The following is a 72089-nucleotide window of genomic DNA, read 5'->3' on the forward strand; positions in this document are numbered from 1 at the left end:
CTTCCGAAACTATTGGACCACTTTTTGCCAAATTTTGAACGCATATTAGTAGAGACAAGCAGATATGCACTAAAGATAAAGCATACTCCTATATTATATGCACTAACATATGTTTTAAAAAACAAGCAAAATATCACTAATTTAAAAATATGCCGTACAAACCCAAAAATAAAAAGTTACTTTCCTTGAAATTTTATTATCCTAGATAACTCGTTACTGAAATATAATGAAAGAAAATGGAAAAAAAAACTACAATAATGATTGGTATTATTACTTCCCGAACGTAAGCTAAGGAAGTGTTGTAATCGAGTCCATCGTAATCGGTCGAATTGCCACTTTCATCTTTTCTCGACTGAATGACTTCTAGAGTCATCAGTTTTATTAGACACGTAATCTCCGAAACTACCGGACCTATATTGTTGTCAAGTTTTGTACGTAGGTACATTAGGAATATCATGTAGAATTGTAGATGGTTAAACGCTAACTAAAATTTGGGTAATCAACCCCAGCAACAATTTGATGGGGTCATTCCAATGAATTGTATTTTTAAATTATTTGAATGTTATACAAAAATATATTTCTATACTTGTAGTGAACAAATCCGCTTTCAATTTTTTTGCTAAACATTCAAATTTTTGTAAAAACAATTGCACGGAATAATTGCATTATATTATCACCACGGTATGTAAGTCCTCGTGGCGCAGTGGTTATATCAGGGTGAACGGCGACCTGCGGTCGTGACTTCGTGGGTTCGATTGCGAACCTGGGGTGGGATTTTGTTTCTATGACGATAAAATATCGGTTCCGATAAAGTGGGGTCCTCTTTTTCTTTCGCATCTGAAATTTATATTTTCGTCCTTGTCATTTATCGCTTCGTTTCGTTTCGGTCGAAATAAAATCCCACCCCATGTCCTTTATTTTTATTTCTTGCATTGATAATACGCCGTGACTACTTTTGTTTTATGCTGTGTAATGTTATCCATGTTGATGGCATCATCACCATTTTTTTGTTAGTCAAATATAGAACGAGTCACCTCATTTTCACGAAAATGTGAAGAATACGCACGTCTTTTTAAAATAATGATAAAATAAGAATTATAATAATCAGATTGTGTTTTAGTTAATAATTTTAATCCTCGGTTTTGAGAAGACTTAACTCATTCAAATCAAACTAATTTCTATGTGACATTCTTTGGATGTATAAACATAAATAAACACTTGAGCTTCAGATTGCTATTACCTAGTGCTGAAATACATTTTATTCCGTTAGTTATGTGGTTTAAATATATTTTTGATTGTCTGTACGGCGCAGGGGCTGCGGGGGTGTTATTTTTACTTTACAACGATTATCACAAAACGAAAATCTTAAAATCAAATTTTATAATTATAATTAAAAAGCTGGATTTATCGGATTATACTTATAGCCTTCGACCAATTTTTTATTGATCAAATTAAGGACCCCATTTTCTAAAAAATGTGAAAATATCCAGGTCTTTATTTAATTATGATTAAATAAGGATAATAATAATCATGTTCCATTGTGGTTTAGTTAATAATTCTAGTTATCTGTTTTGAGGAGACAACTCATTCAAATTAAATAAATTTCCACCTAACATTCTTTCGATGTATAAACATAAACAATCGAAGTTACGTATGAACACTGATAATACTACCCCCTTTTCCGTTGATTATTTGCTTTGAATATATTTCATATTGTCCGTGTGTCTACGGACGGCGTCTCCTTGGAATTTGCGCCCGTGCGGAGCAAGGGGTTCGGAGTGTTATTTACACCACTGGTTTTTACTATATATCTAAAGGTTATCAGAAAACAAAAATTTGTTATAATTTTTCAAAGAAGCGGAATTTGTTGGACTGTGTACTTCAAGGGCGAGGGAAGTTGTGTCTAAGTAATCTTGGACCAATTTTTTTGGTTTAGCAGTAATATTATTTACAGTCAAGTCTGCATCCTGACGTTAAAAAAAAGAAATATCTTCTCTCTTTTTTTATCGTGATTTTTATACTCTAATAATTCTTTTGATTAAATCGGCTTTCGTATATCTACTAATACATTGAATTTTTAATTTTCTTTGTATATCTCTCCATTTACATATATATTATGGCTACCAATTTATTAGTAAAAACATGTTTCAATAATACTGCGCATTCTAAAAGCGTAGCTGTTCATAAACAGTTCGTTTTTTTGTAATTGTATATTAGTAAACCTGTTTTATGTAATTGCATGTTTATGGTTAAATTGTGTGTGATACCACATTCACTTAATAATAATTCACAGTTAATTGAGTTTCTACACTTCTTACATGTTTTATCATATACTCCTAGATTTTTATAACAGTGAAATTCATGTGAATTGTTGTATAACTTTGCTCAACCAAATTTACTTCGAAAAAGAAATTCTTAGCATTCCTAATTTTGCTAAATTTACAATATTCTCTGCTTGTTTTCTAAAATACAAAAATACTGATTCATATTTTTATTTTATACTTATACATAGTTGTTTTTCCCTTTTACCCACAATTTTTTTTATGGTAAAGTGTACTTTTACAAACTCTTACGTCATTTTTACCCACAGTTCAGTCATTTTTTATACCTAACTACGGAAACCGAAGTGGTGGTAGAAATGGAAATATTTACTCTTACGATATTCGCTGCTTCACGCTTCACTACATTTCAAATTAATAAAACTTGGTGGGAAGTAAACTAGATGTTGCTTTTGAAGCTTCCAATGCTATTACTTGTGGTACAATTACCTTATCCAGTGTAAATGAAGACGCATTTTCATAAAAATTCGACGTGGAAAATAATAAACAATGCTATGTAAAATCCACAGCCAAATACTGCATTGAAAGCTTTCGGAATTTTGTTATAAAACGATAAAAATATAAAATAAAATTTTATATTCCACTCAAAGGTAAACAAAAATTTACCCACTCATGAAATTTACGCAACTTTTTCTTTAATTGTGTACTGCAGCATGCTAACGAATTTCGGTCAGAAAAAACAGTAATGAAAGGAGTAATCAAATTTCAGAAACGTCAGGTTCTGTTTTAACATGGCTGCCTACACAATATTATCGACAAGTGATCTTTTTTTTTTAAGAAATATCCTTCAATTTAAAGCATGATCTTTTATAAAATCGACAAAAGATTACCTAAATTACATCCAGTAAAATTTCAACTCTGAATCTTAACTCAAAGATAAGTTAATATGGGGTATAAAATTTAACATGGAAATTCCTGTGGCCACGTTTAAAAAATACGCACTGTATACTTTATCGAAAATTCCTTGGTTTGGGACTTATTTTTATTTTATTTATTTTCCAACAGTTGTCAATTTAGATAAAGAAGTAGACAGTAGACAGTAATATCTACTATAGATTTATTGCTAGGTAAGAAATGTAACCAAATATTACATGTTTATTTTCTTCTTATTTATGTTTTTTAATTAGGTACTATGCATACATTCTAGCAGAAACCGAGTCAAACTCCAAATAGATTTCAGCATTGAATGAATTAAAAAATATGTAAATTTTTAGACGACCAATACAAATCTAGTCGTTTTACGCCGCAATCACATCCATGGGTGTCATTTTTTCGTTTTTGTAGTCAGTTGTCGAAAATGTACTTCTGATTCATTGGCCTTGTGTTTTTAACCAACATTTTTTTTTAATAAAAAACCAAAAGCGTTGCTTGAACTACATCTTTACTGAATATGGTCATAAAACATGATATTCATAGAATTTCTCAAAATTTTTATGGTATAAATTGCAGTGTTTTGCTTTGTTTTTTTAGCAATGTAGGTGATATTTTTGTCTCAAAATATGGTGTCTGAGAAATGAGTTTTTGTCAGTTTTTTCGCAATTTTTTGGAAAGCTGTACCTGCATTTTTAATGGTTTTAGCTAAATTTTTTTATCTCCAACAATGAGACCGGCTGAAAAATTTGGGGATCTTAAAGGCATCCATTTTTTGGAATTTTTTTAGTCATTTTTGATATGGATTTGCTTAGTTTTGAAAAATTCGTTAATGGGAAGATTTTTGAGAATCATTTTTTCTTTTATTTTTGTAATTGTATGAGTAAAATCTACCTGGACATTGATGGTTTTGGGTTACTTTTTTTGCTTCATCCGCTAGAAACGAAATATCGATTTATCATATATCAGCCGTTTCCTTTGTAGAAGATGTGTTTTTCTTAGTTTTTTTGTGATTTTTGAGATAATTTGGTATGATTTTTTATTGTTTTCGTCGATTTTCTAATGTCCCACACGATTTGCTGCAGTTGTAGTTGGAAGTATTTCTTAAATGTGGAAAATTATTTTTCCCGTGAATCTTTTATTGGTTCCTGTAATGCAACTGCTCTTTTAATACATAATTTAATTTAATGTTGTTTTTAAAGAGCAACGTTTTAGCTTGATACTGATAAAACGCCATGAACCCAAAAACTGTAAAGTTTACCGAATCTCAAAACACATTTATCAATAATTACAATTTCAATTTTGTCTACTCCCACTTCTAAATAACTAATGATATAACTTTAAAATTAAATTATTATTATCCATTGCCATATGTACTTTTACCCACTATTATCCACACCAATTCTCACTACCTGTATACAAACTGCTCCAAAAAAATCTGCATGTATGCACCTTTTCTGTGGCGTCAAAATAATTACGATTTTCTCGTTATCCAGTCAGTTCTTGGACAGCTTATTATTTATGCTACTTATAATTATAAACGCGTTTTTGTCTAAATGAATGCAAAATGTTACACATAATACCTTTCTAAATATATAAAAGTGCAACAAATGCAGCTAAACAAAACTTGGCACTCCTTCAGCGAATAATTTATTATAAAGTAATACTTTTTACAGAAAAGATTACATGTATAAGTATAATCATAGTAATGTTGTACTAGATACTGTAATATTTATTGCTTCCTATTTGTAGACTAGTTATGTCGTTCTTCGGGAACGGGTACTATGAGCCTCTGCAAGCTAAGGTACTCATTTCCAGACCTCGGTCTGAGAGTACAGCTGGGTGGAGGAGCCTCATTTGAACTGTGCGATGACAAGGACAGCGTCTCAAAATAATCGGACATGTCCGAGGTACCGCTGCTGGTAGATCCCGACGGACACACTGGAACTTCAGCTTCGGCGCTCGCCGACTTCCCATCAGCCTTATTAAACTGGAAACTCAGGTCTCTGAGGGGATCAGATGATTTCGAACGTCTAGGTAACGTAGAAATCGTACACAGCCGTGTCTTGTGTGGTAACTCGAACACGCCCGAATCGTTAGAACTAGAAGAATCGCGGTTTGATTTACAAGGAACTGAAGACGACCTTCTAACGGCAATAGACTGAGTACAATGGCACGGAGATGTTTCGACTTCTTCGCAACGACTTGAGGAATCGGCAGAGTTGGAGCGCCTGCGTTTCAAATCCAAATTATCGGTGGAATCGAGGAGTTGTTTGCGCTGGTAGACGTTGGCATGCAGCATGGCAGAACCGGAGGGCTTGTTCGAGCGATCCAGAGTCGGGGCCAAGTTCGGGTTACTACTAGAAAAAGCTTTACCTAGGCGCTGCTTCACCGCCGGGGACATCGGTATATAGCCAGGGTGCGGCTGAGGCGGCTTCAGAGAGGGTTCCATCATGAGGTAGTCGTCTTGAGCGTGACCACACTTACTACACAACGCTTTGGCTTTATCTCCGATTTCTTTACTATTTTCGTATAGTTTGAGGGTTTGAGCAAATTCCATGTTTTCGTAATTGGAAGAAGAAGTTGTCGCCGCAGTCGTCGACAACGGAGTTACGTTGGCATAGTTGGCAGTAGTGATCGCAGTCTGATTCCTCTGACACTTCTTACTCATATCGACGGTAGCGTAGAGGGCGCTTATGTCTTCGTCCCCCGACCAACACGACATCAAACGTTGGCAAACGCAAGGCCTTTCTGGCTCCGGTTGTCTAATTCTCACTATGCAACCGCATGGTTTGTGGACAGTGTCGAACAAGCATTCCTTCAACTTGCGCGGGGTGTCGTAATGTTCGTCCAACTTTGGTTCCTGAAAGTTTTCGCTAAGTACCGCTAATTAAACTTTCGTATCTCTTACCACCGGATAAGGTATTTTAGGAATGTCGTAATTGTCATAGCACGAGGGTACCGGTGCCGGAGGTTTTTTGGGTGATGCCACAGCCACAGTACCGGGTTTCGGGGGTCTCGCTGGGGGCTTGGTGACGGCCTGACTCCAACCGCTGCTGTCGGACCCGCTGCTGATCGAATGCCTATCACACGTGTGTTCCCAACAAGGTACAGATATCGTCACCGTTGCTGTTGACGATCTAGACAACGCTCCAAGTTTACTAATACAACTCATGCAGCGTTCTATCGGTGGTACGCCCCAACCATCATTCGAAATACTATCACCACAACCATAATTGCTTTCTAAGTCGGTGTAAGGAGACTCTGCGCGGGAAAGGATGGACGAATCGCTCAGTTCCACTGTGGCTCGGCAGTCTGGTCGAAGTGTCGGACGTCTCGGACTATCCATTACTAAAAATCAAAATCAAAATCATCATGGGGAAACTGAAAACGGTTTTGTAAAAATGCTACAAAATTTTAATTTTGTAAATTTACGAAGAAATTTGCATTCAAAAAATTTATCGAAGTTGTAGAAAGCACTTTCAATTAAACACCTTTTAATTATTTTTTTATAGATTTTAAAGCTACTCTAACGTACATATGAAGGTAAGACATTCTAAAACTTAATCGAGTAGATAAAAAATGTGCTATTTCTATTTTTTATATTTCTCGTATTTTTGCCTTGGGTGTCATAATAATCATTGGGATAATTTACAACATGCCTGCTTACTACCTATCCAAACTTTTCGGATTCTGGGCTAGTAAATTTTATTTCATCTACTAGTCTGTAGGTACCTCCGAAGTTTCTGGCAACCCAATAGAATAATCAATAAAAATGTTAAAAAATTATAATTAAAATTAGTTTTTACTCTCATTTTTTATTAGGTAGGTACACTAAATGCTGCTAGATATCCAAAGGAAATTTTAGAGCCCTTTGTCAACCAGTTACACGAGGATGAATTGCAGAACGGATTCTTCCAACAAGATGGAGTTCCCGTTCGTTGTACTACAATGAGCAACTTAAATTTCGTAAGAAACTTTGATGACCGCATAATTATAGTCGAAATACAGAAATTCCTTGGCCACCTCGTTCCTGTGATTTGACAACTTGTGATTTTTTTCTTGTGGCGTCATCTTAAAAAATACAATTTTTCAAACGCCGGTTGCAAATCTAGATGACTTACAGCAAATAATTGAACAAAAATTGCAACATTTTCAACATATATTGTAACATGAAACCTGTTTTTAATATAATTAAAAAAAAAGTCTTATTTACTCTCCTCACCTACTACATTGGAAAAAGTGAGGTTAGATTAGACGATCCATGAGAGACATATTAAAAAAAAAAGAAAAATCAATAGCAACTTAATGAACTTTTCAAATGAACAACCGTTATATTTGGTAAAGATGTTTCCAATATGTACATTAACTACTTAATTAACTCTGTTACAAACATTAACGTAGACTTGATATAACATTTCGCCTTAAGGAATGATTTATTAAACTTCTGGGCTGTCTATTGAATCAATCAACTTTTTCCAGTCAGTCGTTGACAGTTAAACTGGTATTTTGTAATTCATAACGTGAAAGTGTCTGACACAAACATAAAATGAATTCTGTACTGTAACACTCTTTGTAATTTCATTTTATTTAGGTTTTATGTTTAGAGTTAAGACGTTTTAGGTTCGTTTACGTATAAATTAATACAAAATCTCTTATCAGCTTTAACTTGGTCATTCGTCTCTTGTTCTTTAGTATCAATATTTAGTTTCTGAAGATTGTCTCGTCTTAACTATATCCAATTTTAGCGTTTCTAATTGTCCAGTTAACTTGATTTTATAGTTTATATAACCTGATCAATTGATCAACAACTATGTTTCAGTTGGTATCAACACATTTTGCTTGAAGTTGGTAGAACTGTAACCACTTATTAATAAGGATGAAAGTGTAGGTAGATCTTAGACATGTATTTATAAATTAATTATTGTGAAGTCACTCCTGATGTGTCATATCGTGTATTGTTTATAGACCTGATAAAGTTTATGGTAAAGAAACGAAACTCGTCGTACTAATGTCTTTCTACACCAGCAATAAATCTTTCCTTGTAGCGCCATCTTTGGATTTAAATTTGTACTACATGGAGGACAACAAAAACTTCAACAATATGCTGCCATAACCTCAAAATTGAATACAGATTAGAACAAATAATTTTGTTGATATGTTTTTTGGCACGGCTTATATTTATATTTCATGCTACAGTTGTCAGCATGGAATTGATAATATTATTTATAAAAAATAAATTTATTTGATTAATTTGTATGATTTGCTAAAATTTCAAAATTTCTGCTCTTTCTAACAAAAACTAACATCAGTCACATCAAATATTTGAAAAAGGTAATTAAAAAAAAATAAAACAAAAAAAACACATTTCATGTTTTAAAATAAAAAAGCCTTTCTTAAGACAATTAAAACAAAACAAACCGTTTTTTATTCATTAACATTTCTACATGGTTAACAGTGACATTTAACTTGAACAAAAATTTGTTATGGATTATTGCTACAATTTGACACTACCATATTCTAACTTCATTGGACGTTTAAAAATAATATAGCGCCAACCATTTGAAGCAAGCTAGACAATAGCAGCCTGTATTTTTCACGACAAAAAAATGTCCACATTACTGTTTTAATCGTACAAGTTATTTTATTTTAATGTAGACAACTGGATGATTTACCAACTATTTATCAATTTGTCTAACTTTTGATAGGCAGCTTTTGACACAACGCCACTCAATAATTTCAAAACTAAAAAAAAAAGTTGTCTATGGCTCATATACAGACTGGTCCAAAGTTTCACTAATAATTTAAACAACGTATATTGGAACTTATTCAACAGTCGCACTGAATTAGATGATATATGCTTAATTTTCTTTTGATTTTCAAATTTTACATTTTGACATCGTTTTCATCTATAAAAATCAATTTGTACCTCTTGGGGCAATCGGAGGTCTGTTACTGTGTTACCAATTTTTTTTTTAAATCGTAGAAAACATTGTCTACGAACAGATAAATATAAATGTTTATTTTTATACCTGACATATTTCTCGACACGGGTCTTCTCCGCGAGGAATGTAGTTGTCCAACAGCGGCCACTTTCAATGTAGACGTAATTTCTTCTCCCTGATCGGTTAACAGAACATGCAAACCTTCCCCTTTCCCACACCTGGAACCCCCCTCAAAACAAAATCTCCCTTCGACCACACCGTATCTCCTTAGATTACTGATGAGCCATTCGCCTGCAACTCTAGGAGGAACACCGGCCGTCAAACAAAAACCTCTTTCCTGGACATGGAGTCTCGCTGGGCCTGGAGGTAACCGAGACTTGGGCGGAGCAGAAGACACAAGAACAAGGAAATGTGGACCGTCTCCCAAATGCGAACTTAATTTGACCTGCCACTGCATCAAACGTTCTCTGTTATCGAAAGCCAGCACAACAACTACATCTTGGCACAAAATGGCGACCGTGTTGGATTCTTTATCTAGGGTAAATCCAGTTTCCAAGCCCAGGAAGTGTTGGAGGGACAGAGATGCTTTGGTTTGTCCTTGTTTGTATCGGTCTTTCGAGTCGCGATACAGTTGGAGGTGGAGGCAGTCTGAAACAAGAAACATTAAATAAACATTATAGCTAAAACTGTATAATAGCACAGATTTTAAATTTTAATAAAGACTTAAGAGAAAATGTACAAACAAGAGTGCAACCAAGTTTGGTTTGAAAACTTGACAATTTACGAAAATAATGTAAGTGTACGGGTTTAGGGCCTGAATTAATAAGTAATCAAGTTGGGCAAATTTTATAATCAATCAATATCAGAGTTTAATTCAAGTTTATTTAAGTTTACCTTAGCTCCTAACTTTAACAATGACCTGTAAATCCCTTAAAACTAAGCGGTCCATGAAATTGTGTGGGGTTCGAAAACCACTTTGCTAAACTTTTGTTAGAACTTGGTAATCGTTACCGTATATCTCTACAAGAGAAACATTAATGACTTGAAAATTATGCAGTAACAATTAACTAGTTACGATTCTAATATTTTAGTTTTTTAAATCCGGCGTTCGGATCGCAAGGAATTTTAAAAGTAATGGAATAAATTATTCGTTGTACATATTTTAAAAACTGCTCAAAAAATCACCCGAATGTTTTCAATTCGCTTAGCTCACTACGAAACAGAATGAGCTGCACGAAGATTGATGATTCCCGGTGCTCACATTAATGGTTAGGCCATCTGTGGCTCACGACATATTTGCTCATAAATTGATTGCACAAGAAAAATTAGTTTATAATATGACGATCTCTAAATCCACCAACACATACTCCTCAGATTCATTCCAGATTTCTAACAATTGAAGTATAATACATATATTTATGAATAATAACAGCGTTTCTTATTATTCACATAATGTACCTTGTCAAAATAAAACAAGGTCATACTAAAACAAAATTTTCGATGTCGCATACATATAAATAAAAACTTCGACAATAAAAAAACATAATAATTTAAAGTGTTCACAAATGTTCTTTGGTATGGAGCAAATATAAAAGTTTTAATCAAAATAGCGTGGCTAAATGTGCCAAGAGATCCGTTAAGAACTCCACATTGCAAATTGCACCTGTCGTAATTTGATACAGCTTTCGATTGGGGTCTAGTTGAAGTAACTCCACTACAAAAGCTCTCAAATTTTGATTACAGTTTCTCTCTGCAAAATCCTTTGGGCAAGACGACACCGATTCTGTTGCGAAACGACCGTTACCGCTGTTCTTGTCTGTTCAAGTAGAAAGCATACATTATTCATTAAATGAAAATTATATATACGAAAATTATATCCCGTATTAATTTGATTAGTAATCAAGCGATTAAAAAATGCACAACTTAAAAAACTCGTAACATAAAAATACTCCTAATTTCACGAAATTATTTGCTTCTAATAAAATTAAGGTTTCACAGCTCGTAGAATCCAAAAAATGCATTATAAGTTTTGCGAACACCAAAACTACAATGACTATAAACTTTCATACTTGTCTATTTGGCAAAATGTGTTTATAAACATTCAAAGAGCAATAACAATTAATCTGCCTCGTATAATTGGCTCCACATTTTCTTAGACATCATAAAACACACAATAGAAGTACAAATATGCAAATATTATTCAAAACAATAATTCAAATGAAGCTAAACTTCAAATTTCGGGTTGAAAACATCCATTCAAGCTCTTTGTATTCAAAGCGAACGTGTGCCGGCTTAATTCTGCGTCACCTGAAAATGTTGCTCCAGCAACTACTTTAATAATATATCCCTTGAAATATGTTCGTAATTAGTTTTATTTTATGAAAAGCATGTTGACGATTACTTGGTGATTCAGGTAAAAAACATTACTGACTAGAAATGTTGTTAATCGTGGTTTTGAAGGTTCTGAGTTCTGTTTTGTTGGGCTTGAACTCAAAGTATAACTTACAAAATCGGGACGTAATTCATATAAGTGTACATTCAAGATTCGAACGAAATTTTCTTTCGTCCAGTTGCAGCTACGTGATTTTTATGCGAGTCTGCTAAAGAGGGTAGTTCATGAAGGGAAAGTTTTTATGCAATCTGCGTAGAAAACAATGTTTGTTTAGGACTCACAAATCCTTGAAGAACTTGTTTAGATTTTCGTGTAAGGAATTCGGTCCAGTTACAAGGCATTGATGTCTACTTCCCGAACGTAAGCTAAGGAAGTATTGTATTGTAATGACTACTTTCATGTTTTGTTTCTGTCTGTCTGTCGTCTGCGTCAATTTTTATTAAACAGATAATCTCCGAAACTATTAGACCGATTGTTAACGAATTTTATAAATCTATGTTAAGAATATTGTGTACATAGTAAAATGCTGATCAAAATTTGTCTGATCACCCTCACCAACATTGGGATGATGTCATCTCCAAAATTTATAGTAGTAGTAAATTTTATTTAAATTTTATAAAAAAAAATTGGTCTGAAGAAAACATACAGTAGGTACATATTTCCATCACACTCAGAGCGGTGATCTGATGCTTGTCAAATCACGTCAGGTTAATTTTTCTTTTTGATTTTTTAGTGTCTCGGTTTTAAACTTTTCGATTTTAAATTTTTTTTTAATTTGGCGGCCATCGATCCAGTTTCGGGAGTTACGTGTGTAATAAAAATTAATTCAGACAGACGGCAGACAGACAGACGGACAGACAGACCGACGGAAACGGGAGATCACTTTTTCGTACTCTAGGGAGCATGAAACGGCGACAAAATATGAAAGTGGCAATTCGCTCAATGGACTTGATCCCTCCTTAGCTTACGCTCGGGAAATTATAACATACTCTTGCACTTCTGGGTTTATGTTGAGTTTTCACCCTAGAATTCCAGATTTTTTGAAAAAAAATCAAAACTGTGTAACATTTGGCAATTTAATTTTGAAAATGCAAAAACAAATAAATCTGAAATGACTGAAAAATCTATTTTATTTATCAAATCAAGAACGAGTCAATCTATTTTTTCCGAAAATTGAAGTATACAGAACTGTTATTGTTAGTATTGCACTACAACTATCCAAATTGATATACGTGTCCTTGCTAAAAATCGCAAAATTTTGTTCTGGGAAAACTCACTTGCAACCAATGCTTAACATGCTTCTTTATCTGTACTTTAACAGTTCACATAGATTTTTTTAACTTGTTATAAATCATCATAACAAAAATCGCAAAATTTACTCCTATCATTTTCCGAAGAATTTGTATTTGTTGTACTTCAAGGGCGAGGGAAGTTCTGTGCAAATTACTTCACACCAATTTTTTATCTGTATAAAACTGCAGCAAAATATACTACAAAGCGTATCCTAATAACTCTTCACACATGATAAATAAAAATGCGACAAAAAATTTATTATTCCCGAAGATAACATTTTTTTAATTAATAATATATTTTTTAAGAAAATCTGTGAACGGCTGTTTTGTCGATAGAACTATACTCGAATATATGTAATTACGATGCTGCTGCTGTTGCAATTCACTCTGTATCATTTCAAACAAACATTGACACAGTAAACATTTAACATTAATTACGCAATTGTCAAATGAGTCGAGCACATACCGATCCTTCAATTAATTCAGTTATTTCAGCTGTCGCTTCCAATTTTCTGTCATTTCGGACTGTTTTTATAGCCTGTCATATCAAAGTCAGACCTAACCAATATTTGACACCTTCGTAGAAAATTTAGCGAACAGCAATAATGCCAGTTCAAAATATAACGCAATAAAATATGGATAACCACAAACGTAATGGAAAATTGATAGTGTTTTTCATACAATTAATTCTAACGATCTAGCCTAACACTGATGTAGATAATTTAAATGGTTCGACTTTAACGAGGAGTTCTATGTGTCGTAATTCAAAAAGCAATCAAAGGACACGGTCCAATTATAAAAGCTTTGTCGACTCGAAAGATTAAATGCAAGCGCGTCGGTAGACAACAAAAAGCTCGCGTTCCAGTAGCCGAGAAACATTATGTTGACCGGAACAATGGCAGAAAAAAGCATTCGCCCCTGTTACCCATACTATGTTATTATTTATCGGGCAGATCACGCTGATTTATTTTGGTTTGAAATATAATTTTACAATTCATGTAAATATTAAAAAAAAAAAAATGATACCACTCAGTTTTTCATTTCGCAAAATTATCAACAACTGAGGCGATTGTAGAATGCGTAATCTACAAATGTGTACATCATTATCACACTGAAAGTGTACTTTTCATAAAGTGTGAAATTTCGTAATTCGAAATCAGAGAGGTGAATTGGATAAAAGGTGCCGCTTCAAGAGTACTAATGTTTACAATCCCTTAAAGAATAGCGTTTTTAATCTGTATTTACGTTGCTCAAATTAACATTTAGGTATTACTCAAAAGGTTTTCTAAATTTTAGTGTTCTCTGTAAATAAAAATTATAAATTGTATAACCAAAACTAAAACACTACGATAGACTAAAAATGAATTCCTCCGACGTTAATATTAGTTATTTTCTTCAAAAATATGTTCGTGGAAAAGTTGTAGCATCTGTTCGTCTAATTTAAGGAAATCCGATATTCGGTTATTTCAAATTCTTTCGAAAGTCCTTTTGTCAATTTCCTCGGGGAGTATGACAAAGTTTCGTATTTTTTACTTCCCGAGCGTAAACTGCCACTTTGATATTTTCTAGACGTTTCATGACCCTAAAGTACGATGATCTCCCGTTTCCGTCTATCTGTCTATTTGTCTCGCGTTTGAATCAATTTTTATTAAACATGTAATCTCCGAAATTACGGAACCGATTATTGCCAATTTTTTCTCACGAAATTCAACGTCATTTTTAATTTCAGTTTTTTCAATTTAAACGAGTGAATGTGATTGGAAGCCTAGGGCGCGTTTTAGAGTTAATTATTATTAATACCGCGCTTCCATGTAGTTCACAAGAACAAGAGACACAGAATTCACCGATAAATCCACAATTCGATAAAGAATAGGAGGCAGAAGCTGAATCGCGATTATCTTTATCAAATTAAGGAAACGTGAACCTAATTCGTATCTGGCTAGTCAGTCACATGGTGGGAATGTTTAACTAAAAACCCAAACCCTGTAAAATTAATAGAAATCCTTTTCTTTACTGTATAACCGGTGTTCAATTAAAAAAATCATCAAATTGGCTTTGATTTTTTGTAAACATTGTGAAGTATGTCTACAATTACCCTCCAATTTACTCGATGACAGCTAACAACGCGGAAATGTCAATTATATAGAACAGTATGAATTAATAAAACACAAGCGTTTCTCTCTACGTTTTCTTCTATCAAAAAAGCAACGCCAACTTGATGACTTTTTACTTCACGAGTCACTTTTATATTTTCTCGACATTTCATGATCCCTCATTGTCAAATTTTGTATGTATATTAGAAATATCACGTAGATGGTTACCAAAATTTTGCTGATCATCCCCACCAACAATTTGATGACGTCATTTCAAAAAATTCTATGTTTATTTGATTTAACTGTTATACAACAATATACACCTATAAGTGTGGTGTACGAATCCGCTTCGAGTTTTTTCCTAAACGTCTAAATTTTTACAAAAACATAAAGTACGGTAGAATACTAATTTACCAGTAGCCTAGGACATCCTAGTCGTGGTCTAGTGGTTAAGACTGAGGCATGCGGACCGACATCGCGCGTTCGATTCCAAGCTTTTCGTTTTTTTTTTTTCCTCTTTTTCTCTCGCATTGTGTATTATCTATCTTTATGACGTCATAACAAATTTTTTATTGGTCAAATTAAGAATAAGTCACCCCATTTTCTCGAAAATGTGAAAATAGGCACGTCTTTATATATTAATGAGAAAATAAGAATTATAATATTCAGAACATTTTGTTCGATTGTGGTTTACCTACTTGATAATTTTAGTCATCTGTTTTGAGAAGACAAACTCAATTGAAACTAATTTCTATGTGACATTCTTTCGATACATAAAATAAATAAACACTTCAGATTCCTATTACCGAGGCTGAAGGACAATTTAACCCGTTAGTTAAGCGCTTTAAATATATTTTACATTGTCTGTACGGCGCAGGGGCTGCGGAGGTGTTATTTATGCCGCTCGTTTTTACTTTACATCGGATATTTCAAAACGAAAATCGTAAAATCTGTTTTAATTTTTTAATGAGCTGGATTTGTCGGATTATACTTCAAGAGCGAGGGAAGTTCTGTCGAAATAACCTTCGAACAATGTTTTAATTGAACACCCGATATGTTACAACTCACCATATCTCACTAAGTTATAACTTGATATCCGGTACAAGTCGAGGTTAATTCTAAAAATGAAAACAACCCAGTATGGTTGCTTGTCTAAGCAACTATTTTACGGATATAAGTCCCTCGGGATCTCTATGAACGACAAAGGGCTTTTGATTAGGGCATTAGCAAGCAAGTGATGTTCTCATTGTATGCAACCGTCTAAACAGCGCTGTAGTCTGGCCAGCCATACTAATTAACTTGATGAGAAAACTGCGGTTTCCAATTTTTTCCTTTGATTGACTACAACAGAATAACAGCAATCTTAAATTTTATGGCGGCGATGCAAAATTCATAACCCGACAAATTTAAACGGTTTAACGTAAGTGCTTTATATTGATTATTCTTCTTTCGAAAGTTTGTAAAACTTGGTAGATTGGAAAGTTTCTTACCGTGAAGTAATTCTTCAAATGTTTAGAGATTAATGATAAAAATGTTTTAATGAAATTATCATTAAGCAGTTACATCAGTGAAGTAAGACATGATTCATTTACTAGAATATAATTGTAATCTAGTCGGAAGCCTTCATCTATAAATTTAGAACTGTCTGTAATGAGTTACACATCAATCACGAAAACCAGTGAAGTGTCAGATTCAGGTAATTTTTGAACATAGTCAACATGAAAAGTTTTTTCGTTAAAAACATTGTTCTTTCGAATAGATAGCGAAGAATGTTATCCAACCCGAGGACACCGCTATAATACTCGCTATTCGTGTAAGTGTTCCGATGAGATGTCAATGTAATTTTCCAAAAATTAATATTGTAGCTAAAAATTCCAATGCTGAAAAATCAGTTTCCAACAAAACATCCAACAAACGAAATAAAGCACAAAATTTAAATTACAATAAGTAAGACGATATTATTTTAATATAAGTTCAACGGTAGCACTTGTTCTAGATCAAACAGACTAGAAAATCCACCTATATTGGACGAAGACGAACCTGCGATGGACTATTGCTTCGATCCTTGCCCTGAACCACCCAGAAGAAAAAAAAGAAGTTCATGGTGCTCATACTTTTTAACAAGTTTTTATCTTCTGCTGATCGGAGGTAATATTTGGCTTATTTTACTACCGTTTCAATGAAACACTGTTTTTAAGGAATGTTTTTTGTTATCTACTCTCAGTATGTAATGGACAGCGAAATAAAAAAACTCAAGGTATTTTTGTAAAATTACTTTTGTTTCATTAGAAAGATTTAGACCCGGTTTACAGAAGCTCAATTAAATATTTGATTGGTGTTAAATTTTTAACACGGCATTAAAGTACCACCTGACCGACTCTACGCCAATCAGATGTCGCTAAACGCCTCGTTAAACGCGTGATTAACTGACTCTCATTTAAAACATTGTATAAACTTAAAAACGAAAAATTTAGAGTTTGCACGCCGCTTACAGGCACTTCATAAACGTATATTCCAGGGAGAAGTAGACAAAATAACAGGCGTCCACAAAAAAGAAGACCCTCATGCCAAGTTATCGAAAGAGCTGGGTTAAAAATTCGTCGAAACTCGGATCTCATTCAACTAAACAAAAATATTTTAGATAAAAAGTGCAGCGATACATTAAAACTTTTGTTGAAAGATCCTGTGGGTAGGCCGGACTTTGCTTTAGAATCTAGCGGTGGACGAGTAATCAGTGTCGATACTGTTCCCTTCTCAAACCCGAAGACATTTCTGGGATTCAGTATTTGCGAAGGTGATCACGGCCCATCGTCCATGATACAAGCGACAACATCTCCTGGTGAATGTTGGGCATTTAAAGGAAGTAATGGCAAGGCTGTCATAGAACTAATCGATAATTTACTGATCGACTCAGTCACTTTAGAACACATTCCTCAAACTATTTCCCCAAGTGGCAAAATTGATACTGCACCGAAGGATTTTAAAATATGGGTAAGAACTATTTTATGTTTGTTATTATAGTGTTAAGTTTTTTTCTTTTGAAGGGTTTGGATCAACCTAATGGAAACAAACGATTACTAGGGCAATTCAAGTATGAAAGCGACGCTAGTACAGTACAAACTTTTCATATAAACAATGACTCTGCCTATTACAAGTACGTTGAGTTTGAAGTGATTTCTAACCACGGCAACCCAGAATTTACTTGTGTATACAGGTAAAGTTTATGACAGTATGCATATTTGAAAGCTGAAGAAATTTGGGTAACCAAAAAAAATTCTAACTACACACTTGTAGATTATTGGCCACAAGCGATAAGACAATCTATACTTATCTCTAACACAAAGCTGATTACGTTAAATTAATAAACTTCAATTGAGAAATATGTTTAGGCATGCATGCGATATTTGTTATGCCTCAGAGGCGAAGGAAGTTCCGTATAAATAGCTTTACTTACTTTTTTCTTTTTTTTCAGGTTGCGTGTACATGGAACAGCGAAGAATTTTTCCTAAGGCCGTTAGACAGTAAGAATGTAAAGACTGTTTTTGCCATTAATAAAATCTAATACCTACTTCATTTACTTAACTTTATAGATGTTACAGTGAAAATCAAAAATCAGTGATTGTGCTTTTACTAAAACGTGCCGAGAAGTAAGAAATGAGAATATGAATTCACTACTTATTGCTAACATTTACTACCGCAGGTCAGCAGGTCAGGTTAGGTCAGATCAGGTTGATTTTTCTTTTTGATTTTTTAGTTTCTCGGTTTTAAACTTTTCAATTTTTCAGTTTTGCAATTTTTCGACTTTTAGATCTTCCTCGATTTTTCGATTTTTATATTTCACAACCTCGATTTTTCTATTTTTTGATTTCCCGATTATTCACTTTTTCGATTCTTCAATTATTCGTTTCTCGGTTTTTCATATTTTCTATTTTTCGGTTTTTCAAGTTTTCGCTTTTCCAGTTTTTAGGTTTGTTCAATTTTTCCAAAAATTAAAAAACTAGAAATTGAGAAACTGAGAAATTGAAAAATCGCAAAACTGAAATATCAAAAAACAATGGTAAAATATATTTAAAGCAGACACGATAAAATGTCCTCCCAGCACTAATAACAAGCTTAACTCAAATGTTTATGGTCATAAGTCGAAAGAATGTCACGAAGAAATTAATTTGATTTACCTATAAATGAGCTTGTCTCTTCAAAACCGCGGACTAAATTTATTATTAATGAAGCCACAATCGAACAAAATGTGAAAATTATTAAATAAACACGTGCATATTCTCACATTTTCCAGAAATTGGGATGACTCGTTTTTAATTTGATCAATAAAAAATTTATGATGACGTCATTAACATACATAATACTGGTCATACCACGAAAAAAAAAAAGAAACGACCAAGCTTGGCATCGAATCTGCATGCTGACGCCTTAGCCATGAGGCCACGGACGATTATATTCTGAATTAGTGGTAAAAGGCTGTTATACTGTGTTAATTTTTTTGCGAAAATTTGGACGTTTAGGGAAAAAATTCAAAACGGATTCGTACACTACAAGTACAGAAGTATATCGTAGTGTAACTAAGTATAGTGCTTATATAAAAAATCAAAATAACAATATGGAACTTCTGAAACACGATATGGGCGGTTTTAATTCAATCTGATTCACTCTGTTTGGGTTGAGGGGTATGCGATCAAGCTTAAGGGAGGGTGTACAAATTAAACTTTAATAAGGTGATTAGTGGATTAGATCGATAAGTTCCTTCAGCTAATCTCGAAGGAAATTTCCCGGGTCTTTCAACGCCTTCGCGTTAACCGCTAGTTTAAATTTTTTTAAGAGAATTACGATTCAATGTAAAAAATAAATCGATTTTTGCTCAAGTATAGTAATTTGAGGCGGAATTTTTTTAAAATCCTTCTCCCAACTATCTACCCAAAAACGGTTGTACCTTTTTATCATATTATATTATTTCTACCATTAATTGGTTAATAAAAATTAACAAAAATTTAGCTCGTAAATCCTTTCTTGTCAACAAACGCACTTGTTTAGTTATATTTGCATGTTAGCCTTTGGTTCCAGAGTCACTCATGTCAGTTCCAATCCCAGCTTGGGTGCCATTCGAAACAGGATTATTTGGTGGGTTTGGATATAACTAAGTTTAAAGTCTCTGGACCAGATGCGATTTAATTTCTCGGTTTGTCTATGCGCTTATTCGGCGCTAATTCGACGACAAAACCGCAAAGCTTTCGTAGCGCCTTAGTCAACTTTCACCACTTTAAATCCTCTCTTAAGCACAGCCATACGTATAACAATTGAATGAAATGGAAGCAATAGGCGTTACAGTTCAATTACGCTTGAAATATAGCTCCCGTCACCCACGAAAAAAGACTGAAAAGGTTAAAAATAGCCGTTTTACCTGCAAGGAGACAAAAAAAAAGTAATGTTTCACTTGTTAGAAATTTTCATTCATACAAATATAATTTTTTTGGAATATTTTGTAGTGGGTATAAATAAAACGTTATGTATTGTGCACAATAGTGTTCGAACTAGACGATCTCAGGGAATTGAAACGAGTGCAACGAATAGAATAGAGCTCGGAGTGGATTTGTTGACGGCAGCGTCGATAAAAAACGAAGCATTAAATTAGGTCTGTTGATCTTGTGTTAGGGTAACACCTCCTTAAAATAAACATTGTCTGTTTTTACCCAGGCTCCCAAATGGTGTTAGTTACTACGAGTAACTACCCCTCGATCATTATCGATGTTTACCGAGCACAAACAACCGTCTTGGGGTGTCCTTGTCGGACGATGACTAATACTAGCGGGCTGTTAACAATAGGTAAAAAATCATCTCTTATGCCTAAACATTATGACCACTAAAACGTTTCTTGTTCGAAATAGTTAACATAAAAAAAGGAAACCACTCATCAATTAAACATAAATTATTCCCTCTTAGCTCATGAGAGTCACAAGGCTCATCAACTTACGAATTTCAAATACAGATCAAAACTGCAATCAATCAAATCAAATGAAAGCAACACGACTGCGAGAAAAATCCCAAATCTTTATCAGGAATTTCGTTTTTCTCGTGACTAAAGTCATCCGAACCAGCAATTGCTCTTCTTTTTAAAGTTTTGGCTGAAAATTCGTCGTCCGACGATTTATCATCGTGGTACTTTTCTATTTTCTCCGCTAAAAAAGTAATTCATCGCATCGAAGACGCTCGCAGATATCAGAAACACGACCAAAAGTAATTAATGATCCAACATTGCAAAGAGCGATAAATTATAGCGCAAGGCCGCGAGAATTGGAAACTGAAGACGACAAAGCGAATATGTCGATCCCTGTTACAGGAAAAAACTTCATTCGTCTTTTAGCTCTCCGACATTTCTAACGTCTTATTTAATATTTCACCTGTCCGAAGAGTTTCCTCGTGACGTGGGGGGATTTGTATTCAATTGCCGGACTTGAATAAAGCGGGTACGCGGACTGACACTGCGGGTTTTTGCCCCGTGGTCTTAATGTTTTGTTGGAGCCAAACCGTTTGCTTTGTGTGTCCGAAACAGAGCTTTTCACTGAAGCGACAAAAACTCAACAGGAGTTCCGACCGTTGTTAGATGCACTATAACGAAATATGATCACCATATTCTGCGGTTTTTCTTGTGCTATCTTTCAGTCTCCAGGTAATTCAGAGTCTGATTCGTTTTCGACCGTCGCTCAATTATATTTCGTCCGAATTTCGTCGGCAGTGTCGAATACAAGAGAATAAATTTGAGAAAAAAGTCGTTTATTTACAGCTTCTTCAGGACATTCTAAAATTCCAAAATTTTTTGAATCAAGTGACATGTCACAGACAGTGGAGGTCATGAAACGTCGAGAAAACATAAAAGTGGCAATTCGTCCGATGGACTCGATCCTTAGCTTACGCTCGGGAAGTAAAGATAATGAGTTAAATACACGAACTAACACTAAAAAACTCAATAATCTCGAGAGGGAGAATGTCAATATTTCTCAACTTAACCACACGTTAAAATAATTAAAGTATTTATTTATGTTACTATCTATTGGCATTGATAAAGAAATATTTTCAAAACTGAAAAGTTTGTAATTCTTTCTAGTTTGTAGTTACAAAAGTGAGCTCATAGAATTACAACACCCAAGATGGTTTTTCGAGCAGGATGTTACGTTTCATAACTCCATACACGATCAATAATCAAATTTGTACTGCAAGTTTTAGACACGGCTGTGTGAACGAGAAAACCCAAGATCCAAAGCGCTATCCGACAGACTGAACAAAATTATAAACTAAGGTAAAAAGTCTAGCCCGGATGCGCTTGGCATATCTTATATATGTGGAGTCCCGACACGTCATCCACATTTTAATGCAATGCAGACGCAGGTAATTTGTTTTCGTGAATCATTGGTAACTTCTTAAACGATGACATACTACAATTAATTTGTTGTTCAAGAAAACGGTTCAAAAATTATTATATCGATTGGTTAAGTTTGTGGTACTATTTTAAAACATACACGTAATTATTAAATTACCATGATTTTCTTTCGTAGACCTAGGAGTAGGTGTAAAAACCCTAAAACGTCAACATTTGGTTGCCGCAGATTTTTTTTTAATTGTTACATCCAGCGCTAGTGGGTGCCTTGTAGTGCTGTTGTTTATTCAATTATGCGATTGTCGTGTGTACATTGTGCTTTTTGATCGAGTATTCAGCCTGTGTAATTAGTTCGCACTGCCGCGGGCTAATCTCTTTGTAAATTATACATTCACCGGCGAAATAAAGAGCTGGGAACAGCGAAGATGAAAAGATGTTGCATTAGGGCAACCTGATAGGCGACGATGCCCGAATTCTGCTCTCTGCTTCGAACATACATTATTCAGAAGCCACGGAAAGTGTCTATAAAAATGTCCGTGGCAATCGAATAGCTGCACGACGTCAGTTTTACGTCTTACCGATTTTGAACGTTTCAGAAAAATTTTAAACAATATCCCAAACACTTATTTTTAGTTTTGATGTCTTTATATAGCTATTTTTTGGGATAGCTGTAATCACACCTTTTTATCGGGGTCATTTTCATGCACCCACGTTTAATAATAACAACCCGCATCCCGACAAAATAACCAACAAATAGTAACGGGTAGAGTACCTTAAAAATTACCTGAAAATAGTGCCGACACTTTGTAATTTTTTTTGTTTTTCTGTTAGCTGTGTTTTTTTTTCTAATTTTATCACACTGACAAATTTTGAATATCAATAAAAGTCATTTCACGCAAAGACGGAGACAGTTTTTCTAAAATTTTATTTGTCACTATTCTTGATTTACTTAATTTTGATTTTGTCTAATTTAACAAGATGGTTGTGTTGCGTTAAAAATTGTGTAAATTCGGAAGAAAGCAATAATTCACTTCAAAATTACCAATAGAACATTTTCACAGTTCGCAAATTTTAGATCTAATTATCTCCGAAAAATAAACGCTAATAAAAAGTTTTTGTTTAATGTTTCAGAAAAAGATTGACAGTGTTAATAAGACTATTGGTGAAATGCAGGCCAAAGTGATCAGTTTTGAGCTAAAAATTGCTAAATTACAAAAAAAGACATTTTGGGGAAAGTACTCAGGATGTCTTTAATGAAAATCAGCTTCCAAATTTAAAAATTAAACGCAAAAACGCCAAAAGAGGGGGCAATGCAACAACAGAGGAAGTAATTTAATTAAACTTTATCGGGATTCAATAATATTTTAAAGCAAAATTTTCCGTTTCCATAAACTAGAACAATACATCGGAAAATTTACCATTTTACCTGGAATTTTACATGAAATTTGGAGTTATTTATCGATCAAAATAGAGAATTTTAATGAATTCCAAAGAGATTGTTGTCTATTACCTATTGAATGAAGCAGCTATCACTCCAGGCAAGTATAGTGCCTAGGTTTTGCCATCACATTATGAAACACGACTTTTCATTGAATCGGAAAATGCCTTTATTAATTTTTGTGCTCTAAATTTTCATACATTTTGAATAAACTCATTTCTAATCAAAACATGATGTATTCGACACCAATTGCGTAACGGCATGTGATAATTTTAACAATAACGATTATCGTCACCCGTTTTCATTGTTTCACTGTGACATAAAAGAACAGAAATCATTTTCAATAGACTAACACGCGTGGTGTTTGTTTTACACAGAGCGTAGAGGTAACCACGAAGGTTTTATTATTAATTTTCCGTTGTGTTTGAGCTACCGAGTGACCAATAATGTTAGCGATTTTTTTGATCGGATTGGCAAAATATTGAAGATTTTATTATAGTATGATGGTCAAATTGAAATTGATGGCACCAAGCCAGTAACAGAGGCGTAGCAAAACAGTTTGCCAGCCTTGCACAAAAAATGCCAATTAATACGATAAACATATATTTGGTAAAGATATTTCCAATATCTGCATTCATTACTTAATTAACTCTGTCACAAATATTATATTTTAAGATATTGACACATTGTTGGTTTAGTATCGCCCAAGAATTAATGACTTTGTCCAGCGTTATTAAACTTTTCAAATCTTTTTTGACGGATAACTGTGATATTTAATTGTTGGATATATATTTTGGAAACATAAAAGGACTACAAATGATGGACTACTGAACCTAACCTCTACTTGTCTGCTATTGGCAGCAATAACAGTGTCGCCAGCTGTTACAATAACAACATTAGATATTTTAAACGATCGAGGTCCATTGTACGATGTAACCATTTAATAATTTATAAACTTAAGTGATCTAAACCTTCTCTCTTTCATGACCACCGAAAAATCTACAGTTTCCACAAACTGACAGAAAAAAATGTTTTTTAAAAGGCCTTGAAGTTTAGCTAACACAGTCATTATGCCTTTCCTATGTAGCAGGTGTTATATAGTATTTCCAATTCTCACTGCAGTATGCCAACTACATGTCTGCAGTTTTTCTACAGTTAGAATATAGATTTATAGTTTAAAGATAAGTATGTATTTAAAAGAGGAAAATATGGGTTCTAAAGTCAGAAAGACTGTAAAGCCACCGACAAACTGCATTCACAACAATAGCCCGCACTGATTTGTCAAAAGTTTGTGTACATTAAGTGTCAAAATAGAATGACACAAGTTACAGACACAATACGGATTAGAAATAACATTTCGCCCTAAGGAATTATTTATCAAAGTTCTGGGCTGTACAGTTAACACGTATAGATTCGTTTGCGCTTAAATTAATATAGAATTTCTTAGCAGCCACAATTTGGTCATTCGTCTCTTTTTCTTTGGTATCAATATTTAGTTTTGAAACTTTTCTCGTCTCAACTATATTCACTTTTGGCGTTTCTAATTGTTCGATTAACAACTTGATTTTATACTTTATACAACATGATCAACAATTACTGTTTCAGTTGGTATCAAGAAATTTTGCTTGACATTGATAGAACTGTCACACCTGTTACTTCCTGTTGTCAAAATTGACAATGTAGAGATGTTAGAAAACCGTTTTTTATTAAACGGGTTCTTTTTTTGTTGCCGCCATTTTTGGATTTAAATTTGAACCACTTAGATGACAACAAACACTTCAACGATAAGCTATCATAATCTCAAAATATTGAATACAATTATAATGTATGCTGCCATTGTCAGCATGGAATTGATAATATTATTCATGAAAGAAATTTATATTTCTAACAAAAACTAACTAGTGGAGTGGTTCCAACTTCAAGCTCCCTGCTGTTTACTTCACTTACAAGAAATATTAATGGCAATATTTTGCAAGGATAATGAATTAAAGTCCATCCTTAAAAATAACTAAAGTTTAGAGTCGTCGTCGAAACATAAATATGGTAGAGAAAGGTCAAGAAACTACACCTTTGTTTATCTAATACTGCACTAGGTAAAAGCAAATTTATGTATTGTCTTGCTGCTTTATTGCGCTCACGGTTTTGCATAGATAGTAAAAAGTAAGGTTATGTATCTGACGAAATAACAGTAAAAGATACCTTCAAAATGTTTATATAAAGTTCATTGAAAGCTGCCAGCAACACATATCATGGAAGCTTCGAACAAAAAACATACAGGTTTTCAAAAATAAACAACAAAGTCAAGTGTTACATAAGCATAGAACGTCCACTATCTATTTATGAATCAGAAAGGTTTAGGTTAAAATAAAATCGAAAAGAATAAAAAGGATAACAGGGGCACGAACAACATCTAATGTAGCTATCTACAAGTTCTGTCTCAACTCCCTTGATTATTTTTTGTTTTCGCATATACAGTAAATCTTGCAATTTATAATAAAGCAAAACGTAACAGTGCATCGTTTTATTGTAATGTGTCTGCAGAAAACGACAATGAAGGCAACCGCCTTTATGAGGCGAAAAGGGAAAACGTCTACTTTATCCATTACCACACAAATTAATTGGCCCCATTATAAAAGCAATGTTCACAAAAAGGAGTACAGAGATAGGGTTCTTAATAGAATCCCGGCGTTTCTTATAAGAACGAAGAGCTTTCACTTCCTTGCTTCGTTAGTCGCGATTATGTTCGGATATTGGACAGCTATCCGGATGTAACGCTGTTTCGTTGACGTGATTAAGATAATTGGTTAAATAAACTGGTGCTTGTTCGGTAGCAACTACTGTGACAGATTCAATCTTTTATAGACATACTCATGCTACGAAAACCACACAGTTCAGTATGCAAAAGACGCACCAAACTGACTTCCATACAAAAACAAGCTCTGGAGCACCGCCGGCAACTTACTACAGAGAGTCCGAATTTATTTACTTTTTTTTTGCTTTTCATAATTTTGTGTGTTGTATTTTTAAGATAAGGTTTAGAAGCAATTTTATTTTTTATGCCATTACACAAAATTTATATGTATTTTAAAAATTTAATATTTCTTTCTGTGGCGATTCATTTTTACCGGTTTAATGGCTGTGTTAAGGTGCACAAGAATGAGAGACATTTGCAATTTGTTTTAATGCTTATAAGACAAATTAGTTTATAGTGTGTCCTGTTAACAACGGTGCAAGAACTAGGTATAAATAGGTGTGTCAGTGTGAGTTCAGAGCTAAAATCAACTCCGCTTTTGTCACAGATGAGTCGTTTAGTAAAAACTCCACAGACATGGCGTCCAATTATCCTGTGACTAAATTATCGTTTTGTAAACGTTCACAAGCTCAACGTTTGAGTCGTGACAACAATGTGTAAACTTTTGATGTATCTACACAATTCCATTATGTTTTGTAGTTAACAAATTACAATCAACTCCGTCCACCTACAACAGTTCGCTATAATTAGGTCCAAATTTGTGTATATATTCTATTGCAACAAACAAATTAAAAACAATGGTCAAAGGTTATTTGTGCCCCCGTCCCAGAAGTGCAGCCCAATCTCTTACGCTCAGGAAGTAAAAATACACATTTACACCTCAGTTGGCTATTACATTACATATTTATCAACGTACAGATTAAAGAATTTGTAAACGGTTTCAACCTTTACTTATACACGTTAATAGTCTAACATAAAGACGGGATAAAATGCCGACAGTTTACTCAAATAAACGCAAACGGAAACGAATTTGTGTTGATATATACCTGTAGAAATATTTATTTACGATTTCGTAAAACATTGAGAATGGTCTCGAGTTACTCCGATTGTCTGCGCTTTTCCAGAATTATTAATATCAGATACAATTATCCACCAAAAATGAAACTAAACCAAATCTGCAGTGCGGCACGGGAAATTTAATATAAACCCTTTGCACTTTAACAAAGTAAACATGCAAGCGTTGTGCTATTAAATAATAACGCGTTTAATTAAAATGTTTATTGGCCAAAAGAAATTCCAAAACTGTTTTAATTAACCGTTAAGATCTTAATTCGACACAAGCAATTACCTTAACTGCGGTCGAGATTTATTTAATTATCTAACAAGGATGTCATCGTTTAGTTCATTTCAATTGCGTTCGCGTATGATTTGGTGTGAGAAGTGTAGGTACATAAATCAATTATAATACCTAACTTACTACGCCACCTGAATAAATTCGAACACGTGTCCTAACGTCACCATTCAAACCCACGTTTGTTTTACTTAGATAAAACACTGCAGCACAACAAAGCCGTGATATGTAGGTAGCTACGTACAATTGATTAAATTTAAAATTGGTTTTGCATCTAGAAAATATCTAAACAATGATGACAGGGTGTATGCACAATGCGAATTTATTTCATTCATATAATTCCGGTTTCAAGCGATTATTAAAATGTTTATTTCGATGACTTAACTTTGCTGTATATTAAAATTTCCTTTTACATACCCAACTCACTCGGTTTATGTTTTCCAATACCACTGGATTAATCAGAAAATGAAACATCTAACTAAGGTCATGCATTCTTTAGCAGTTCTCACTAAAGCCAATTTATTCGCGACACACAATCCTCTAATAAATTTTAAATTAGTACTGATAGAGTACAGTTATCTAAATTTCAAAGCAGCCCTCGTTATCGCTTTAAGCAATTTAACAAGTTACTCTTGACTGAATCTTTAAGAGATAGGCGTAAACTGGCTAATCGAATTATAAGAAACGTTCTGCCCCTGTTTACTTGTCGACAAAACGAAGTTTTCAACATTAATGCAACCCTGTAAAATAGGAGTATTAAAAGACATTTATACCCATCTGCACTAACGCTCTTCGAAAATTAAGTAAAGTTCGTTGTCAAAACAACATAAAATTTCCCACTTGATTTGAAGTTAATCAATAATCAGACACCACTTCCTTAGTCATAAACATATTCTTCATCAGTACACATTGATTTAATAATTTTTTGTAAAGATAAACATTTTCATCCTCATGTACGTAGGTACGTGATAATTTTTGAAGTCAACTATCCATTATTTCGCGTTATTAGATTCCATTAACGTACAGTTGACGCACTTTGCAATAAAATTAAAATAATAATACCTTAGTAATTATACATCTTTATCGACGTGCACTTAAAAAACACAGTTATCAAGTTGTACGTACAATAAACAGAACGTAATTATTGGTTCGCCAATTTTCTTACCACGCGCCAAAAGATAGTCCTATAATTATAATTTCGTTTTGTGGATATTACGAGCGTAATCTATGTGGCGCAATATTTTGAGATAACAGTTACAACAAATAACTTTATCTTGACACATGATAGATATTATACTGCAAAAGGTACGTCGTCGTACGGCAACAACTGTAAAAATTCCACACAAGCTTCATATTTTAACACTGGATTTACTATTCCTATTTTTCTAAATTTGCTTCTATCACAAACAATCGTTATTCTTACATTTTACTGAAGCGACTAAATTTTCAATCTGTGGAAAGTTTAGCTTTCATAAAATCCCAATAACAATAAGCTCGCAACGGAATATGTATGACAGAAAATGTGAAATTTATATTCGGTTTCATTTGGAATTCAATTTCCATGCAAAAACGACGCGATTAATTAATTTACTTAATGAAAATAATTTTTATGGAAAATTTATATTCTTTTAATTTTTTTACTTCCCGAATGTAGTCTAATAAGGTTACAACGGGGTGCATGCAAAGGTATGTCTGACGTTTCCGTCTGTCTTGTCTGTTGGTGTTGCATATATTTATTAGGCAAAACAATTACTCTAAGATTACTGTGAAATTTCTGATATCGCTATCTCAAAATTTCCTAAATAAATGCACTGAAATGCGGCTTATTAATTCAGCCTCATTTTTAACCATCAGACACATGTTGAATAGCTAATAGGTAATTAATTAAATTAACTAATGGTAGTAGTAATTCTTAATTTTTATTTTGCCTTTTCATTTATAAACTTGGACCAATTTTCATATTTATTTATTAAACATTAAAACACAGTTCCGGTGAATCTCAAAAAAAATGTCGCTTTCCTTATCAAACTGTCGGAACAAATCAGACAGAAAAAGCAGAACTAGGAATGTGTTGCACAAAACATTATTGTTTATGAGATCTCACGTCTTTAATGTCTCTTAACTGATAAATATGTTGTTGTGTGTTGTAAACAGTTACGATGTCCAATTTAGCAAACTAATAGGTTGTTTCTGGGTAAGAAACGAGGCGCCCAAGATATCGTTGAAAAGTAAAAAAAGAAATCCACGACCTCTGCAATCAATATTCTTGGCAAGCAAGATTAAAGGTTATCATCGAACTGAAAAGGCTTAAAAAACCCGTAAGCGTAATAAACAAAGCATATTTCTTATTCTGCCGTAACAGATCCTTAAATTTAAAACAAGTTAAAAAAACGAAACACTGTTCTTGTTAAATATGCGACTACATCGTTTTGAACATGATGCCTCCTCCGATTACGAGTTGGAACAAATTATTTTAATTTTTGTACGAGTTTTTCAGGAGCGGTTAAAAACACTCCCGGCGATATTTTTTCATCAAAATCGTAAGGGCAACGAGCATTCCGTAAAATTTGCATTAAACGAGAATAAAAATGATGAAAATTAAATAGCAAAACGTCAGTGAAATCTCATTAAGTCGAGTTTAAAAATTGGTTCATAATCTTCTTAACAGCGGGTTAATTTAATGAAGTTTCTCAGCTTGCCTGTTTTATTGCCCGGATATTTCGGGCAACATTTGCGTTTCATTAAATCTGAACGAAGACACTCATATCTGGGTAACATCTTCCAGGAACTTAATATGCTTCAAAATGTCGAATAAACAGATTAGAAAAGCTCCGATTTCGTTAGGTAATACAACACCAGCATTGATCAAAACGCCTTATCAGTTCCAACAAGCATTGCAGTCAGATGCAATTGATGTGAAGTTATTTAGACGGACCTTTCCTCGCCCCAACCAATTCTGAATTAGTTATTTAGTAATCTTTCCTTTAATTTCAAATTCATATTCTACGAATTTCGGAAAAACCAAATTGAGATGACTTTATCGACCTTCTAGAGGGAGTGAACAAATAAATTTTAATTTTAATTCGTCGTCTGTAAAATTCATGCATAAGTTTTAAGAGCTCATTCTATAAATGTTATTTTTTACCACAACTCGTATGGGTGAAAATTTTGTGACCGCATAAGCTGAAAATTTCAAGTGAGCTTGTGTTTTTGTTTATTCTGACATCACGCAGAGGCACAGCAAGTGTTGGAGGTAAACCAAACAGTAATGCAAACAGTTTTGCTAACTTTACACAAAAAAATGCCAACATAAGATATGTTAAACGATCAACGTTCATTGTAGTATGTAAGTATTTGATCCTTTATAAAGTTTAGTGATCTAAACCTGTATGTAGACAGTCGGGTGATTTAGCAACTATTTGTCATTGACGTCACGTATTGTTTGCAGGAGACGAAAGCAAAAGGGAAACCGGCATAATTGTGTCCTACGAGTTGTGAAACGTCTAGGAAATCGACAATTCGTCAGGCAGGGCAGGTGTGAAATACAGCACATTGGAAGGTTCTCTTTAACCGCGTCCGCAAGTTGATTCCGCAAGCTGCAAGATGGAGGGCTGGAGCTAGTGCGTCCTTTCACAAAACGTTGTCGAAGCGATAACCAACCGAATTGCATGAACGTTCTCTTTTTCAGCTTTCATCTCCCTAAAGACGTCCTCTCTCTGGCTCGAAAAATTGATCCCTTAACCCGGTCAAAGCAATTTCCGCCCCAGATCGTTCCCAATATTGTATCCAGATCCTTTAGACTAAATATGTTATTTAAAATTTAAACTCTCATAATAATTGACACAATAACCTTTTGTGTTTTCCGATTGGGAACAACACGCGCCCGGCACACGATAGGCGTACTTTAACGCCGCTTTTAACGGTGACTTGGTGCCCTCGGGCAAAAATTCGACTATGACGTCATCGAGGGTGTACTCGTATTGTGTTACCCGCGGTAAACACTGTTTCTAACAGGGTTTCGCTCACGTCGAACACACAGCCTCGAGGCAAACGTCTGAACAACTGTACAAGAAGTATATAGCTATATACACGAAGGCATATACATAATATACGCTGCACTCCCACACACAACTAACTATTGTTTAAAACGCCGCTTCAATCTGTTGAAGATGTTAACTAGTATTAACTTGTCCTTAGATAAACGTTCTCATTTCGAAAGGGACAAAACACAAGAATACTTTCGATGGTCCCTTGTCCGGCTGGCCATCTATTTGCGTATGGTAATCGAGTGCTTAAACCGTGTTTGCTGTGGCCGTTTTCTGAGCGGACCGTAAAAACCCCTTGCAGTCTCACCGAAGGATCTATGGCTTCATTCTCCCCATAATGTATACAAGTTGAAAATTATCATTGGAACACATTACCTGCAACCGGTGACAGTTTCCTCATGACGCACCATCTTGACTTCCACTAAAAAGGAAATTAATCGTCAGCCGATCGTCGTTAAAGCTGACACTGCTGATAAAAACTTCGCTGAGTAATAAATTAACAGTCGATTTTTGAACTGCTAGTTTTTGGAAAAAAAACCTGTTGTAAAAAAATGTCTAATTTAAAAAAATTAATTGTTGTGCTTGCGTGCAGAAATTCTGGCTTCTTCTGAAGTATGACAATAAGTTAAATATAAAATTCTGAAATAAAATTTAGCTGCATTTTTTTTCTGTTTTGGTTGGTGATGACAGAGTTGGTTAATAATTTTTTGATGGAAACTCCTAGTTTTTTATTACATTATTTTATTTATTATTAGAGATTATCTGTCTAATAAAAATGCGGGACGGCAGACAGACGGAAACGGGAGACCTATTTCTTCATCCTCTTGGTGTCATGATAGGTCGAGAAAATGCAAAAGTAGAGAGTCGGCCGACGGACTCGATTACAATACATCCTTTGCTTACGCTCGGGACGTAAAAAACACTGTACTTATGAAGAAATTTACGTGTTTTGTTTATCTAATCAAAAACGATCGATATGTTATTATACTAACCTTTGTACTCTGATAAAAATTTTATTTACGGCAAATTCAGCCAATCAAAATACTTCCATGATTTGTAATCGGCAGTGTAAATATGCATTTAATCAACTAGAACTCGAAAGTGAAATTTACCAATGTTCAGACATCAATGGTTTTTCTTATGTTCTCATTCTTAGAATAGCATTTTGACTTTTTGTGTTTTTATGCGCAGGCAATTTTGATTCTTGTCCAATTTAATAAATTAATAAAAATTGGCAGTTCAATACTGGTTTGTTTCACATTTCAAATTTTCCAGAATATCCCGCAATGTTCAATTTACATAATCAGTTCCATTGTCCGTGGTAAATATTAAATTTTTTCATAATTACATTAACTCAAATAGTTCTATGACGAAGTTTGTCAAAAGTCGTAAAATACATCCAAATATTTAAAGCGCCCAAATCCAGTTCTATAAGAAATGTATCCAGCGGCTAAATTTTTTATAACTCGATCTGTTGACTCTTTCGAGTTACAATAATGCCATAGTTTGCACATACATATACTAGCTGTTACCCGCAGCTCCGCTTGCGTGGTTTTCGCAATTAGGACACATTATTTTTGATCCGCTGATTTATTTTTTGATTTCAATTTTATTACTTTTTAAGTTTGTGCAAGTCTTCATTAATAACAATATATAAAAGTATTTGTCCTTCGGCTGACTGATTCATTAACATAACTACTGGAGCTAGAAACACGAAATTTGGACAGAAGGTTCATTTCATTATGTAAGCATCAATTACCCCTAAGTGGGTGAAATAAGGACTGAAAGTTTGGAGTTAGGGTCCCATGAATTTTGTAATTTGGGTTATCTTTTGTCGATTTGATTAAAAGTCATGTTTTAAATTAAAGGATATTTCTTTAAAAAAGTTAAAATATTTTGATAGTTTTGTCGCTAATATTGTAGGCAGCCATGTAAAAACAGACATTTACCTGACCTATCTAAAACTTGGTTGTAAATTTGATATTGTTCTGTATTTAATAAACTTTCGTTGTGCCTATAAAAGTATGTCATAGCTAATCACTCTGAGATAGTCTCTGTTTTGTATGACTTCTTCACGTTTTACAGGCTGAGGCGAACCATAATACTTTAAACATTGTCTTCCTAAAGACAGCACCGTGTCTTTAAAGGAAATCACACACTTGTACATTTCATTTATAGTATGAACACACACTTGTACATTTCATTTATAGTATGAACACTCTCTTGACACTCTGACTGAACTTGACAAATCCAAAGCTTTGCATGATGAGTGGTATGTGGGATAAGCGACACCATCAATAGTTTTTAAATCCGAGAATGATGTTGGCCCTCTCATTTCTTGAAGAAGAAGACCAAGGTAGAAACATTCGGTGTTATTAGGGTGAACGGTGTACACTCTGCCCAAAGTTTGATCGCTTTTGACTCCCGGCCAACCATCAACATTTTTTCCACGTTTTTGTCTCTCAAATTTGGTACTTTTCCACACATAGTATGAAGGGACTTCAACATAAAAAAGGATTTTTGCAAAATTATTCGTTTTGTAAAGCTCAAAAAATGCTAGAAAAGTAGTTTTCTGTGAATTATTTACCTTTTCAGTTACATTATTAAAGTCGTTAGGATTAAAACAGACAGCAGGCCATTTTTCAAGTGCACTGTGAGATGAAAAACCGCTGGAAATTGTTCATGTATAGGAAAGGGTCAGGATTCTCCAGACAGTTTCAAAGCTGCTAATATATCGACCACTTTCATATAATTTGACCTCATCATTGTTATTTTCAAGACCAAATAATCCTGGTTGGAGTTTGAGAGTTACAATACTCTATGTTGATGTGAGCAGCAAAAGTTCAAGATAAAAGTGGATTGTACGGTACCACCCATCTGTTATATAGGGTTACAACATGGAATTCAATCGTGAATCCACCATACCTCTTCGCCGGTATTGAGGGTAGCTGTCTTCGCCTGTTTGGGTTTCTTTCAGGAGAATTCGAGGATATTTTTTGCTACAGCTACATCATTTCCACCCAAATTATATTCCGTTGGGGATGAATTTCAAAAAAGAATTAAAATCAGTCAGTCAAGACAAACAATTTTACATGATTACCAATTTTCAAGTAACAAATGTTAACAACATTTCAACTAAATATCGCCATACAAATATTTTTTCTCATATAAACTTTGTCACCTCATTTGATCTTCTTAGGGGTAGAATCTCAAAAACAGCTGAAATACGCGTTACATTGTTTGTGTTGAAAAGCATTAATATCAAATTCCAAGCAAAAATTTACAATAGAAATATTTTCCCATACACAATTAGTTACCACTTTTTACCCCCTTAGGGGTTGAATCTCGGAAAATGCTGAAATACGTGTGTCATTATATGTGTTGAAGAGCATTAATACCAAGTTCCACGTGAAAATGTGCAACAGAAGTAGTTTTCCCATACAAACTTATCCACCACTTTTTACCCCCTTAGGGGTTGAATTTCGGAAAATGGTGAAATACGTGTTTCGTTATTTGTGTTGAAAAGCATTAATACCAAGTTTCACGTAAATATTTACAACAGAAATGGTTAGGAAATAGTCTTCTTGTACAAACTTTACCACCGCTTTTCGCCCTTTTAGGGGTGGAATTTCCCAAGTTCCTTTCTTAGTGGGTGTTTACATCACAAAAGGAAACTATTGTCCAAATTTCATGTTTCTAGCTGCAGTAGTTTAGGCTCTGCGTTGATGAATCAGTCAGTCAGGACAAACAATTTTATATGTATAGATTAAAAACTAGTCTCAACATTAAAAGGTAACTTGATAGCTTCATCAAATATCGATTTCTCAATAAAATTAGTTCGTTTGAATTTCTGCTAGCATTAAAATTCTCTCTTCCAAAAATTCGAAACGGTGAAGCTTCATTGGTATAAAAAACTGATCAAACACAATTGAACTCTGCCATAAATTAAACGCGGTCAATGGTTGAGTGTTTCCATTTCGTTTATAATTTTAAATAAGCGATGCGTGGTCAGGGTCGGGCCAAAGTCTCCGTCGACGTTATTTATAATTGTAGTGACAATCGCATTACAATTGTAAAGCAAATTTAAATTTTGAAAAAATTAATGAACAAAAAACACAATACGTATTCGTTTATGTCAACGGTTAATGTTCAACTCTGACCAACTTCCTTTTGAATATATCCCGTAACACGAAACTAGTAGGGAAGATTGCAGACGATTTTTTTCCTTGTTATTTTAGCTGTACTGCGGTTGGAGGAAAGGGCGGTAGTTAGGTTCGCAATAAATTATAAGGGTGGTCGACCGTTTCAAGGCGTTCCTTTCCTGTCACAGGGCTCTGCAGCTCCATGTGTCCCGAAATCTTTCAATAATAGGTCGACATGATGATTCCAAAGCCAGAAAATAAACGGTTATCATGGCATTTTTAAAATGAAAATTTTCTTCACAGAAAAGTGAGAAAAATATCCGGGTCCAGATTCGAACAATGAAAATCCGATTTCTGCGATTGTGCTTTTAGGAAATGTTGACCCTCAAATGGATCGATGGGGGAGTAATTTCGAAATCAACAATGCTGAATAAAATATTAGTAATCTCCATTAAGTACTTTCAGGGAATTCGAGTAGAACGGAAAAGTATCCAAAAACTTTATTCTATACACGTTTTTAACACAAATTAAGAGTGTCTACGTATCAGCTGCGATAAAAACGAAAGCCGAAGCGTCCGAAAATCCTGTGCTTATTTTGCTTATCCTATACATTGCACACAAAAACTTACGCCGAGTGCTTCAATATTCATTCATCGGTTCTCTTTTCTTCAGATTCGGAATTATAAACACCAAGAAATATATAAAGAAATCTCCAATTTAGTGAAAACGGGGTCCTCTCCCCTGCTTCCAGGCTTCAATACTTCTTTCAAATACTTAATGGGTTCGACTTTCCAAAGTTTTTGCATAATATTGAATTTCGTGCGACGACGAGAAAAGGATATTAATTAAATCACCATGTAATTTGCTCGCGAACTTTTTCACGAGATAGTGTATCGTAAATAAGTTAAATTATTCTGATGCTGTGATGAAACATTAAAAATATTAGTGATTTGAAAAAAATAAGAAGAAGCCGAACAATTTTTTTATACAGATAATCTCAGAATTCCGACCGTCGTAAAAATGGTAAAGACGTAACCAAAATGTATCTATCTCCCTTCTAAAAAGATAGTGACGTTATATCTTCGCAAATCTCGTTCTAAATAAGCAACATAATAATTAATACGAGTCGTTTATCCCTAGTTTAACAGTGCCTAACTGTTTCACATTACATAAACGGGTTGTTCTAGAAAATGTATTAGCGTAAACATAACGGCTATTTAGAAATAGTGAGAAAAGGAAATTATTGTAAACGCGATTGTCTTTAAGTTGAAGGGGCAAGCTTTTTTTATTTTCTCGATTTTGATTTATCTTGCAGCGTACATGACAAAATTACATACGTCACTAAAACTCATGATAACTTTTGATTTTTTCTTGCTAAATAATCGAAAAACTAAAAAATAAAAAAAAATCTATTTTTTTCAACTCTGCTGTAAAAAATATGTTAATCAAATTTTCTCGAAAAGTAACTCCTACCTGAGGATATTTATTTGGTAGTTCTTGCAGTTAGTCTCCGAAACTCCTGGACCAATTGTTGTGGAATTTTAAACTTTTTTTAAGAATGTATCGTACATCCGATCAGCAATTATTATCATTTCTCACATCCAGTAACAATTTAGGGACCCCAATTAAAAATTTTACTAGATAAGTCGAATTTAAATTTTATAAGATAATACTATACCCCTTTAATTGTGGTTTACTAATCCGCCTTTATTTTTCAGCTTATATTTTTTGGAAAAAAATTTAAATTTATACAGCTTAACTTAGAAGGTGCAAAACCCAGTTTTCTGGAATCGTGTCTACGTTTAAAATTTATCATAAGTATGGAAAAACCGCTAATTCAAAATTTGATGACGCTCTCGCAAAACTTTATAGCCTGTTTCTTTATCTATATATATAATATATAATAATTCATACCTAGTGTTATTTATCGGGGTTATCACAAAAAAAAAAGAAAAAAAATAATAATAGGCTTAGATTTTATGAAATATATAGTATATAGACGAGAATTTTTCCAAATTGGAACGAAATTTAAGTGAAATATCATGGGGAAATACTTTCTGAAAGTATCTCCTAAAATAACAGTTTTTAAATTTTCTATTTTTCAGTTTCCGGTTTTCGATTTTTCGGTTTTTCAGATTTTTCAATTCTTCTATTTCTCGAATTATCGACATTTCGATTATTCGATTGTTAAATTTCCCAATTTTTCAAATTTTCGATCTTAGTCAATCTCTACATAGGAATAAAAAAATCATCACAATTGAGATGGGGTGGGTGGGCGGGGTTTATATGATGTCTTTTTTTTCTTATATACATAGTATTCTTTGAACAACACGATAACCAAAAACATGTTTTTCACTTCTTGTAAAGAAATAAGTATTTTGCAGTTACGTTCCGCCCACTTGATTAACGGCGAATAAAAAAAATTATCACATTTGATATACGGCGGGTGGGCGGGCAGACATTTTTCCTGTTTGTTTTAATATGTGTAGACTCCTTTTCACAACATGAAACTCAAAACATGTTTAAAATGGAAAATTTGTATAAGGAAACATCGATTTTGCAATTAGGCTCCGCCCCATCATTGCAAAATCCATCTTTCCTTGCAAAAATTACCATTTTAACCATGTTTTAAGTTTCTTGTTGTGAAAAGATGGCTATGTATGTTAAGAAAAAAAAAGGCAAAATATAAGCCCCGCCCACCCGCCCTTCCTCAATTGTGATGATTTTTTTTATTTGTCGTAAGCCGAGGGGCGGAGCTTAATTATAAAATCTTTATTTTTCCACGAGAAATATGTTCTTAAGTAATCGTGTTATACAAAGAAAACTAATTGTGTTAATTAAAAAAGAAAACCAAAAGAGATTTTCGATTTCTGAATTTTCCGGTATTTCAGTTTTACGACTTGATAATTTTGATTCTTGCATTTTTCAATTTTATTTTTGGCGTTTCTAAATTTTCTATTTCTCGATTTTTCGACTTTTCGGTTTCTTGACTTTTCGATTTTTTGATATTCCTATTTCTGGATTTCTCGACTTTTTGATGTTTTGGTTTCTCGGCGTCTTCATTTCCCGATTTTTTGATTTTTTATTTTTTCGAATCTTCACTTTTTCGATTTTTCGGATTTTTTATTTTTCAATTTTTCGGTTGTTTTAATGTTCGATTTTTCGACTTTTCAGGTTTCCATTGTTCGATTTTTCGATGCTTCAACTTTGAGATTTTCGAATATTTTGATTTTTCAATTTTTCGTCGATTTTTAAATTTTTTCCATTTTCGGTTTATCAGTTTATTAATTTTTCAATATTTCTGTTTTGGGATTTTTGAATTTCTTGGTTTTTTATTTTCGATTTTTCAAATTTTAGATCTTTCGATTTTAAATTTTCAATTTTTCGCATTTTTGATGTTTCGATTTCAGTGTTTTTGGGTTCTTCAATTTTTTGGTTCCTTAATTTTTCTATTTTCTAGGGATATACCGACTAGTGGCCGACCGGTCGGATAAGCCGACTATTCGGCCGTTTTCCATCGTCGGCCGCAGTCGGCGACTGGTCGGCTAAACAGCCGATCGGTCGGTTTTTTTTATTAAAATTAAAATAGTATATAAAACAATTAAACCCGGTTTACAGAATCTCAATTAAATATTTAATTGCGATTTAATTTTTAACTCAGCGTTAAAGTACCATGTGACCGACTCTACGCCGATCAGACGTCGCTAATGGCCTTGTTAAATGCACGATCAACTTAATCTCAGTTAAAATATTATATAATCTGGCCCTAAATTTTGTTATTCTTTATTTTTGTACTGAGTTACCAAAAAAAATTAAATATTAAAATTATCCAAACAAATTTAACAAATTTTTTGGAAAACAAACGAATTTTAGTTATTCCTTTTATTAAAATAAAACAAATTTTTAAGGTAGTTAGAGAAATAGAAAAAAAAACACTGTCTGTCGCATTTATAAACCGGTTTTAGCAAAGCCGAACAGTCGGCCGACTAGTCGGTTTTTACTGGCCGAACAATCGGCTAGTCGGTTAGTCGGCCAGACCTACAGTCGGTACATCTCTACTATTTTCCAATGTTTCGATTTCCAGGTTTCACATTTTTCGGTTTTTCACTTTTTCAATTTTTGAATTTTAGATTTTTCAATTTTTCTATTTCTGGAATTCGATTGTTAAATTTCCCAATTTTTCAAATTTTCGATTTTTTGTTTTTTTTTAGAATTAAAATTTTTCAATATCTGAAATTCGTTTCTGGGATTTTCAATTTCCTGATTTTTTCTATTTTTCGATCGTTTTATGTTTCGGCTTCTCGATGTTTCAATTTTTCGATTTTCAGATTTTCCAGTTTTTCCATGTTTCGATTTTTCATTTTTTCGGCATGTGTTTTCATCGTATTTTAAAACAAAAAATCCAATTTTAAAAGTTTTAAAACAACTAAAACAAACCGTTTTTTACTCACTAACATTATGTAGAACATAAGAATAAAAAAATCATCACAATTGAGATGGGGTGGGTGGGCGGGGTTTATATTTTGCCTTTTTTTTCTTAATATGTGTAGACTTCTTTTCACAACATGAAACTTAAAACATGTTTAAAATGGAAAATTTGTCTAAGGAAATATCGATTTTGCAATTAGACTTGGCCTCATAATTCCGAAACCCATATTTCCTTGCAACCATGTTTTAAGTTTCTTGTTGTGAAAAGATGGCTACGTATATTATGAAAAAAAGGCCAAATATAATAGTACAAAAGTATAGCATTTCTAATTACGCTCTTTTTAGGTTGCTATACATGTGACGTCATGCCCTGTCGAGCTAGAGCTATTACGTCATATATATTTTTTTCAATAGTGTGCTATGTTTTATGTTGTTTGTAAATAGTGTCTTTAAAGACCTTTTCAAAGACCGACATTTATCCCTATTTTCAAGAGAGATTATTACATTTGCTACGCTGTAATCCAATACTTTTCACAAGTTCAAAAAAAGTTAGAAACGAGTTGAAAGTTGCTGATTATTATTGATTACATATTTCCTGATGAAACCAAAATGTAAAGAATTTTCAAATTTGTTGTTATTTTAAGAAATTTTTACACGTTTTTTGGTTAGATAGAAAGCGCATTTCAAACACTATTGAAGGTACAGATATCATGTGGGATTTGTTAAAGAGTCCTTAAGAGTACCATCCAAAACTAAAATAAAAAATACAGCACCATGAACAAATCAAGAAATTTAAAAAGAAGCTAATTAGAAACTAAAATTGAAAATTGAAACTTTGCACAAAAAAATGCCAATTAATACGGTAAACATAGATTTGGTAAAGATGTTTCCAATATCGACATTAATTACTTAATTAACTCTGTCGCAAATATTATGTTTTAAAATAGGTATTGACGCATTGTTGGTTTAGTATAACTCAAGAATTAATGTTGTCCAGTTTTTTGACAGATAACAATATTAGATAGTTTAAACGATTACCGTCCAGTTTAGGATGGAACTATGTGATTCTTTATAAACTTTAGTGAACTAAACCTTCTCATTCATGACAACCGAAAAATCTACAGTTACTACAAACTGGCAGAAAAGAAGTGCAAAGTTTAACTACTACAGTTATTATGTCTCTCCATGACTTTCCTGTGTAGCAGTCATACAGTATTACCAATTCTCACTGCAGTATGCCTCATTATGTCTTTCTGTACGTACAGTTAGAATTAAGATTTAAAGTTTAAAGATATTTTAAAAAGGGAAAATATGGGTTCTAAGGTCTGAAGGCACTGCAAAATCAGCCACCAACTGCAATTTTATGTACATTTAAATGTCAAAACAGAATGACACAAGTAACATACACAATGTAGATTAGATATAACATCTCGCCTTAACGAATTACTAATTATTTAGTAAAGTTCTGGGCTGTCTATCGAATCAATCAGCTTTTTCCACTCAGTCGTTGACAGTTAAACTGTTGTTTTGTAATTCATAACGTAAAATTGTCTAACTCGAACGTAAAATGAGCTCTGTAACACTTTTTGTAATTTAATTTTACCTAAGTTTATGTTTAGAGTTAAGACGTTTTAGGTTCGTTTGCGTTTAAATTAATACAAAAACTCTTACTAGTTTGAATTTGGCCATTTGTCTCTTGTACTTTAGCATCAATATTTTATACTGTTTAAGTTAGTATCAATAAATTTTGCTTTAAGTCGGTGGATCTGTAACCCCGCTTTACTTCCTGTTATCAAAATTGACAACGTAGTGATGTGAGAAAATCGTTTTTTATTAAATGAGTTATTTTTTTTAAACGGTATGTGTTATTTAGTAGAGTCAAAGCCTTGTTAAAAATCTGGAAAATTTTAAAAATTGCTGAAGCGCCCTCTTTGGAATTAAATTTAAACTACTTGGATCACAACATGGTATCATAACCTCAAAATATTGAATACAGATTAGAACAAATGATTTTGTTGATATGTTTTATGATACGGTTTTATATTTATATTGTTATAGTTGTCAGCACTGAATTGATAGCATTATTCATTAAAGAAATTTATAATAAGTATATACAATAATATTTGAAAACGATAATTAAAAAAACTCAAACAGTATTTATTGATCAGGCTGTATTCTTCGTGCCAAAAAATTTCCACATGCTGTTTTTTCCGTTTGAGTTATTTTTTTAATGTAAACAATCGGATGATTTACCAACTTTTCATCATTTTGCCAACTTTTGATAAATTCTGAATTATGGGGGGTACGCTACCCTTCCCTGCCTATAAGGTTTAGATTTAAATGAAATGTATATTTATTTCCCAATATTGCACATGCTTTAACATATAACGTGATTTTTAAGAAAAAATCCGAAAATGATGGGCAAATATAATCAGCTGGAATAGTGTGTCGATAGCTTTGATACTTTCAACAAACAATAGATTGCACTAGAATGAATTTTTTCCTTCTCAACGTGTTTGCTTGGCACAGTGAACGTTTTTTGCTCAAGTCTCAGTGACAATAATGATGTCATCACCGTTTTTGCATCACTTGACACCAATATTTGCTAAAAGTCAAGCTTGTTTAACTAAACAAAATCTTGAACTAGCATGATTTACGGGCAAAGGTTGCAAGCAGCACGTTGTCATGCAACGTATATGACTCCGTAGTCCTATAATCTGATAAGATTATCAAGTACTGTGCACCCACATATGTGAGTAGGTAATACCAATAATACCGTCAAAATGTTAATTATCTATGCACAATAAAAATGGTGCAAGCAACAAAAACTACAATTTCACAAGTAGCCTTGGATTTTAGCCTTTGTTCGGTAAAACTGGTTGGAATTTGCACGTTAGAACGCCTGAATAAAATATGGTAAACTCCCCATCAAGGAAGACATTTACGTTTGTATATTTCAGTGGCCATTATCCAACTCGACACCTCTTGAGAATTTGTTTTATAATGTATACCTCGATTAGTTGCGCAAGTGACTTGTAAAAAATGTATCCCAACATATCAATCTCAAACTTGTTCGAAGTTTTGCGAGTTTTATCAGCAGTGTCGTCGCCGATTTCAAACGAATTATTCAATGTTACGAGTTTCGTACCTTTTTTCCATCCCTAAACTTGACGGTTCCCTCTATAATGCAACTGTTGTCAACCATGGTACAAAAAAAACTCAATCAACAATTCACATGGTAAGCACTTCCGTCACTGGGTCGCACGTTTATAGCGAGAACACACAAACAGCACCATAGAAAAATTCGACGATCGTATGCCACATCTAGGAACAAAATTCTACATAACACAACAACGCACCGCCGAAAGTCTGTTCACGACTGAGCTACAACATTGCACGACTGTACGGTGCGCTTACCGGACGAGCATTTACGATATCTTTCGGCACGTCGGCGAAGTGCTCAGAATTCTACCTATGCCGGGTCCGTTTCCCGCTGGAGGATCGCCAGCACCTAGCGAGCTAGCTGGGTGACTCAGCACTGCTTACCTGCAAAATCCGTCAAGTGCGACATATTTTACCGATTATACGTTTGTCTACCTCTACCTACAAGAGGAACATCATGCATGTATGTATGTTCCTGTACACACACATTGCATGAATATGTTTTGAAGTTGTGAAATTGATTCCAAAAATCAGAGTTTTTATTTTGCACAAAGTTGTAGATTTCCGTGGTACATAATGCTAGCTGCGCACGGTTACGTGGAAATGTGGATGTTTTCTTATCGCCTTATATCCCTTCATACCATATCCTGGTTGTCACATCAGGTTCTTATCGTGGCAGGTGTTGGGAAATAACTATTTCTAGCACAAACATGGTATTTACAATGTTATCTTGATAAGTGCGATAAGAGGTGCTAAAGCAGTCGGGCACAAATGGGATTTATTCGATTATGTAGGAACAAACTTGCAACTTACTACGCTAGAGACGAAACTTGCAACAAAAATCGTACACGTTTTGAATACGGAGTAAATTCTTTCTCTCGATGTGGTCCAATCATCGATGATGACACATCTTAAATTATTTATATTACTGCTGATGTATCATTCCTCGGCCTAATTTTTTTAGCAACGGTCAACCTAAAGTAGCTTATTTCTTGCAATACTAAATTAATTATATTTTTTTTAGTTGGCACTCGAACATATAAAAACATTTCTCTGTTAATGAAATAATAAATATTAAACGTTCACTGATGCATACAATTCTTTGTTCTATTACTGTCCCTGAACTTAATAATAAGTTGATAAGCAACAATTACCTCACATTAGTTTAAAGATGTTCTCAATTAACTAACGCAATTAAAGGTTATTAGTAAAATGAAGTCTTGGGAAATTTGTTGACGCTTCGGGAATCTGTCCCCACCTAAAAATGTGCTAAGTTAACTATATAATCTAGATTTGAGACAGTTATCGAATAATTTTAGCATAATTTTGTAATTATTGGTGAATTAAGAAAAAAATTGGAATAAAACATTTCCTTCGCAAGTTCACAAGGACTATAGTTACAGCAAAGATGATTCCAACAAAGTTCAAGTCGATTGTAAATGAATTGTTAACTTCCACAACTAAGGCGAAAATCATTGCGGCAGAGGCAAGTATTTTAAGAATTTAAACAAGATTTAAACAGTTTTGTGCAGCGCTAGCCGATGATTGCGAAAGTTGATATTAGAATAGAATTAAATAGAATATCCGTTATTATGCCTAAATTTACAAAGGAATTCTCACTTGTCTAAAAAGTAAAGTAAAATAAAAACATAATTATAGAATTATAAACTATTAATCACCGAGCAATATTCAAAAAATGCATCTAAGTTGTAGAAAACATTTTCAATAAAATACCTTTCAATTATCTTTTCATAGAATTTAAAACTACTCTGTTGTACATATCATGATAAGACATTGTAAAACTTAACACATTAGCAAAATGTGCTAATTCTACTTTTGCTTATTATTATTTACGTTAAATAGTATTTTTTTTTTTTAAGTGACTGGAGTGTCCCAGACAAATTATCCCATGCGAGATGATGCTATGTACTGCTGCATAGTAAGCCATTTATAAGCCTTCTTGTAGAAAGAATTTCATTAAGCCTACGTAAAAAAAATAGTTTATTGGGCAATTTATACAATAGGTACTCTATGTACCTATGCGAATCGCAAGTCAAATGATTGTCTAGTCTTAGCCCAAGAAAAGAAATCGGATCATAATGTAAGTGCGTATCGCATAGTGAAAAATAATGCATCTTTACTGCATTATGGGTAAACCAGTTATTGTTTATTCCTGCCTTTCTTGATCTGGAAAATGAGTTTTTTTGAACAAAGGGAAAAACTGGTTCATAGCATCTAATATCATGTTTAGAAATATCAAACTTAAAAAAAAAAAAATAAATAAAAACACTACTAGACTGTAAATTGTATAAAAACCCATTATAGTTATTGCTCTAAACCGTTTTGTGTCAATCTCTGATGTTCCACTTGCTTGTGGTATAAAACTCATACAAAGACTCCAAATATGTTAAACTCAAGCTTTATTTTGAAAAGTCTCAAAGTGGCCATTAAAATCCCCGGTTAATAATACATTTGTTACTTTTTATCAGATTGCTTAATAATATTTCAGTGTTTCTTCAGCAGCCACTTCACAATGTGTAGTTTTACAGTAGCTTGCGTGTACAAAAATTCTAACACCAACATGACTTCTTTCAGTCTACAATAATAAGAAATTATAATATAATATATAATAATAAAAAAAACACTGAATTTTTCGGTATTTCACAAAAAGTTTGAACAAATTTTTATTGAAAATGCCTTTTTTGGCCTCGACAACTGTAAAACTGACATTTACGTATCGTAGATACCCATGGTATTTTGATTTTTACACATTGAACTGTCATTTACCAAATTAAGTGCGGTAATAAACACAGAAATTTTCATAGTTCTAAACCCCTTACAAAAATTAACACGTCATCATTAACAAAGCTTGTGTTCACCAAAATAAGATACCGCATAAATGCATCTGTTAAATGTTTTAAAATAATAGCAATTGATTTTTTTTATTGAGTTTGGAGAGCGCCATCTGGTGGCATAAGCAGCAGTCGTATCGAACTATCTGTCACGATTTTCATTTTATCTGACGTTTGACGCAGGCAAAGCCTACTTACAAATTCCTGACAATTTAAAAAAATGTAAAAATTTACCAAAACAAGCACCACTAAGTCATCGGCCAAAAAGTTGCATACACTATACATACGGTAGGTTACATTTTACAACGCTCAGATTTATTAAAACACTCGGCTTCGCCTCGTGTTTCAATATTAAATCTTCGTGTTGTAAAATGTAACCTACCGTAAATAAATAACTATTACACATTAGGAATTCATTTCATTTATGGATTCTTCTAAGTAAACACCTTTTTCTGCATTTTGTTTTTTCCCTTCTTACGGATGCGTTTAATTTGATGTAGCATTAATAAATAATAATAGTTATTATTATTTAAAAATAAAATCAGTAATAAAAAAAGTTAAGAAGATCTCAAACGTAAGATCAATAGATAAATCTAAAATAAAATGGAATTCCATGATACCTTTGAAAATGGACCGATAACCCAATATATTTTTATCTTGCTAATCCGAAATCCACCGATCAAATAAAACGTCAAATCGTTCCCCAAGGATTCCCCAACAATTGAGTATAATAAATTTAATCCATGAGAAAAACTCGACCGCGTGCTCAAGCAAAAGACATGATACTAATGTGAATACATCCTTCAAAATAACGATTTTTGAAGATTAAATATGTTTTGAAAATGTAACATCTAGTACAGCAAAATATACAGTGCATTTGAAAATAATAAATAAAACATTAAAAAAAAAGAAACTATGTATTATTTTCATATTTATTTCCAACTAGCGATTTCGATAAAGAAAAACCATGTCCAATATATCAAATAAACAAGTGCTGATAGCGTCATACCTGTCACGTCATCACCTAAAAACTACAAAGTTGCTCTTGGAATGCGGTCTTTGTTTAAATAAATCGAGATATATGGTGAAATTCCATTCGTGACTTTAACATAAAAATTCAGGCACTTCTCCAGACGGTTCAAGAGCTGATTTTTTTCTTTAAAATAACGACCGAAATGAGTGCATTTTTTCTCAATGATGTCGGGAAAGTAAATTTTGCAGGGTTTCGCAATAACCCCAAGAAAAACTCTATAACGTTATATTAAAAGCAATAACCAAAATCGACATCTGTTTATCTCCGTCGTGCAGATAAAACGTTATCCATCTCCCGCAGAGCTTCTATTACATCATATTTACTATCATAGGGGTCGCACCAGGGCGCAACAATAGTCAAAGAATTTGTATCCCATTCTACTATAATTACCGTTCAGTATGCATTTCCATTGAAAATTGAGTCGATAAATAACCCAAAGACTTATTAACACTTAACCATCCCATCACTCTCGTTATTAACCTATCAGGTTTTCCCGAATTCTTTGTTCTCGTCACCTCCCCATTTCCACTTTACATGTTTATTTGAAATCAATATTCGGTTTGGGCCACGTATATTCGACTTTCACCCGGAAAAGTTTCTTCAAACTTTAAAAAACAGCCATCTATAACGTGTCCAATTCAATATAGCACAAAATCTCAACTGCGAAGTACATTGTGGCTTAAAATAATAAATTACACAGCTGCTGGTCCGTGGCAGTGTCATGCATGAATGCAGTTTTTACGAGACACGGAAATTGGAAAGGGCAATTGAGAAGTCCCTTTTTGTGAATAATAGCGTGACAACGCAGGCCTTTATGCACCAGCCCTAATCAAAGTTACGGCAAAAAGAGAGATTATGACGTGTTTACCAACGTGAGGAAGATAAAGATTATTACAACAGTTGTCGCACTGATAAACGAAAACTGTTATAAATGACTCAACCACAAATAGCGGAATTCTTAGAACTATGATATGTTTTTACGGTTTATACACGCAGGTAAAAAAATAGGAACTTTTAAAATCATTAACGATACAACGCACAGCCCAGTAGTTTCGGAGATTATCTGTTTAATGAAATCGCCAACTAACGACAGGGTGATAGACCTAAACGAGCAATAAAATATGTCGCTATTGATAGATAACATCCGTACAAACGACATAGTTCTAAGAAAACTAGGACGAAATCATCAGGTGTAAATAAGTCTGATAAACTGATAGTGAAATCATAGATGAATTCATCGCATTGTTTTGTTTGTAATATTCACATTTTTTCTAGCACAACGGAAGCATAATTTCGATAACATTTGTTCAAAATCGGAATGCATTGATAAACCACAATTAAGCAGTCATAATATTTTGCATATTTCAGAGAGGATTTATTGGGCAAAATTTTGAGATGACGTCATCAATTTTTTATAAGGGGATAAACGAATACATTTTGATTAACTATGCTATTTACCATAACCTTCAAATGTTTGCAAAATTTCATAGCATTCGAGTTTTGCCGTTTCAGAATTAAATTAAAAAATCTGTATGTCTAAGACAAAAACTGAACACGCATTCATAAATCATATGTGAAGCATTATCTTATTTTATGAAATTGAAATAATATTTACTGATGTAAATTTTGGAGATGACGTCATCCTATTGTTGGTGGGGATGTTTATCCAGATTTTGGTTTGCGTTTTACTATCTACATGATATTCCTAATACATAGGTTGGTGTATAAAATTTGACAACAATCTGTTTATCTATCTAATAAAAATTTTGTTCAGATAGCACAGACAGACAAACAGATGAAAACCAGAACCTATTTTTTCGTACTGTAGGTGTCATGAAACATAGAGAAAATATAAAAATAGCCAGTCGTCCAATGGACTCGATTACAATACTTCCTTAGCTTACGTTCAGGAAGTAAAAATGCCTTCGTTTATCAGAAGACAATCTCTTTTTTAATTTATCTCCGCAACAATTAATGCGTCGTCCTACGCAAGGTGCATACATAATTTTAAACATGTAGGAAACCATAAATAAATAAACACACTACTTACTACAATCCCTGCATCATTGGAAGCTCGTGTAAAAATTTAAACGCCGCTTAAATAAATAAACAACTTTCCATTCGATTTCGTCTGCACAAAGACAAAATCGGAATCTCATTTTTTTTCAGCCACGGATGTTTGCAAGGAAGTGATATGATATCAACATCAAGAACGTGAGACGTACTGTTTCAAAAACAGGTAAATATTTGTGCTGCGTACAGAATTCTTCCGAAAAAATACCAAGAATATCCATTGTTGCAAAAAGCTAGATAGCAGCTGTCGCTTTACTCATTTCCGTTGCCATTTCGACTCGTATTATTTAACGCTATATGTACTAACAAATCTCCGAATCCAGTGTATTATTTGCATGGTCACAGACATGCGAGACAGATTTATTATAGAACGTAGGAAGTTTCATGTAATAGCAGCCGACAAATATACGAAGCGATATTTTGAAGTTTGATTAGGGCCAGTTACGGGATGGTAGGATTTTAGAGGGTTCCCAGTTGGAATCTCATGGAAATTGTTTACAAATTATAGCAGAGGCTGGTTCGGTGAAACGCTAAGAACCTAAATTCATTAACCGAAGTTCGCCATTACGCTGTCCGGGAAGGATTCGGGCAAACATATGTTTTGTGCTCGGTCCTTGGGTTCCTCGTTAGAAAATAAAGACTTTACACAGTACTTTCCTCGCCTTCTGAAAAAAATGTTCACTGTAGGTCAATGATCTGCAACATTCATATCAGTGTCATTACAAAATGCGTCAGACTTACTATTAAAAGCAACAGAACAATAACAGTTATTATAAAAAAAAGGAAAACCGCTTGGCAAGTCGACATTTGATATTGTCGTAATGTCCCAAACTTATGTCTCCGCGAACTTCCTGGCATACCCATACTCATTTTTTTCACAGAAGAATTATTTCTAAATAAACTTCATGCATTTTAAATGAAGCATTTAATTTAAATTTTCAGTGAGCACAAGCACAAATTCAACAATATATACTCGTAATAGGTAAACCAGTGGCAATAAAAATTCATCCGTTCTCAATTTCAATAACTCCGCAGATTCAATACGGGTCTTATGGGATTATCAAACGAACGAAAGATCTACCTCTGAGAGCAGCTGATTCCTTTCAAAGAACCGACCATCTTTTGAATAGTGTAAATGTCGATACATGTGTAACGCCGCATCTTGCAGAATCGGCAGTATACAATAGACAATCCTACTGTATCTCTTACCCAACACTCCAGCCGAATTAAAGTGGATAACACTGAACGAAATGTTCAAATCTATTTAAAACATCTTCCCTGGCAAGATTTGAAATATTTAGTATTAACAATGTTATGCATCAACATGGACGAAACAAGAAAATTAAAACATTTTCACTAATCGTGACCGAATTGGTCGAACACGACAATACGCATTTTTTTGATCGCAGAACTATTTTACAGTCATTATTGAAGTTACAATTTTTTCGTAATTTTTTTAAATCATTCGGTTTATTTATCGCTAGTTCCCTAAACTCCTGAATCGCGTTCCTCGCACACAGAGAAGTGATAAAGTTCGTGGACGTAACAACTTAAAACTTTTCAATCACACAATTCCGTCTTTAAAATGTTTCCAAAATGAAGAAATCGTGCGCACTTCGCACAATGGGCATTATTAAGGGAACAATCAATGTATTATAAAAACCTAGACAAAAGGGCCGGGACCAAGTCGGCCGGGTGACAATGGCTCGATGCTTGAGTGTTTCACAGCCGGCTGACTCTCGTTGTGAACGATTATAAATGAAAATCTCAAACAAATGACTGCTGATCAACTACTGCCGCCCTTGATGACGTCATTGGCGCGATGTTAATAAACGATATTGGATGGGGATCGCTGATGTGTGCCCTCACCCCTGTGACGGGTAAATTATCTAGTTTTTTTTCAATTAACACCATCTGCAATTTTCGGAAAATATAAGTACCCAAGTGAAAACAAAAAATATACTTCTTCAAAAATGTATATACAGGGTGTAACGTAATTAACTATAGAAATTTTACACGCATATTCCCTGAGCCAAAGTAACTCTAAAAGTGTCAAAAATATGTGTATATGATTTCTCTTAATAAAAAGGTTAAGATATTTTAAAAAAGACCTGTGGAATTGTGTTTTGAAGAGTATAACTTCTGAACAAGTTAAGCTTCAGTATTAAAACTTGATGAAGTAACTAGCTGCTGACAGAATGTTTTATACATATTTTTTACTTCCTGGGCGTAAGCTAAGGAAATATTGTAACCGAGTCCAAGTTCAATACTTTATTTGCATATACCTTCGAAAAAGTGCACATTTTCCTGGATTTATAACATGCCTCAGCTTTATTCCTTCATAAGTGCTAAATTGTATAATTTGTTTTATGACAACTTTCGATTAGAACATGAACTTTTGTTACATTTTTACCTGTTACATATTCAAGCTCAAGTTAACGATGTTATCGGAGAGAAAAACGTCTCAAAATCCATTTCTTATTTTAAGTCGTTTTTCTACTCCTTTAATTACATTTAAAAATTCCATTTTGAGTATAACGGACTTCCACTTATTTATGAATTCATTATAACATTTCATTAATTAAAGATTATAAACTTAAAATCTTGGTGTTTTTTCTCCGGTGTTTCAGCAACTTTTTTTCTATAATACATACTGTATATTGTCTGTACTAAGCGGTTGCTTATAACTTAAAAATTAAGTACGTCTATATTTTAAAGCTCAGAAATACATTGTTCGTTGGAATTACTGTTAAACTGCAGCCACAGCTTAATTATTGTAGTGTTTTTTTTGAACTTCAGTGTATCAGAAGAAAGTTGGACGAGCAAACAATCGGGAATATTTTCAGCTGACGGTGCAATCTGTAACGATGACAGGTTTGTTTCTATCTAGAAATGGTTGTGCAATTAGCGCACCGCCACCTGCGTCTTTGGCTTTGATTAAACGTGACAACCTTTTGTTGGATGGGAAAGTTTGCACGCGACAAATTGAGGGAAAAATAAAAATACGAGGCAAACACGACGCAAACACACTTTTTTTTCATTATTTTGTTTGTTTTTTGTCCGAAGGGTTGTTTCTTCAACTTTTTATTCAGCATTTTAATCTTTTCCCAATGAAGCTTTAGTCAAAGTCGCAAAAACCGAAGATCCTTTTGTTCTTTTAAAAACAAAGTGTAATTTGTTGGTGGGCCTTCAGCGGTCGTGATCGATTCCCGTTCCAATACAAAACGTCACCGGAAATAAAAATGCCGGCTGAAATTTCAATTTAAATTCAAATTAATTAAAAATATTTGTATAATCCGGAAAATGTCTTCTCGTTTTTTGACGTCTTCATTTCATAATCCAATCGTTATTTCCCGTTGAATACATTTTTGAAGCGAACTCGGCGCACAGATACAATTTGTATTATTAAATCCTGCGTAGCTGCATTACGGATTGAAAATCCGTCTTAAACTCTCTTTCGTCGAAGTTTTTTCACCTTGTGTGTTCTGTGGCAAGTAGCGACGTGTCGTCCTCCGGGAATTAATTACTTATGTTGTATAAATGAAAGAGTACTCGTGCCTCCAACGCGAAGAATAATTGGCAAAACTAGAGCCGCGCTGAAATCGCAGAATAACGAAGGTCTGAAAAATGATTTCATTAAAAAGGGTAAGTGCCTTGCGTTTTTGTTAAATTCACAAGTTGAAAACAAAGCACAACGGAACACAATCTGCTCTCATATTTTATTTAATTTCGTTCTGTAATGTACAAAGCTCCCTCAAAATATTTACACGTTATTAAATTATTCCGACTTGGATCATGACAATGCGAAATTGACGTTGTTGTTGTTGTTGTTGTTGTGTTTCGATGATGGATTGCTTGATATTCCTGAGTTTGCGGAGTCTCGCCTGCGATGCACTTTTCTGTTTCATACGCCTATTTCGAAAAGTTCTATGGTTCCAGTTAAACGTAAAATGTTTTGACGCTTATAAAAGTTCGAATGTCTGTTTGAGTGTTTGGTGATGTTAAATTTTACAACGGCGTCACTTTGACTAAACCGGCTCATTTGCATCGTCCGTCATTAATAAAGGCCGTCTCTGCCAGAACAAATCTATAAATTCTCGCCTGCTTCAGGACGCTGCGACGCCGGCGCCTCGACGGATTTCACTGAAGTAGACACTGAAATCGTCATAACGAGCTGCGGACGATGACCACTGCATATTTCACTGAAATAAACTCCGACCACATCTGGTTCTCGTTTGTTTTAAATTGTTACCTTAACCTTACGCTTAGCTAGCTATTCGAGTGCAGTTTTTTGAGAAGGGATCGACGTAGAAACTAAAGTACTCTAAAAATTACTGAGAAGAATGACGACACTGAAATGTCAGTTTTTTTTCTGTTGGCTGTGATTTTTTTAAATTTTGTCACACTGACTGAATTTTGAACCAGAGGACGATGATGATGACTCAAATTTTTTTAGTGAAATTCCAAAGTTCTGGATGTCACTGCATATGTACTTCACAAATTTTTGAATAAAGCATTCCATTTTGTATTTAGAATAAAATTTCCAACTTCATGTAGGTATACGGAATTCGTCATTTATGCCCGGTTTCTTAGTCTTTAATAAGGTACACTTACAATACAATAAAAAATGTTGATGCGGATTATTAAAGTTAAAACGTAATTATTATTTATTCACATGTGAATTTTAAATTTAATTATATTGACTAAGTTTATTAAATCCTGAAATAATAATTGTTTACTTCAGTGCTTTGAATCATACATATTGGAATGAAAAATACAAAATGTGAAATTACTGGCAACCTGATATGATAAATTTCATTTTTCATTAAAGATCTTTGCATATACTAAATCGGTTGTCAACCAAATTATTAAATTTACATGGCCCACCTTTGTCTAAAAACATCCTGAACGATTTATACATACGTCTATAATAATTAAAGATGCTAAAAATGCGAATAATGGAATATAGAAGCCGCTTTTTTTGTTAAAATATTGGAAATTTGTGTAAACATCTTAAAAATCTAGGCGGAACTTTGCGGAAATTCTTAAAAGTAATTTTATTGAAAGTCCGTAATCCGATACATCAGAATTTTGCTGAAAACGGAGGCCTCAATCCGCTCGGATATAAATCACGATTTTCTTTCCAGAAAAATGCTTTAACATAATAAACATAAATAAAATGTGTAGCATGTCAACTCATAATAATTGTGGTCTTACTTATTCAGCATAAAAGATTTTTGGTGAAGTAAGTAAATTCGTTTTATGTAAGCCTACTTTATGCCAATCATCTATGAATAAGATGACCTGTAAAATTTCGTGCTTCAAATTTGATTTCTAAACCACGTATCGTGGAGGACGTCACATATAAATTTCAAACAATATTTAGTTCTCAAGGTCTTGGGGACGATATTATCAATACATTTTGGGTGGAACGAAATTTTGTTTAACTGGGTACCATTTATGCATCTACTTCTAAGTACAACCAAAGTCACATGAAAAATGATGTAAAAAAAATGGTTAAAAGTTATTTCGGCAGAATTATATATACATGCGTTTTTTTTTGTTTTTTGATAACCTGTGTCAATAAAAAAACACAAGTACAAGTGAGGGCACTTTTAAATTTTAAATTTTTGTAACATACTCTATACCTATATCCCCAGAGCGAGTCACTAAACATTTTAAATGTTGGCATTTTAAATTTTGAAATGATTAAATTAATATTAGATGAAAACAGAAAACCAGCATTTTCGTATTCTACGAGTAATGAGTATGAGAAGTGAGACATTGGTAGGAATGTCCATGTTGCGGTACTTTCGATTTTCATTTCATTTTCAACATCTCTTTGATTTTAATATGTACGAAAGTAATTAGTATCAGTATATCCTCTCTTCCCTATAAAGCCATTTCACGCACCATTAACTCATCGTTTTCGAACCGCTTGACGTTCGAATCTATTTGTTTTATGAAAATTATTGGCATCATAAAAGCCCCGACAGTTCTCGCGAAAACAATTTATTTATTATCTCAATTCGAATGTTACCAGTTTCACATCATCTCTCATCGTTTCACATTCGCCACGGCCAATACGAATATGTTTTTTTAAGTCTTTTGAAATTCAATATTGTGTTTGTTTATCCGTTTCGTCCTCCAACGATAGAACCGCTCCAATACTGCTATCAAATTTCTAGTTCTTTGTGATTTGTTTTACAATGGATTTTCAGTAGAAACATATTTTCCTGCCGAAGAATAACACAGAGAAAGAGACTTAAGACCGAAAGAAAACAAATAAAATTTAGACCTCGTTGCGGGAAAAATTCCTAATAAAAGGCGGCCTTCCTTTACGAAGCTGTTTTATTTTCGTCTCAGGAATTGAAATGTCGGTCGAACGCAATGACCGGATGGATGGACTTATTTTTCGCACCGTCTCTAAATAATGGTCTTAGTTGTGAAGACGTTCCTCTTAATGAGTTCTGTTCACCGGAAGGCCTGGTACGAAATTCCGATGGGACACGAGTCTACACCTTCACGCAACAATTACACACATGTTGTGCACGTTGGCTGCGTGCTGATTAATTTCCCGAAGAAATTTCTATGATGGCTGAGTTTACTTCCCCAAAATGGATGGATAAGTCTGAATTATTTTCGGCTCTTTTTAGAATCGCCGTATAAAAACAAAACGGCTAGTTCGCCTTAGGAAAGAAATCGAGGTATTTCAGACCGAACGATAAAGAATAAAATCCGACCGTCACCGACGTCAGCGCTGTCGGGAGGACTGTCGTTCTGGCGTGTGAGTTATATTATATTTTCCTTCAACCATAATATCTAATAAAACTAGACCATTATTATCTATAAGTCACGTTCCGGTTTAAAGTTTTCTACGAGAACGAGATAAATCTTTGCTCGCGGAAAATTATTATAATTTATAGGGGGAAAAGCTGGCTGACGTATTTCACTGAAGTCGACGTTTCGAGCTGCACCACTTAGTGTAGATCTTTCTCGGTCAAAAACTGGTGCAGTTCTGGCAGTAAAGTAAATTCGTTATAAGTGCACTAAATGCATAGATGCATCATAAGATATATTATTATTATTATTATTAATTCTAAATAATTCTTTATCGAGGGCTGCTGTTTCTTTTGAGACAATTACAATGCTATGATTGTTGTCATGCACGTCGCATTTAAAATAAAAAATTCATCCCCTTTGCTGCCGGCCCAGAGCGACTTCCCCGCGACGTAAATCGCGTCTAACGAAACGGTACGAGCAAATCCCGTTGCAGCGCATTCGGGGCACAATTATTTCACAAATTTCGTCCTTTAGATAACAACTTCTCTCCATCGTACTAGAACAAAATTTCCAAAGCAAAAAGAAACATGTGGCTGGAACAGTAACAAATTGCCAGAGGAGTGGCACAAACAATGGTGCGCTCGCAATGCTGACAACACACGAACATTAGAATCGTACAGAACACTTCATCCCTTTTCTGGCGTAAGTAGGGACGTCTTGGGGTACAGTTCCCTATGTATTTAGCAGTGCGTCGGCGCGTGTACAAATTTTAAACGAAATTGATATCGACTTGGATTTATCGCTATTGCTCACTAACCTTTTCAGCTAATAAAATTATATGCATCGAAGACAAAACCCTCGGATCAAACCGAGCCCTGGGACTCATTTGGGAAAATGATACACTTTCCATGCTGAAATAACAATCGATAGGGTGGATTTATGTTGACTTAATTGGGAAGAACTTTCCTTGTTAGAATGGATGGAGTAAATTTAAATTGGTTTCAGATCGTGACGCCGATTTTGGTGCATAACTGATCTATGACATAGATCGACGATAGATCGGCGAATTTTCATAAAAAGCAGAGCCGAAGACAGCGAGATTTTAAAAACAAAAAGCATTACGCTGAAAGAGTTTTATGTAAAACTTGCAAATTACAATTCTTTCCGAACAGCATCTAGTTATTTCGAAATGAATATACGAAATTAGAACATTTAAATTGCAGATTTTATAAAAAAAAAACTTCCTCGTTTTGTACACCTATCCAAGACGCTTTTATGCATTAACATAGGTCTGAACGAAATGGTGAAGCAATAATGACATACTCAGTCACGGAGCACCAAATACACGAATCTAATGGCGGTGGGCCGTGGGGTATACATCACCCCTCAAGGGAGGCAGTGCATTTGCAACCCCAATCAAGGAAATATGCGTCATAATGTGTGTGTGGGTGGGTGAGTGAAATTTACCCCGTGACCATGTAGAACGAATGTTGTTCTCGTTTTCGGCTGATGTGTTGCATAAAGTACGGAAATTTTCTCTAAAATCGCCCATTTTTCACGGCTTACTTAGGTGGAAAAGTTCTAGACGACGCGACATTTACAAAATGCACATGTTTATTTTCAGACGGGTTAAAATGATGGTGCAACATGTGCTCGCTTTTTTGCACGTTATATAATTAGAGAGGAGGAAAAAATGCGTATCAGTGCCAGGAGATAGTTTAAAATAACAATTACATGTTTGAGACATCTTAAACAACATCGACGGTAAATTATTGTGAGCAGTTGCCGTAAAGTGGGATTAATCGCATACAATGGGATATCTTGAAATTTATGTTAAAAAATATCGTCGTTGTTAATTTCTAATACAAGTGGGCGGTAAAATAACAGACAAAACTAGACAACTAGACAACGTCAGCATACATTAATTTCCGCACCCGTGTCGACCAATCACAACGAAGTACATCGGCGCTAAATTCAAACTGACCCAAAGTTGAATATTAGTGCTTTCATCTGTGTGGTCTGAGCATTTTTTTTTTAATTTACATCGATTTTTGAATTTTTTCTTGTCGATTTTTCAGTTTCTCGATTTTTATTTCGTCAATTTTTTTAGGTTTCAATGTTCTAATTTTTAGATTTGACAGTTCCTCGTTTTTTCGATTTTTCCATTTTAAGATATGTACTTTTATTTTTTGATTTTTCAATTGTTGATTTTTTCGTTACCCGATTTTTTACTTTCGCTATTTTTTCAACATTTCGGTATTTCAATTTTTTTTATTGTGCAATGTTTAGTTTTTTCAATTTTTCAGTTTTCGGTTTTTTAATTTTATAGTTTTTCGATGTTTATTTGACATTCTTCAACTTTTGAATTTTACAATTTGTCGATTTTTCTATTTTTGGAAAATTTTGTTTTCCGTACTTTTTTTTTCTCGATTTTTAATTAATCATTTTTTCGATTTTACAGTTTCTTTTTTTTCAATTTTACAAATTTTCAGTTGTTTTTTCAATTGTGGAAGTTTTCAGTTTCTCAAGTTTTAAGATTACAATTTTTAAATTTCTCGGTGTTTCAAGTTTCGTTTTTTTCTATTTTTGATGTTCAATTTTGCAATTGTGCGATTTTTCTGTTTTTTAAATTATCAGTTTTTTCATTTTTAACGTTACAATTATTCCTTTTCCAATTATTATTGGCCCCTTAATGATTCGATTTTGAGTTTCTTTATTTTTGTAGTTTTTCGATTTCTCAATTTTTAAATTGTTCGGTTAAAATTAAAAAACGAAAAATTGAGAAAATAAAAAGTGAAAAAGAAAGTATATACTTCCAAGTAGGTAATTCCAAATCATTTTGTTTCCTTGATTTTTTGATTTCTCAATTCGAGATTTTTATATTTTTCCATTTTTCCGTGTTTCGGTTTCTCCATTTTTTGGTTTTTCGATTTTCATTGTGAAATTGTTGCATTTTTCAGTAAAACTTTTGTATTTTTCTATTTTTTAACTTGAGGGTATTTTAATTTTTCGATTTTCTAATTCGCTTTTTAATTTTTTGATTTTCTATCTGTTGAATTTTACAATTTTTCGTTTTTTCGACTTTTCAATTCCTAGAATTTCACGTTTCAGTGTTACAAATTTTCGATTTTACAGTTTCTATCTTTTTCTCAGTTGTTCCATTTTTTAATTGTGTTTTCGTTACCCAATTTTCAGTTTGTCAATTTTTTCAATTTTTGATTTTCAATTTTTCATTTCTTTAATTTTTCCATTTTTAATTTTTTTTTCAAATTTACAATTTTGTAATTACTTCATTTTTAAATTTGCCGATTTTTAGTTTTTCACTTTTTTCAAATAATTATTAGGGTTTTTATTATTCAATTTTTGGTTTTTCCATTTTCCGATTTTTCAGTTTCTGTATTTTTTCAATTCTTCGATTATTTCTCAATTTTTAAATTTTTGGGTTTTTCGGTGTTACAATTTTTTAATTTTTCCATGTTTCGTTTTTACAATTTCTTAATTTTTTAGTTTTCCGGTTTTCAGTTTAAAATTTTTGAATTTTCACATAATTTTTTTTTGTATTTTTGATTGTTTAATTTATAGAAGTTTTTGTTGTTCGTTTTTTTCAATTTTTCAGTTTCTTGATTTTTAATTAATCAGGATTTTCAGGTTTCAATATTACAATGTGTCGATTTTTCAATAGTTTTTTCAATTATCCCATTGTTCAATTTCCCAATTTTTTGATTTTTCGATTTTTCAATTTTTAAATTTTTCGATATTTCAAGTTTCATTTTTCAGTTTTTAATCTCATTTTTTGTTTTTTTTCAAGTTTTCTTTATTTTTTCAATTCTTAGATTTCTCAATTTTTTGATTTTTCAATTCAATTCAAAATTTCGGTTTGAATAAATTTGTCCTTTTGTTGAACAATTAAAAAATGATAAATCGAGATAATAAGGTAATAAAAATCGAGAATTTGAAAAATTTTATATCGAAAAATTGCAAAATTGTTTCTTTTTGTTGATTTTTGCAACTTCTCGATTTTTTATTATTCTGTTTTTTGATGTGTTACGATTTTTCGGTTTTTCAAAAATTCAATTTGAATAAATTTGTCCTTTTGTTGAACAATTAAAAAATGAAATATCGAGAATTTGAAAAATATTATATGGAAAAATTGAAAATTGTTGCATTTTGTCGATTTTTCAATTTCTCGATTTTGAGTTATTGCATTTTTTAATGTTTCGGTGTTTGCAAAATTTTATTTTGAATTAAAATTGGAAATCAAGAACTTGAAAACTTTAAAATTGAAAAATTTGCAAAATTGTTTCGTTTTTCGATTTTTTGATATTTCAATTTCGGGATTTTTTATTTTTTCGTTTTTCCAATTTTGCAGTTTTAGTTTTAGTTTTTCTATGTTTTTACAATTTTTCAATTTGTCGGTGTCTCGATTTTTTAGTTTCTCGATTTTCATTTTGAAATTTTTAGATTTTTCATTTTAAATTTTTTTCCAATTTTTAAATATTTTAGTTGGATAAATTTGTTCTTTTGTTGAAAAAGAAAAAACACGAAATTGAAAAATTAAAAAAATAAAAGTTTAAAACTCAAAAAATTGTAAAATCGTAAAATCGAAAACTGAAGAATCGGTAAAATTAACAAATCGGTGCCGATTAAAAAAAATGCTCCCACACAATAATAAATATAAAAAAAAATCCTATGATTTTCCCCAGATTTATGATATTGAAAATGAACACTTGAATACACACGATGAATAATATTTGAATTTGACAACGTCTATACTAAACCAGGAATGCGTCAATATTTTAAAACATACCTAATATTTGTGAGTTAATTAAGTAATTAATGTAGATATTGAAAAGATATTTACCAAAAGTTTGTTTATCGTATTAATTGTCATTTTTTTTGCAAAGTTGGCAAAACTGTTTGGATTACCCCAACAACATTTAAGTTCTAGCTAGGTTGCAACGAATGCAACAATGAAATATTTTTGCCTAAGAAAGAATAACGAAATGACCGCGTTTTGACCGAAGTCAAAAGTGGCCCGCCGTGCTATTCAAAGTAAAATTTTGTGAGAATTTCTATATAATTCATCACAACAATCAGATAAGTCGGTACAACATACATATAAAGCTATCGCTTAGTATTTACTGGAGATAACTTTAACCAGCACGAAAAGTGGATTTCGTGTAGAACGTATTTATCTTCTTTTTTCGGCGAAGCCGCATGATTTATTTCGACTGTACCATTAGCGAATATCCAAAAAGTTGGCCCGTTAAATGTTTCTGCCTTGGTTGCTCTGAATCTCGCATCCGTTATCCCGGCATGTGAGCCAGGAATGGCCGCGCTTCCGTCTCGCTTTCAAACAGTCCCACTGGACTCGACTTCCTGCCTACTTTTTCAAATCGCTCTCATTTTTTAATAGTCACATCTAACTGCTTTCGGCCAACTTTGCGCAGAATTACCTCTCCCCGACCGTAGAGCTGATTAACGTGGTTTTGTTTTATGGTTTTAGCCCGACGGCTGATTGTGTTCACTTATTGTTAGACATTTCTCCGGAGATTTTGTTGTTTGTTGCGTTATTAGACGTGGAGCGGACACTATTCAATTATGTTCCCATGCGCGGAAGGCGGCACAGCCGCCAACCATTGCGGTGCTTACCGGAAATTAACTTCAATATCTAATTAAAAAGCTTCTCGCTCGTTTACGCCGACGATGCCGTGGAAAAAATCCGCCCGAAAATTTCGCCACTGAAAGTTTTTCGCAAAAATCGCGTATAACTGCGAGCAATAAATTTGAGGGTACTTAATTGAAGAATGTTGTTTCTAATTTGAAAAGGAGCTCGTCCAAAAGTTTTAATTAAGTGGTAATGAAAAAACTTTTCGAAATGCTACAATGTGGTACGATGTTTGAGTTAATTAATATTCCCGTATTTATCCGGGCGGAGGACCATTTTATCTCAATTAAAATAATTTTAAAACGGATCTCTGACTCGCTCCCATAAAAATCTGTCATTTTCCTACGTGCTGTTTGACGTAAACTTCCTGCATTTACATCATCGTTAATGAAGTATTGAAGTAACTGTAAATTGACCCGAGACAATCACCCAATGTTTTACCATCTCTCAAAACACGACTTTTGTTTCAAAACTATCGAAAGCGTGAAAAGCTGCCAGGCTATCTCGTGTTTAATGACTTGTCATAAAACGAGGATAAATAGAGCAATTGATACCACGCCATTTTACGAAGATAACGCTGTAGTATATGAGAGCTTCTCCACCCAAACAGATGTTTTTTTTTTCATATCTTATTTCCACTGATGTTCAAAGCGTAAAACGAACGAACACAAACACTTAATAATTCAAATTAACTTAAAAAATCGCTTTTTCGTTTGTAACAAAGTAGATCTAACTGCACGTTCCTTTTTTAGCAGATTAATAAAACAATAAGAAGCTTTTTTATTTTTACTATTGTATTTACCATTGTAGTTTCTAGTTAAGATACCCTTTATTTATATACCCCTATACTAATTAACTTTTGAGATATCCAGGCATGTAAACTACGTAAGGGTTGTAACTGTAAAATTTTAATATTAAATGTGTTTCGCTAATGCCATGAAATATATGGAAAACATTTGTGTCCTGACGAGTACCAATAAAAATTATGTTACTGTATTCCTATAATTTGAAAACTTATTAGGTGCGCCGTTCTGCGATAATCGATGAAACAACTACACACAATCTGCAAATATTTTTGCTGTTACACTGTTGGAACTGTGAAATAAAAAAAGATCGCGAACCTTTATCTTATCATATTAGGATTACTTTTTTACGTTTCCTGAGCGTAATCTAAGGAAGTATTGTAATCGAGTCCATTGTACGACTGGCTATTTTTATGTTTTCTCGACATTTCATGACCCCTCGAGTACGAAAAAATACTATCCCGTTTCCGTTTGTCTGTCTGCCGTTTGTCCGAATTTTTATTAGAGAGATAACCTCGGAAACTATTGCAGTGATTGTTCCGTGTTGAGTTTTCGCCCTAGACATCTAGATTTTTGGAAAAAATTGACTTCAAAACCCCATACTCGGAAATCTTGCAGATTTTTTAAGGTTGTCGTAATCGTGGTAAAAATTTATACGTTTCATGATGTCATCTCAAAATTTTGCCTAATAAATCCTCTCTGAATTATGCAAAATAGTATCACTCTATACTATTGTACTCATACTTTTTAAAATTACTTATACAGGATGACTCAATAATTAGAGAATGAGGCAATTTATTTTATTGATTAAATCAAGAGCGACTTACTCCATTTTCACGAAAATTTTGGAATACTGTACTGTTATTATTATAAGGTTATCATAAAAAAAAATAAAAAAAAAACTGGATTTCGTACAATTATTATTTCGTATCACAGTTTTTCGTTTTCTCAATTTTTCAGGTCCTTGACTTTTATTTTTCATTTTCTCTATTTTAGATAGGTCCTTGACTTTTATTTCTCATTTTTCCATTTCCTTTATTTAATCAATTTTTCACTCGTTTATCCAATTTTTCAAATTGTCAATCTTTGATTTTTCAATTCCTCGGTTTTTCAATTTTTAAATTTTATATTTTGCAATTTTTGGACTTCTCAATTATATCCGATTTTCCGATTTTTTTAATTTTCAATACTTCGATTTTACAGCGTTTTGTTGATTTTTGAATTTCTCAATTTTTAATCTTTCGATTTTTCAATTTTCCGTTTCTCCAATTTTTCAAGGTCTTGAATTCCAATTTTTACATTTTTCAAAGTTTTCATTTATACTTTTTCGTTTTTTCGTTTTTATTTTCCAATTTTGCCATTTTTCAATTTGTTTTGCTACGAAACGTTGAAAAATTAATAAATCGAAAAATTGAAGAACTAAAACATCGGGAAAAATTGCAAAATCGAAAAACTGAAAAAACGAAAAATTGCAAAACCGAAAAAGTGGAAAATCGAAAAATTGCAAATCGAACTACTGAAGAAACGAAAAACTGGAGCATTGGCAAACTAAAAATTGAGAAATTTAGAAATCGAAAAAGATTAATGAAACGAAAATTTGGAAAGAAAAAAGACGGATCGAATCGAAAAATTGGAAAAATCAAAAAATGTGAAATCGAAAAATTGTGGAATCGTCAAATTGTAAAGCCGAAAAACTGTAACACTGAAAGATCGAAAAATTGAAAAATTAAATATCGAGAAATGGAAAAATTAAAAATCGAATAAATGAAAATTTTAAAATCCAATGATTGAAAAATGGAAAAATTCTAAAATCGTAAGATTGAAAATGTGAACAATTAAAAAAAAATCAAATTATTGTTACATACTTATTTAAAATGAAAACTAGAAAAATTGCAAACCAAAAAAATGAAGAAACGAAAAGACGAAAAATGGAGAAACTGAAAAATTTTAAAGTGAAAAACGAAAATTTCGAAAATTAAAAATCGAAAAATTTCACATTGAACAAAAGATAAATTATAAGATCAGAAAATCGATACAAAAAACTGTAAATCGAAAAATTGAAGAAATAAAAATTAAAAAATTGAAAAAATGAAAACTTGAAGAGTTGCATCTCGTGAAAATGAAGGAACGGAAAAATAAAAAATTAAAAGGTTGCAAATCAATAAATTGAAGAAACGAAAAAATGTAAAAATTAAGAAAATAAAAAAACCGAAACGAAAAATTTGAAGAAATGAAAAATTACAGAATCAAAAAATTGAAAAATTAAAAATTGAAAACTCCTGAAATTGCAAAACAAGAAATTGCAAAATTAAAATTCTAAAAATAAAGAAAATAAAACGGAAACGAAAAATTACACATCGAAAATTTTAAGAAATGAAAAATTACAGAATCTAAAAATTGAAAAATTAAAAATTTAAAATTCGGAAAACTTTAAACCAAATAATTGCAAAATTTAAAAATTGAAAACAAAAAAATTAAAAATTCAAAAAACGCAAATCGGAAAATTGAAGAAACGAAAGATTAAAAAAGTAAAATTGAAAAAAAAAAACAAAAAATTATAAAATCGGAACATCGAAAAATCGGGTAATTGAAAAAATAAAGAAAATAATAAACTGAAACGAAAACCTGAAAAATTCAAAAGTTGGAAAATTGAAAAACTGAAAAATTTAAACTTAAAAACAAGAAAAATTAATCGAAAAACTGAAGAAACAGAAAAAAAATGAAAAACTGAAGAACTGAAAAATTCAAGTCAAAAAAGCTGGTTATTTTTACTTTGTAGAGGTTATCAACAAACAAAAATCGCAAACAATTTTTATAATTTTTCCCAGAAGAGGGATTTCTTGGACTTGGTACTTCAGGCGCGAGCGAAGTTCTGTTGAAATAACCTTCGACCAATGTTTTTAAATTTATTTAAACAGTGTGTATTAAAAACGTCTCTTGTGTTTGTATCGATCTATTGCAACGAATTTGTGCAGGATGGCGAGAACGCCAATCTAAAATCTGTTAATGCCCGATCACCGTTAATTTTATTAAATCAGTTCGGTAACCTATATTTTTACTTCCCGAGCGTAAGCAAAGGAAGTATTGTAATCGAGTCTGTCGGCTGACTCTCTACTTTTACGTTTTCTCGATCTTTCATGACCCCTAGAAGACTAAGAAATAGGTCTCCCATTTCCGTCTGTCTGTCCGTCCGTCTGTCCGTCCGTCTGTCCGTCCGTCTGTCCGTCTGTCGTCCCGGATTTTTATTAGACAGATAATCTCCGAAAGTACTCGACCGATTATTATGAAATTTTGTACTTATATTAAGAATATCATGTAGATGGTAAAACGCTAACCAAAATTTGTCTAATCATCCCCACCACTAATGCGATGACGTCACTTCAAAATTGTACATAGTAAATGGGTTTTCAATTGTATAAAATAACATAGTCCTACACATGTAGTTTACAACTCCGAATCGACTTTTCACCCGAAACGTCCAGATTTTTGGAAAAAAAATCAAAATTATAAAACAACATTTTGAAATTTAATTTTTACTTCCCGAGCGTAAGCAAAGGAAGTATTGTAATCGAGTCCATCGGCCGACTCTCTACTTTTACGTTTTCTCGATCTTTCATGACCCCTAGAAGACGAAGAAATAGGTCTCCCATTTCCGTCTGTCTGTCCGTCTGTCCGTCTGTCCGTCCGTCTGTCCGTCCGTCTGTCCGTCCGTCTGTCCGTCCGTCTGTCCGTCCGTCTGTCCGTCCGTCTGTCCGTCTGCCGTCCCGGATTTTTATTAGACAGATAATCTCCGAAAGTACTCAACCGATTGTTGTGAAATTTTGTACTTATATTAAGAATATCATGTAGATGGTAAAACGCTAACCAAAATTTGTCTAATCATCCCCACCACTAATGCGATGACGTCACTTCAAAATTGTACATAGTAAATGGGTTTTCAATTGTATAAAATAACATAGTCCTACACATGTAGTTTACAACTCTGAATCGACTTTTCACCCGAAACGTCCAGATTTTTGGAAAAAAAATCAAAATTATAAAACAACATTTTGAAATTTAATTTTTAATCTGCTAACCAGAATGCTTTGAAATGTTGCAGATGTTTTAAGGCTATAAGGAGCATCATAAATCTTTAGTCAAAAAATATGTGCTTATCCCCTCCAAAAACTTGATGACGTCAGCTCGAAAGTTTGCCGAATAAATCATATCTAAAATGTACAAAATATGATGAGCCTGTACTTGTCATTTATCACTCCATTCATATTTTTTGGATTTGCATATACAGAGTGACTCAAAAAAATTAATGAATGCGTAAATATATTTTATTGATTTAATCAGGAACTACAAAACGGAATGCTCTGACATCTTGCAGATGTTTTAAGGTTATAAAGAGCATAATAAATGTTTAGTCAAAATATATTTGCTTATCCCCTCCAAAAACTTGATGACGTCAGCTCGAAAATTTGCCGAATAAATCATATCTAAAATGTACAAAATATGATCAGTCTGTACTTGTGATCTATCACTCCATTCATATTTTTTGGATTTGCATATACAGGGTGATTCAAGAAAATAAATGAAAGCGTAAATTTATTTTACTGATTTACTCAGGAACTACAAAACCCAATGCTTCGAAATCTTGAAGATATTTTAAAATTATCATAAGCATGGTAAATTTTTGAACAAAACGTATTTGGTCGTCCCCCCTAAAAAATTTATGATGTCACCACAAAATTTTGCTGAATAAATCCTATCTAAAATGTACAAAATATGGTGAGTCTCTTCTTGTGATTTATCATTCCATTCAAATTTTTTCGATTTGCATATACAGGGTGACTCAAAAAAATTAATGAATGCGTAAATTTATTTTATTGATTTAATCAGGAACTACAAAACCGAATGCTTTGAAATCTTGCAGATGTTTTAAGGTTATAAAGAGCATAATAAATTTTTAGTCAAAATATATTTGGTTATCTTCTACAAAAAACTGATGACGTCAGCTCAAAAGTTTGCCGAATAAATCGTATCTAAAATGTACAAAATATGATGAGTCTGTACTTGTGATTTATCATTCCATTCATATTTTTGGATTTGCATATGCAGGGTGACTCAAAAAAATTAATGAAGGCGTGAATTTATTTTATCGATTTAATCAGGAATTACAAAACCGAATGCTTTGAAATCTTGGGAATATTTTAAAGTTATTATAAGCATGGTAAACTTTTGTTCAAAATATATTTGTTCATCCCTCCTAAAAAAATTGATGACGTCACCCTTAAACTTTGCTGAATAAATCCTATCTAAAATGCAAAAAATATGATGAGTTTGTACTTGTGATTTATCATTCCATTCATATTTTTTAGATTTTCTTAAGAGGTGGTTCAAAAAAATTAATGAAGTCAATTTATTTTATTGATTAAATTAAAGGCAACACTTATTATTAGTATTACACCCCAACCAACCCAATTTGGTAGACACAAAATTTGTTAAAGGAAAAACTCGGTTGAAACATAAGGGTAGCATGCTTATTTACATCGACTTTAACATTACAGACCTGCATTTGTTTTATGCGCTCACTTGGTTCCGCGAATGTGAAATAGACATGTTTATAATCAACCAATTGTGAATTTCACCGTCAAGAATTAAAATAAAACCCAATGTTTTATATAATAAGCGGAAGTCGAAGCAATAAAACCGATGGTCGTTTTGTTTACAGTTTCTCTGTTTGACTCTCACGTATGCTGTTACGCCTGTCATCTTAAATTAAGAATGTTTATACATACACGATTTTCATTTGCCTCTGATACGTATACGTGAGTAAATTGTTTCGTTATTTTATTGATTACTAGCTGACCCCGTGAACTTCGTTTCCCCTACAGTTTAATTTTGAATCTGCAAAATCAAATGCTTTCAAATCTTGCAGATGTTTTAAATATATGATAAGCATAATAAATTTGTATTTATTTACTTATTCCCTCCAAAAAATTGACGACGTCAGCCCAAAATGTTGTCAAATGAATCCTATCTAAAATGTCTAAAATAGGATGAGACTATACTTGTGATTTACCATTCCATTCATATTTTTTAGTTTTGCTTATAGGTGGTGTCTCAAAAAATTAATCACTCAGTCAATTTATTTTATTGATTGAATCAAGAATTGGAAAACTGAATTTTGAAATATTGCAGAGGTTTTGAAGTTACTGTTTGACATGATAGGTTTTCAATCTGTTTATCAAGCCCAAAAACTTGAAGACGTCATCTCAAGATTTTGCCGAATAAATCCCATCTAAAATGTGGAAAATATCATCAGTATATTTTCGTAATTTATCATTGCATTCATATTTTTTAGATTTGCTTTTACAGTGACTCAAAAAAATATATGGATCAGTCAATTTATTTTAGTGAATAACTCAAGAGTTGCAAAAATGAATACTTTGAGATCTTGCAGACGTTTTAAAGTTATTGCAGGCATGGTAAATTGTTAACAATATTTATTTATTGCCCCCAACAAATTGATGGAATGGCTCACTCGATTTTCGCAAATAATTTTGGGAATACAATACAGTTATTTTTAGTATTACACTGCACCAATCCAAGGTGGTATACATGTTGATCGTAAATGTTGATTAGGTCATCACAAAATTGTGTGAAGAAAAGACTCAACTCGAAAATGCTGAATATGTTTCATTATACTTTTGGTGCGAAGGAATTTCTGTCGAAACAACGTTCGATCAATTTTTTGACAATGGTTGATATAAATAAAACTCAGTGGATGCTCATACTCGAAATACGAAGTATCTACTCGAATATCAAATCAAAATATTTCTAGTTTTTCTAGATGATATTAATACTTCAGTAGGTAATAGTTGATGCTCAAGTAGGATTTCGATACAATAAAAAAGGACAACAGTGACAGCGTTCAACCATCAAAGCAAAAATCGAGTTACCAAAATATAAGTTAGTATGGGGTAGACACCTTGAGATGGGAATCGCTATTGCCAATGTTAGAAAAAACGCACTGCACAATTTATGCATAAATAAAAGTTAATTACCTGAAAAGTTTTCGATATTCCTGCTCCTAATGTGTTTTTCAAACTGAATGCACCTTTTGTCGCCATGTTTAGTCAAAATTCACTCGTTTTCTATAAAGCTGCTTTACAGACAGCTCAGTTATTTGCCACGCCGATCCTCATTTTTAGATTAAATGCTCACAAAACGCGTAGATGTTCAATTTGTGTCCGGGGATATACAATGTTTCCAAGTAGGTACTCAGTACATAGAGTAGATGCTCAGGTATATAAGAGTAATAATGAAGTAGGTACTTCGTACTTCGAATATTAGTTTCTACTCAGTTTTATTCATACCACCCAATGTCTCGCTTCAATGTTTGATTATGTTGATTATGAGCACAACGCTGATCAACTTCCATATCCGAATTACCCATGAAATAAATCATTGCGGTTTGCACCTGAGGTAGTTCGTCGCACATTTGATTCACTTCGTGGACCTATGTGAGGTTGTCGTCTTCTCGGCATTTTAATGAACTTCATAAAACGACAAAGAATAATTTTCACAGTCAATCAAATCTGTAAATTTTGTCTTGAGAATTTTAAAATATTGAAAACTTCAAATTAAATCCTCGAATAACGGTAAAGTTTGAGGTTTTGTCGAAACCAACAAAGTGAATATAGGTAAATAGAATGGCAGATCAAATTTAATAAGAAACTTTTGCAATGTGTAATTAAATTCACTTTAACCAGGACTTTTCTTAAAATAAACGACGTTTTTTTTACGAAAAAACAAAGAACGATTTGAAATGCAATATACTTTTCACAATTGCACGGAAGAATTAGTTTTGTATGACACGTCAGTTAGACGACAGGTCCGTCAGAAACGCCAACTAATGAAATATATAAATTCGAAGTGGCGATTCCCATACAAAATTTTTAGAATTTTTTTTTATTTTTTAACTGTTCTTTTAAGTTTTCCTTATTTTTTTTATTTATAAACCATCCCCGTAATATAAAAAATTCTTCAATTCGGTCAAGCCGTTTTTGAGTCTTAGCGAGACTAACAGGAACAGCAATTGATTTTTATTATACAGACGATTAAAAAATTAGGGTTGGTGGTAGAAAGGTGAAAATTTAGGGTTATGTGTATTTTTTGATGCCAATTCTTAAAAAAATAAAAATAAAAAATTTTGTCCAAAAAATAGACAAAAATTTTTTAGGGTGGGCCACCCTTATCATTTAGGGGTTTAAAAAATAGTTTACAACCTATTCTCAGACCTACCGAATATACATAAAAAATTTCATACAAATCGGTCAACCCATTTCGGAGAAGTTCGGTACAAACACTGTGACGCGAAAATTTTATACATAATGCATTATTATTTTAGAAAAAATGTCATTACCATAAAAAAGGTTATACTGACTCGACCTTAAAAGATAGACATATGCTGTCGCGGACTTTTCTTTAGAACTTTTAGAGGGGAACAATTTCGTCATACATGAGTTTTACGTAACTTTAACCGTTTAAGCAGTGTAAGCAACGGAAGCTGTCAAAGGAGGAATAATTTTCCCGTTTTTCCGAATTTTTCATTGCTACTTCGCTCCTAATGATCATTGCGTGATGTTGTATAGCTTATATGTAGATATGATACATGGACTATCCAACACAAAAAGATTTTTTGAATTTGAACCAGTAGTTTCTGAGATTAACGTGTTCAAATAAACAAAAGCTTCAGCTTTATTATATAAGTATAGATTACAAATCAATATTCAAAACGACCCAATTCATTTTCCCGAAAATTTGAGAATATAATAATTTTATTCTTAGTATTACACTACATCTATCCCAACTGATATACGTGTCCTTGCAAAAATGTTGATGACGTCATCGCAATTTTTTTTTAAATTCCCACTACAAAAATGTAATGAGAAAAAAAACACAATAGGCATGCAGTCGTCAAGTTTCCGACAGCGAGGGAAGTACTGTCTAAACTCTTTAGACCAATTTTTTATATCTGTACAGCAACAGCAGTTTCGACGTTAGAATGCACGAACGTTTCGAGCTAAAAATTCGTTTAAAATTTCTATGGTAAATAACTTCACAAAATCGAGTGATATTGTTCCAGAATTTTCATGAAGTTTTCAGGCGGGCGCATCTACTCTTCTGAAACATTCAGCGGGTCACCGTTAAGGGAATTCTTGTCAACTGTAATAACGAAGCGACTAATTACGTACA

The 72089-nt window shown here is 33.1% G+C and overlaps 2 protein-coding genes across 4 annotated transcripts; one reads left to right on the forward strand and one right to left on the reverse strand.

Moving 5' to 3' along the window:
- Nucleotides 1-4843: 4843 nt before the first annotated feature.
- LOC135143752 (uncharacterized) lies at nucleotides 4844-43851 on the reverse strand. Its single transcript, XM_064075678.1, has 5 exons — nucleotides 43618-43851; nucleotides 32275-32320; nucleotides 9242-9802; nucleotides 6121-6560; nucleotides 4844-6072 (listed from the first exon to the last, which is right to left on the reverse strand). The coding sequence occupies exons 1-5, from the start codon at nucleotides 43672-43674 to the stop codon at nucleotides 4963-4965; spliced, it is 2214 nt and encodes a 737-aa protein (XP_063931748.1). The 5' UTR covers nucleotides 43675-43851; the 3' UTR covers nucleotides 4844-4962.
- Nucleotides 16579-18565, forward strand: LOC135143766 (SUN domain-containing protein 3). 3 transcript variants are annotated; one of them, XM_064075707.1, is made up of 10 exons: nucleotides 16579-16627; nucleotides 16691-16744; nucleotides 16797-16878; nucleotides 16928-17079; nucleotides 17130-17188; nucleotides 17450-17519; nucleotides 17573-17800; nucleotides 17855-17922; nucleotides 17976-18145; nucleotides 18404-18565. In XM_064075707.1, the coding sequence occupies exons 1-10, from the start codon at nucleotides 16582-16584 to the stop codon at nucleotides 18438-18440; spliced, it is 966 nt and encodes a 321-aa protein (XP_063931777.1). In that variant the 5' UTR covers nucleotides 16579-16581; the 3' UTR covers nucleotides 18441-18565. The 3 variants fall into 3 exon arrangements, with proteins under 3 accessions (XP_063931777.1, XP_063931776.1, XP_063931778.1); XM_064075706.1 differs by having other exon boundaries at nucleotides 17573-17922; XM_064075708.1 differs by having other exon boundaries at nucleotides 17573-17922; nucleotides 17976-18085.
- Nucleotides 43852-72089: the final 28238 nt, after the last annotated feature.

Source organism: Zophobas morio, unplaced genomic scaffold, assembly GCF_036711695.1.
Source record: "Zophobas morio isolate AGI-343-1 ecotype UQ-CSIRO unplaced genomic scaffold, CSIRO_AGI_Zmor_V1 ptg000075l, whole genome shotgun sequence".
Classification (NCBI taxonomy): Eukaryota; Metazoa; Arthropoda; class Insecta; order Coleoptera; family Tenebrionidae; genus Zophobas; species Zophobas morio.

Excerpts from the sequence above, each read along its gene's own strand:
- LOC135143766 (XM_064075706.1), top strand. The coding sequence starts at position 16,582 with ATGAGTTACACATCAATCACGAAAACCAGTGAAGTGTCAGATTCAG. Across the intron at positions 17,080-17,129 it reads TTATCTTCTGCTGATCGGAG|GAATGTTTTTTGTTATCTAC; the intron begins GTAATATTTGGC and ends ACTGTTTTTAAG. Across the intron at positions 17,923-17,975 it reads CGAAGGATTTTAAAATATGG|GGTTTGGATCAACCTAATGG; the intron begins GTAAGAACTATT and ends TTTCTTTTGAAG.
- LOC135143752 (XM_064075678.1), bottom strand. The coding sequence starts at position 43,674 with ATGGTTGACAACAGTTGCATTATAGAGGGAACCGTCAAGTTTAGGGAT. Across the intron at positions 9,803-32,274 it reads GAAACTGTCACCGGTTGCAG|ACTGCCTCCACCTCCAACTG; the intron begins GTAATGTGTTCC and ends TTCTTGTTTCAG. Across the intron at positions 6,561-9,241 it reads CGTGTCGAGAAATATGTCAG|TAATGGATAGTCCGAGACGT; the intron begins GTATAAAAATAA and ends TTTGATTTTTAG.